Consider the following 60,948-nt stretch of genomic DNA (forward strand, 5'->3'; position numbering starts at 1 on the left):
TTTGATAGGATGATAAATAATATATTATTTATCTCCATTGAAATTAAAATAGTTTTACTTTTCGAACAGCTATTTTTAAAATCTCCATTGCCATACTTTACTTTTAGAGGCTTTTTTTTTTTTTTTTTTTTTTTTAAGTTTTACATTTAAGTTAGATCCTATAAATTTTTTTAAATAGTTTTAGGAGTTTAAATTGAAATTAAACCCTAAAGATGACATTCATTTTAATTAAGATTTGTTTTTCAGAGTTTTTTTTTTCAAGTTTTAATTAACTTTTTTGTTATATTAATTACGTTTATTTGATTTTTAAAATATATTGCAAAATTCCAAATATTTATTAGTGTTGACCTAAAACTTCTAATAATTGACTAACGGAATAGTGACGGAATATATTAATTTGATTAAAGTTAAAAGTAAATGTAGTAAGAATTTTAAAATTCAAAATTAGAGACTAATTTTTTTTTTTCTTAAAAGGTAAACTCCATAAACTAATTTAATATTTAATCCCAATAGAAAAACGCACTCACTTATGAGGCCCAATTAGATTGAGGCCCATTTAAATATAGAAACGGTTTTATCTAATCTTATTATTATAATTTTTTTAAAATTTATACACAAAAATATAATAAACAATTTAATTTTTTTCAAATTTTAAAATAATAATAATATTTTAATAATATTTTTTTCAATTTTTATCTAAAATCATTTTATCTTATCTCACTATTTAAACAGAACTATAAGACTTCGCTTGAAAACACAACTAATCTCAACTATCATTATAACTTTTTCAAATCCCAATACAAAATATAATAAACAATTTAATTTCTTCAAATTTTAAAATAATAATAATAATAATAATAATAAATAATATTTTAATAATATTTTATCAATTTAATTCAACTCATTTTAACATCTAAACGAACTCCAAGTCTAACAAGAGAAACTAGGAAGTTAATTTCATAAAGGGTGAGATAGGAAGGAATTACCTGGTGTGGCAGAATCCTCAGTCGAAGTTGGAGCACCAATAGGGGGCACGTCTATTCCCGCAACTGTCATGTACAAAATTAGAGTCTAGATTATGCTATCTCAAAAGTTATTATTATTATTATTATTAAAAAAAAATCTAAGCACCACGATTGGTATGAAACAGAGACAAGATATAGATGGGAGATACTCCTGTATCTCCCATCTTTTATTGTAGGGTGTGTCCACTAGTGTAATCAATAAATTTTTTAAATATTTAAAAAAAACACAACTCATTAATTTAATTTTTTAAAAATATTTTTTAAAAATAAAATAAAATACCGATCCTAGATCAAATCCATGAACAAACTAGCATTTTTATATATAGATCTTAATGGATCAAACGTTGTCGACGGATAATGTGGCCACAAACATTTAATACAATATTATAGTGATCCATGTGTGTTGTGTTTATTTCTCTTTAAATTATAAAAAATAATTGAGTAAAAAAGACTTATAAAGAATCTTAAATTCACCTTGTTTTGATTCAGAGATGAGTTGAAGTGAGTTGAGATGATTTTAGATGAGTTGAATAAAATATTGTTAGAATATTATTTTTAATATTATTATTATTTTAAAATTTAAAAAAGTTGAATTATTTATTATATTATATAGTATTAGTATAACTATTAATACAATAGACTAAAATGATATAAGATTTTAAAATTTAATATTATATTAATTAGTAATTTATCATATAATACAAAATTGTTTTATATATAATTATATCTTGTATATAAAAGTTATATACAATATAAAAAATTATAATATATATATGAACCGGTCTGGCTCGGTTCAATCTGGTTTTAGAAAAAGAAATAAAATCGGATCGATTTTGACCGGTTTTTAAAAAAATAAAACCAGTACCAGACCGAACCAAATTCAGTACCGGACCAATCCACCAGCCCGGTCTGATCCGGTTTATCAGTTCACCAATTCTTTTTTTACACCCCTAGTTAGAAGGAAAAGTGATCTCTACCCCTTGTAGATTTATACGTTACTTAGCAAGTTGGCAATCCTACAGGAAAATGATTAATATAATTTGAAAAATTATTCTCATCAGTCAATATTCAATACCTTACATCTCACATTCTATTAAAAACACCACACATCCTATAAAAAATACTTTATACTCTATAAAAAAATTATACGCGTGAAATGTGGGGTGTCTATAGTAGTTAGAATTACTCATATAATTTTAAGACAGAGTCTTGCATACTATTTTTTAAAAAACAAATTGATAAATTTAAAATCTTTATAGAAAAATTAACAGCGGACCCTATTTTTTTATTTTTTTTTTCCTTCTAAAAAATGCAGAAAACTTGTATACCAATTTAGCATTACTCATAGTAAATATTTGAACCATCTTCAACGGGCCCTTCACACATCAGCTCAGTCAAAGAATTTCAACCACAACTAATACTGAGAGAAATATATTTTTATATTTAGTAATATTATTTTTTCATCATAAATTTTATAATTTTAAATTATATTTATTGATAAAGTATTTTTATATCCATTTAAGAAGTAGACACTAAATAAATAACGGTTTAAAAATAACAAAATAAACAAATATAAGTGAGCTAGGATTACATGATCAACATCTAAGATAAAGAACAGGATCTGCAGCCTTGTTCGCCCATTTACCGTTCATCAAGATGATTCAAGAACCTAATTGTTTAAAGAAAAAACAATTATAATAAAATAATTGGTTTTGAAGTGGATTAATGATACATTTATAATTTTTATAATTATTTTATAGTTAATTTTAATAAGTTAATATAATCTTGTCAATTTATTAAAAAAAAATTACGATTTTATATAATTGGTTTTCATTTTTAAGTAGAATGGTAAAATAATTATAGACTAATTATAAATTTATTATATTTGAAGAACAGGGCCGGTAGGGAGAGTACCTGAGCACGTGCTTACAGGAGGGGTTGGAACACCGCAAACAGAAGGAAGATTGAGAGCCCTTTTGAGATTAATCTTGATCCCGAAGCTTGCGGTGGTGTTGGTCGCAAGCAGTTGGCAGAGGCAGATTGGGTTGCTATCCACCAACCCAGCCAGCTCAGGGCAGCAACCTTTGTCCGGCTTTGTCGTCTTGCTTCCATCCTCCACGTACGTTAGACAGTCAGACATGTTCAGCAGGACGTCGAAGCACCCAGCAGTTGCTGATGGAGCCGGTCCCTCCCCAAGCCCTGACGGTGCCTCAGCCTGTGCCGGTCCCGGAACCGGTCCCTGCGCAGACACGTTGTAAAATGCACTAAAGAACAAGGCCGCAGCCACCATGGCGGCAACTCCGGGTTTAGCCGTCACCATGTTTGAGATCTTTGTTGTCTTCCTCAAGCTCTCTCTCTAGATCTCTCTCTCTCTCGTTCTACAACGTTTGCAGAAGGAATGGTTTAATTTCTGTGCTAGTGAGAAGAGGGTAGCTGTTGGAGTTAATGAAAGACAGATGGAGTGGGAAGGCCACAGATCGTAACTTTTGGTGGCCGAAATTAATGAAGGGCTAACCGCCACCGAACATTGTGCAATGTGCGCTGCGCCATGTTATGGGTTACTTGTTGTATATGCGTCTCTCTTCCCTCTTTGCTCCATTTCCTTTAATTTCGTTTGTGATTTCCTGCCGATTTCATTCAAAGAATAGACTTTCGTTACATAATTATCGGAGGATGTTAAGCTGTCTAATTTTTGGAATAGGACATTATCAGTACTTTTAAGGAACATAAAGAGTACTTTACATTTGTTGGATTACATGTGTGTTTTAAAATGATTAAAGGGAGACGTAACCTATTCATGGCTCTAACGTGAAAAGATTTTCAAAAATGGTTAGAGAAATGACATACAGATAATATTTTGGAAAAGTCTTCTCACAATTAAAGTTTGCGCACCAAATCGCATATCGATACTGACATGTAAGACATTTATTTAATAAAACAATACGAATTAAAGACGAAAATGAAATTTATGAAATAGAAGACATTTTTTCTCTCAAAATTTTTCTTTTTTTTGTTTTTCTTTTTAATAAAAAAAATCATGTCAGTATTGCTACGCAGTTGTGCCAAACTACTTGTATCTAGCAAGACTCTTTCCAAACACTATATCCAACGGGTCTATTTTAAACTACTAGTTAAGGGATGGTAGAGAGGGGATTGGATAAAATGTCTGCTAAGTGCTAAATGCCCATCTACTACCTATACTATTACTATAGATATAAAATAGGAGATCCTACTTTATACTCTATACTTCATTTTTCATTACTAGAATAGCAAAATTTGGAAGAAGAGATCATTTTGGTATGCGGACCTAACTAGAGAATCTTTGCACAAACTTTGCCACGTAAGAAGTGGTGATTTTTTATTCCTATTTTTCCTTTTTCTATTTTTTTTTCTATTTCTAACTTTATTTTATCGTCTTAATTTGATGTGGAAAGAAAACGTCGCGTGTTAAAATATCAGTGATCAAATACCAAAATTGTTTTAGCATTTAACTGAATAAGTTCTAGAGTACTGCTACGGGTCCTGAATTCGGGACCCAAGTGTCCTGAATAGTGTAATTTTTTTTCTTCTTTTTTTCTTTTTTTTTTTCATGTATTTTTTTAATCATCATAAATATTTTTTAAAAAAATAAAAAATTCACAATATCATTAAAAATATTTTTTTAATTATTCGGTAAAAAAAAAAATCCTATTCGGGACATTGTTTGGGTCCCGAAAGCATTTCTCTAAGTTTTTAATGATATTTTTGTAAAATCAATTATAATTAGGAGGAATAATGTTACATACATGTCTAACCTAATGCATGTGATTAGCATACTTAGGATTTAAGTATAATTGTAATAAGGATTTAATTAAATAACCCTTAATAAGGTAAGAGAAACTATTTCTAACATTCGCTAACAAAATATATTTTGAGATGATCAAAATGATTATTTGTGACGATAATAGACTTATTTTTGTAAGAAATAGTCATTTTCGTAAAAAATAATTGACAACAAATAAATAATTTTTTTTGTAATAATGATAGAAGTGAGAACACATTTGATTATAAGTCTGGATTCAATTTTTGGAAATGCTATTTATCATTCTTTTACAATATGATTGTTTCATCATATATCTCTTTTGATATAATATCAAATGATTGGAAAATTATTTGTTGTTTTTATTTAATTATTTTTTAATCATTTGATATCATTTCATATGGAAAGACAAGAATTAAAAAAATATGAATAACAATTTCTCATTATTTTCATTTACCCTCTTCCCTAAACTTGGAAAACCATACATAGGTTCAAAATTCTAGCTGTTGCACTTAAGATGTAAGCTAGCCTCGTTAATTTATATGGTTTCAAACCTTAGGAATAAACTTGGCACGTTACCGCGTGCAAAGCAACCTCCTTTAATCATTTAAGGAGCAAAAGTTAAAGTAGAAGTAATGACAAACAGCCTGGCAATGCCTCAGCTGTAAGTGTTTGTTGATCAGATGAAAGATAAATGCATGAATGAATGCATGTCACAAGAAACTCCAGACTGCAGGTTTTCCAAAGCTGAGTAATGGGAAAGCTTGCAAGTAATTCAAAACAAAACCTCTTTCCATTTGGGAGAGGTCAAGAGTATTGAAACAAAGAAATATGGCTTGGAATTTGGCTGATTTATCACCCATGTAAGAAGGGGCCCCATAGAATAGAATATGGTTGGCTCTACAAACACTGCTTGGAGCTACCGTTAGTTATAAGATTTTTTTTTTTTTTTGGCTTTTTCATACATGTTTTTTTTAACACTTTTAAATATTTTTTTAAAAAAATAAAAAAAATTACGATGTTATTAAAAAATACTTTCTTAATCATTAAGTAAAAAAAAATAATAATAAAAATTCAGCAATAACTTCGGCAGGAAGAGTATCTTTTTCCATAGAATATTACTGTCCACAAGTAGTACTTTTGAGTGAGTTTCTTGGTCTTGAGGGTTGGAAGTTGATGCCCTTTAAAATTGCATAAAGCATTGATGGGAAGGACTACTTTTGGGACACGATACACGTTTTTTAAACACATTCACATGTTGAGTCGACCATGATAGAAATTCTGTCCAATTTAATTATTTGAAAAATAAAAATTATTATAATAATTTAAAACTATTGCCATCTACATTTTTCATCCCTAAACTATAAATTAATTTGCAATGTGTACCCTAAATTACAAAAAATTATAATATATATAAACCTTATAAATCATAAACCCCACAATATGAATAACCCATTATTAAAATAAAAGGGATTGTGATGGATATAATTTTTAAAAGGAAGCCGTGGAGAAAACCAAGGGAAATTAATGAACAAAGCTCGAATGGGGCAGGTAAGCCAATCTTAGGCCGAGGATGTGCCTATGATTCCGAATCCGAATCCATTTAATGTGGTGGTGTAATTAGCAAGGAGTCCACAATTTCTAGGTGTAGCCGTGAGGTATTCACCTACATTGTTATATGAAACAAAATTACAAGTGATTAAAAAGAAATGTAACTTTGCTATTTTGTTACATTGCTATTCTTTTTTTTTTTTTAAGATCCCGAGATTTTTTGAAATTTGACTATGATAGACTATCATTCCCCATGAACTATGAAATAACAGAAGTTGTGATAGGAATAGAGGACAACGATGGGGAAATGCAAGCCTGGGAATCCCTCGGTAGTTAAAGGAGTGTAACAACGCCCACCCTTGTGGTGAGATTTTAAAAAATAATTTAAGAAAATGAGACGAAAATTACTAAACCTTTTAAAACTTTTTCTCTTTCATTCTCGAGAAATAAAAGATTTAATGTTTAAAATTAAAACATGCTTTGTATATTAAAAGAAAATTTACAGCGAAAATTAAAAAGGCATTTTATAAAAATTTACTTTCATACATTGCATAAAAATAGGCATAGACTTTTGCCACTCTTCCCTTGGATCATGTCTATCCTAACGTTTCTTACTCATTTGGTTCCTGAGAGGGGAGAGACATACATAAAAACAAAATGAGTCGAATACTCAGTAAACATTACTTCATACTGTAAAAATATATTAGCATAAGTTTCCATTCATGCATTCATCATTCCTTTACATACTTCATATAAAACATTCATTTCATTTGAAAACATTAGAAGGTGAGGTTTTTCTTTAAAAATGTTTTCCTTTCTCATAAAACACTTCCTACACCTCTTACATTCATTCATAGAGAAACTAAATCATTCATATATTCATTTACTCTCTTCACTTTTCCTCTAACGGGTACACACTGTTATGCCCCGTGTATTGGGGTTAGTGGTCTTTTGGACCTGAATTCCGTCCATGGCTGCAGGTTGGAAATCTCTTTCAATCAGGGTGTAGCACTGAGTGCATTACTAGTACTACATGCTTGGCATTGCAATCTGCCCAGTCCATTGGTACCATCATTCATTCATTCAGTCATGGCCGTTACGTACTTTCATATGTTAAAACATTAATTCATTTCCTTTACTTTCCTTTCATCCATTCCTCTCAATCCTTTCATTTTCATTTGTTTCATTTATCAATATATTTCATTTCATAAACATCATTTAAAAGCATAAGTATAAACATCATCAGTAAACATCATTTCATAGCATTGATCTTTAAACATCCCTTTCATAGCATCATTTAAAATTCATTTCATAGTCTCATTCAAATATACTTTCATAGCGTCATTTAAATAATTAAATATAAAAGAAGATGTAAAAAGAAATGACTTAAAAATAATAATAAAGAAAAAATAGAAAAATATTATTTTAATAGAATAGAAAAAAATAGAGAGTGAGATACAAGAGATTTTGGAAATATGAATAAAATTTTGAGAAATATTATTTTTAACTAAAATTTGTTCATCTAAATGTGAATGCTCTTAGTTTTCAAAAGTGATTTTTCATTTTTGCTCTGTATCGACTCTCCAATCTTCCCACTCCGACGCGAGACGCCATGGTCACACCTTCACACTCCACTCCGTTGCAACTGGAGCAAACGTGGTCACAGCTGGAGCAAATGTGGTCGCAGCTATTGCTGTTGCACTTCTGTTTATTTTGCAACATAGAGGTTAGAATCCTTGAAGGCACCAATTAGTTCAGCTTTCTGAAATTATATATAACTATTCGAAATGCATAAGCTGAAAGTATTTTGCTTCTTTTTCAAATATTTCGCCTTTTGTTGCAATTGTAAGTTCACTATAGCTGGTCCGCCCATATACAAGTATTGCTGTAGCTAGTCGTGTGTGAAAACTTGTTAGGTTGGTTATAGAGAGAGTAGTTGTTACATAGGGGTGATCATACTGTTGGTTGTTATGGTGGTGTCTAGTAGTTCTGATGTGATGTAGGTAGTGCTGCTTGTGTTGGAGAAGATGATCTCTATGGTTGTGTACCTTTTAGTAGAGCCTTGGAGTTTCCAATAGTAATTTTCAGTTAGTAATGAAAATTAGCTACCATGGACACTGTTAAGGACGTGTTTACACCAACAACTACACGTATGACTTGCAATAGATGAAATGGCAGCACGGGTTGCCCGTTGGAACTCCGATGCCTAAGTTAGAGAGATGTGGTTTCAATATAAGTATATGAATGAATGACAAAATACATTAACTTTAGGTGTTATTTATAAGAGTATGAAGGTGTTGATAACGACTAGCTCTAGAATTTATCTTGGATAACCCTTGAATAAATTAGTGGGATAGCTTTCCTAATCAATCGAAGGCGTTATCTATTCTCTATATTATACATTACGTGTCCATAGGTTCAATCTCTGGGCTTGCAAATCAGACTTGATTCTTGAGGCTTCAGACTTAGGCTCTAGAACACGTGCTTATTCCTCTGAGGCCCTAAATATCCCTTCTAGTTACCTCGCTAATTTCCTTCATGCTTACACGTGGGAAATTCATCAATTCGTGCTTTCACTTTACTCCACTAGTTTTGGACAAATGGATGACCCTTGGATCGTTACGCCTTTTACCTTGCTGGGGGCCTATGCTAACTAAGGTGTGGGCTTTGGAAGATTCAACTTTCCATTATGTTAAAGATGTGGCCCAGATCATCTATAACTGTTCTCGTGCTTTTATTCATTATTTTTTCTTTTATTCAAAAAATGATAACCGACGGCGCTATAACCCTTTTGCATTCCTAAGAATCCCTCATCATTGCTTTTTTTGCCCGCTCCACTTCTTTTATTTTCTTGCGTCATTTCCTCTTCTCATTTCTTTTCCTTCCTTAACTCTATTATCAAGTTTCAAGAAACAGTTGCCACCCTTCCAGTTCGTACAACAATGACTCAGCATGGTTCTTCTCGTGTTTCTAGCCGAGCTTCTGCCCAAGCATATCAAGGGGTTCCTCCCATTCTGCAACTGAATCCTTTGAAGGTAACAAACTTTTCCTTTCTTTGAGGGGTTCATGTGGTGCTCCACACTTATTGCTCGAGACTTGACAAAGTTGAGGACTTCATATCGCATCCTTGACAATGTGGTCCTCACTCTTCCCCCGAGGGGCACCGTTGATGAGGAAGGCTTCTCAAGGAGAGTTTCTCTCCCAGTTTGTGCCCTAATACACAATTTGCGCCTTCCATTCATCCGCCCTGTTTGCGATGTCCTTGATCTCCTTCTATTGGCTCCTACCCAACTTCATTCACACACTTGGTTTGTGCTTTTGTGCTCATGTGTGGTGTTCTATATGGTTTTGGAACCTTTGGGGGAGATGTACCCAGATATGACTGCTCACGAATTCCTGTTATTCTATTCCATGAAAGGCTACCACTCGAATGCCAAAAAGTGGCAAAAGAAATTTTTTCTTATTTCTGGTGGTGGCTGGGAATTTCCTGCCTTTTAAATGACCATTCGGGACTTCCCCATCCGAGCTAATTGGGATAGGGTCCATGATGACAAAAAAATTCTTATATATCTGACTGACCGAGAACATTTTCGTGTTAACATAGTCCTTAATTGGGCCAAAGATAATGAGGATGCCCTGTGGACTGAGAAGCTTTTGACTCTCGCCAACATTGATAGATTCCTTGTTGTACCTGACCGCTTCCATGCTAAGGGGCGTAAATTAAAAGTCGTGATGCCTTCTTTAAAGAAGAGGCTTGCTTCCCCACTTTCTAAGACTCTTAAAAAACGTCTTTGTCTTACTAAGGGTGAGGCACCTACTAATCGCCCAACTAAAAAGGTCAAGGGTGTAGCTGACAATGTGGGGCCAAAAGTGACAGTTGATTTTGGTGCCAACTCGACTGCGGGAGAGGGGGAGGGGGAGATGCCCTCTACTTCTCCTGTACATATGTTGCCGCCTACATCAAGTCCTTGTCGACTTGGCCACTACCTTTGAATTTGATCTACCCCTCAAGGGATCGGACTTAATGGGTACACCCCCTTTTGACTTCCATTATCTCCTCTTATAAGTTTTGACTCCTAGTGATGGTGAGTTTGCATCTGACATATATGACGCCTTCTTTATGGGCGTTGATGGGGTTATGGCATCTGAAGCCATGAGTCCTACTAATGGCGATGCCAAAAGTTATGTCGTGGACTCCTTGTCCCCAAGGGGAAATCTTAATGATCGTGGGGACCAATGCTCCAATCTAAGTTCCCTCCCTACAAGCATCTCGGGGGGTGAGATGCCACCATAGACCATGAAAGAGTCTCCATTCCTTCCCGTACCCCTTTCTCCTTCGGTGGTGATGTGGATTCCTCAACCCTAGAGGGGGGATGGGTCGTCCAGGGAAGGTGAAATGGGAGGGAGACATAGGGGATGAAGATGGAGGAGATGAGTCGGAGAAGATGGCGGCCCCATCGGCGATTTTGAATTTGCCACCCTCACGGACCAGGGTGCATCCGTGCCTAAGGTAGAGGTTCCGCCACCTCTTTTATGCCTTTGATGCATTTTTTGGGGAGAGCCCATGTGAAGGGACAACGAGCAACAAGGGGAAAGGTTGAGGGCCTTCTCACCTGCGTTCCTATCCTCAGGATGGAGCAGTGGCGGGGATGTCTCAACGCTTGAAATTTTTTACTGTGTACTTGTGCTTTGAAGGGCGTGGATGACTTGGTCGCTTGGATTATGGATGATCGCTCGGACTTGGAGTCAGAGGTATGTACTAGGCAAATGTTTGGGTTTTTTGCTAAGAAGGAACTGAGTTGGCTACTGGCCGAGAAAACTAAAGTGGAGTTTTACCTAGAGCAATCTGATGGGCACATCCGCTCCCTGAAGGATGACATTGAGCTCCTTCATGATGAAGCATCTAAGCTCCGTGGTGAGTTACTTCGTGCCAAATTCCTCAACATGCGTAACAACTTCGCCTTGCAATTGGCGGAGTCTAAACAAGATTCTGCTCATTCCCAGCTATCTTGCATGATTAGGGAGTTGGACTCCTCTCAAAAATTGTTAGTTGCTATCGAGCAACAATGCTTGAGGTCTATCCAGGCGTTGGTTTCTTTTGAGGAAGCCCGCAGGCAACTTGCCCTCGAGCTTTTAGAATTGAAGGCATTGCATGAGGAAGCTCGTAGGCAATTTGGCCTTCACCTGTCAGAAATGGAGGGGTCTTACGAGGATTTGCCCAATAGCTTTATTGCTTACAAGAAGGACAAAGAGGAGATAGATGTCAAGCAGGGCAAAATGAATCAGACCATGTTGCACTTAGATACAAAAGTGAGGGAGCAAAAGTAGTTGTTGTTGGAAATGGAATTAGAATTGGCTACTTCAAGGGGCAATCTGGCTTGTTTGCTTCCATAGCTGGCCACCGCCAGGGCTATTAAGGATCGGGCCTTTGGGTATGAATATGGGGTTGGCGTGGCCTGGTTATGATCTCACATGTTGACTAATCCTCGGACTGACTTGAGGCGGTTGGACCTCGACTCCTTCAGACCTGATGAGGTTTCATGCCAGTTTGTGGACACTTTGGGGCACAATACTATGCTCGACGCCTTCATATCCACTCCTTCGCCTTCGAAGCCTCCGGCAGCTCCACCTTCGTGAAGATTTTATGTTTCCCTTCTTTTTTCATTTCTTCTTGTTTCAAACAATATTTTAGTGATAAACCTCTATTTGTGGCTTTTATAATGTTGTTTTTTGGTTTAGCATCTTTTTGCACTATTGATATGCATCTTCCTTTGAGGTTTCTTTTTGTAACATTGGTGCTTGGTTTGTCCTTGTTTTGTGTTGTTGATATACATGTTCAGTGCATGCCAACTCCAACACGAATCTCCAGGCATAGCTAAGTAGGTTCCACCGCGAGTCTTTGCACTCGACTTTGGTGGTTAGGTAAAGGGGTCATGAGGTCTCTTGACCTTCACACCCATTGGCTGCACTATGAGTCTTTGTACTTGACTTTGATAGCTAAGTAAAAGGGTCGTGGGGTCTCTTGACCTCCATGCTCATTGACTGCACTGCAAGTCTTAGGACTCAACTTTGGTGGTTAAGTAAGGGGGTCGTGGGGTCTCTTGACCTTGACGCCCATTAGTTGCACTGCAAGTCTTTGGACTCGACTTTGGTGGCTAGGTAAGGGGGTCATGAGGTCTCTTGACCTTCACGCCTATTGGTTGCACTGCGAGTTTTTGGACTTAACTTAGGTGGCTAAGTAAGGGGTTATGTGGTCTCTTGACCTCCATGCACATTGGCTACATAACAAGTCTTTGGACTCAACTTTGGTGGCTAAGTAACGGAGTCGTGCAAGTTGAAAAACTATCTACGTTCATTGATATTGCTTTATTGAATACATTTCAAAAAAGAATCAAGGGTAAAATTTCTTCAAATGTTTGCCATTCCAAGGAAGTTGTAACTCCTTTCCTTGACTGTCCTTAAAGTGGTATGACCCCAGTCAGTTGCTAGCAACTATTACATATGGCCTCTCCAATCTTGGTCTGAGTTTCCGTTTATCTTGGGTTGTCACTCTCATTTCTTTGAGCACTAGGTAGCCTACTTTAAAAGATCTGGATTTGACTCTTTTGTTGAAATAGCGCTCCACCTTCATTTTGTTGAGGATATTTTGGATATCGGCTTCTTCTCTTCTCTTCTAGGAGGTCAAGGAGCTCCACGAGCGTCTTGTTGTTTTTAGGTTGAATGAAGTGGCGGGTTCGGTACGTAGGCAAACTGACTTCAACCGGGGCGACTGCTTCGCTTCCAATAGCCAATGTGAATGGTGTTTTGCCTACTGGGGTCTTCACAGTTGTCCAAAAGGCCCACAACACTCTTGAGAGCTCTTCCACCCATTCTCTTTTCCTCTCCGTTAGACCTTTTTTTTTTTTTTTTTAAATCTAGAGTAAAGATTTGTTTGTCCCCTCTGCCTGGCCGTTAGCCTGTGGGTGTCCTGGTGACAAATACTTGGCTTGGATTCCCAACTCTTTGCACCATTCTTTGTAATGTTCTGAATCAATCTGTTTTCCATTGTCGGAGATTATGCTATGGGGGATGCCGAAGTACTGGCAGACAATGTTCTTCCACAGAAATTTGGTGATAGCTATTGACATTATGGTTGCAAGGGGCTTCGCCTCCACCCATTTTGTGAAATAATCTACAGCAACAACTATATTTTTTACCTATCCCTTCCCTGGCGAGAAGGGACCTACCATATTAATCCCCCATTGAGCGAACGACCATGGAGCGGTAACAAAAAAAATTTCTCAGGGGGACAATGTGGGATAAGGGCATAGATTTGGCATTTGATGCACTTCTTTGCAAACTGCTTGGCATCTTTTAGGACATTGGGCCAGTAGTAGCCGGCCCTAAGGGCTTTCCTCGCCAAAACCTTTTTGCCATAATGGTTGCCACAGGCAAGTTGGTCGTGGATCTCCAACACCTGATTTAGATTTTTTTTTTTTAGCTTCTCCCCTTTCGTGGTGTACACCCAAATTACTTGGTTTACCATGATTTGGGAATCCGCCTTTGCTTCAATCTCTACACTGCGCCTAGAGTTTTCGCGATTGATAGTCCAACTATCAAGGCTTCATACTTGACTTAATTATTGGTGGTTTTAAATGCAAGTGTGGCCATGTAGTAGTGCTCTTGTCTTGCTTCTCCCACGAGGTGGATCCTTATTCTTCCTCCCATTTAATAGGCAGATCCATTAACGAACACCAACCAGGGTGTTCGGTGTGGTGCAACTTCAGCTTCCATTGGGAGTTCGATGAATTCGGAGATGAAATCTGCCAAAACCTGCCCCTCCACTATGCTCCTGGGCATGTAATCAATGTTGAATTCACTGAGTTCCACCGACCACTCGACCAATCTTCCCAAGTTGTTTGGTTTTTGTAGTATTCTCCCGAGGTGGTGTTTAGTTAATAGCTTCATGGGGTGAGCCTAGAAGTATGGGCTCAATCTCCTAGCGGCTATCACTAATGCGAACCCCGACATTTCCATTCGTGGGTATCTGGTCTCAACGCATTTTAAAGCGCAGCTCATGTAATACACTAGCGCTTGTATTACTTCCTCTTCCTTGACTAGGACCGTGGAGACGACGTGGAGGGATATCGCTAGTTATACAAATAAGGTGACCTTCTAATTGGGTTGCTTTAATAGTAGTGGGTTAGATAAATACTGCTTTAACTCTTGGAAAGTCCGATCGCATTCTTTGTTCCATAAGTGTATCTTTCTCATAACCCTAAAAATGGGAAGACATTTGTCTATGGATCTTGATACTAACCTATTCAAGGCTGCCACTCTACCCGCCAATTGTTGGGCGTCGTTGATGTTCTGAAGTGACTTCATGTTCAAGATGGTGCCAATCTATTCGGTGTTTGCCTCGATGCCTCTTTCAGAGATAATGAAGCCCAAAAATTTAGTTGTCAATATATACCTCCATAGTCTTCCCGATCTGTTGTTTAAACATTCGATTGACCAGCCTTTGGTAAGTCACCCCGGTGTTCTTCATCCCAAAAGACATCACTCGGTAGCAATAAAGGCCTCTGTCGGTGATAAATGTCCTATTCTTTTCATCCAACTGGTCCATGCATATTTGATTGTATCTAGGATATACGTCCATAAAACTCAGCACTCGGTATCCTGCCATGGTGTCAACGATAATATCGATCCGTGGCAAGGGGAAGCTCTCATTGGGTAGGCTTTATTCAGGTCTGTGAAATCTACACACATCCTCTATTTTCCGTTAGCTACGATTAACGGTGGGGGTGGCGACTTTCCTTCCAAACTTTCTGCGACGCATACGCCTGACACCCCTGCTTTGAGTTCCTGCACATAGCATTCCCATGCCAGATTTGCTCTCCCTGAACCTCGCCGATGCTTGTCTCCTTTGAAAACTTCATTTTTAGGTGGTAGGTAGAAATGACAACCTTTAAATTATTCAAAGTTGGGTGTCCCAATATGGCGTTGTAGGATGACAAGGCTTTAACTACCAAGAAGTCCGTCATTGTTGTAGCCATGTGTGACCCTTGACCGACTGTGACTGGTAGTGCTATGGTGCTCATTGGTTGAATAGTCTTGCCAGAAAATCCCTTTAAGGGGGTGGGTGACGGGCATAGCCTATCGAGGCTAATGCCCATTTTGGCGAAGGCATCCTAGAATAAGATGTCAGGTGAGCTCCCATTATCGATTAGGATCCGCGTGGTCGTGTAGTTTGCGATTAGCAAGGTGACTACCAATGTGTCATCATAGGGGTACAAGACCAATTAAATTTTCTGAATTTTTGGCCCATGAAATGAACCGAAACTTGTTAGGCCCAATATTGGTTCTCTATAACTCTAAGTCATGTAAGTCTTCACCTTTCACTTGGATTGACATCCCAATGGAATTTTATCCCAACAGGGATGCAACTCTACAAGTCATCTTCTCATAAACTCAACCGACTCCTTATATATATGCTCAACCCCCACGCACTTTATGTGTATCCCATTCTTCTTCAAGCCCTAATGTAGTTTCTGTTTACTCGAAACCACGCAGATCACCTCCAGTCCACCAACAACCCCACATGGCAAACCCAGAACCCTCACGGCTTGCACATCTCAGCCGACGGCTGAAGTTGCCACCGTTTGGTTGCTAGTGCACAGTGAGTCTCCATCGCGTGAGCACCCATGTGCGTAGCCTTCAAATCTCTCGATAATCTCTCCCTCTCTACGTTAGTTTTCTCTTTACCTCGTGGTTATTATACCACAGACCACAACACACACATTTTACTCTTCCTTCCCTCGGTGTAAGCCATCTCACCATCTATTATTCAAGTACTTATAGAAACCAACATGTTAAATTCGAAAGGATGATGCTCTAGACCTTGAGACTTAAGTCAAATTACTTAAATATCGTGATTCGTGATTTTAGGTCATGGATTATGGGACTACTAATTATAATGGCCTGTAAAGAAATTTAACTAAGTTTACAAACACTAATTTTTTAGCGTGGATATTGTGGAGAAACCAATTTAGGAATTAATAGTGAAATTTATGGAGAAATTATATAAGAATCAAAGTATTTTGGGGAGTGACAATATTTTAGGATTTTGAGGATTTTAAGCTTTAGGAAAATATAGATTATTCCAATATCTCAGGCTTTTATTATGAAGTACATGATAAATTAGAAATTTATCGTAAGTTACGTGTATTTAATAGGTAATTAGCTTCATCCCGAAAACATTGGATTAGCGCTATGAGGCAAGTGGCATGATCATACCCCTAAACGTTCGTATGGTAAATGACAGGTCTTTTATAAAAATATTATGCATGTACGTCCTCCATTGGAAGCCCCTTTTTATGTACCAAAGTTATGATTAATTTATAAATATCATGATTTTATGCATAAGTTTCATGTTAGTTGTCGAACATGCATCAAAATATTTTATGAAAATCCCTTATTTAGGTGAAGATTTATGCATTAAATTATTTATGAAAATTCATGATTTTATGAAAGCAGTTATGCATTAAAAGATTTATGAAAAATCATGACTTTATGTAAAGAAACGTGCATCACAACATTTTATGAAAGAATGCAATTTCATTTAAAATCTATGATATGACAAGTATGCAAATATGATTATGATAAAGTATGAATGATAAGATATGTAATAGCCCATGTTATGATATGAAGATAGTACCATATGTTATGGGCATATTGCATTGCCAGGTTGTATATGCTGATAGTGCACTCAATGTGTCTTTCTTATGTATAAATTCCACAACTTGCGGCCACAGATGAAATCAGAATCTACTTAAATTTACTAACCTTAACTCGTGGGGGTCAAAAGTGAGTATTGGCCTATGACAAGTGAAATATGAGTTCATGTTCATGTTATTTATGTATATATTTATGAGCATGCATATTTTTCAAAAAATCATATGTTTATTATGTTTACTGTATAATGTGTTGCTTATTGAATATTCGACTCATTTTTTTAATGTTTTTATGTTTTAACCATCCTAAGTGGTGATCTTTATGAGAATGAGACTGCAGAACAGAACTTAGCCCAAGGAGGCAAGGCAGTGGCCTACACAGTTTATGTTATGCGTAGTTTTATGATTTTAGTTTAATAAGTTATTTTGATAAGCATGTGAGACTTTATTGATTTTAAATAAGTGTTTCCATAGACTCTCTTTTAGATTTTAAGTATTTAATAAAGATTTACTTATTTATTTATGGAATCTTTCGTATCTGGCGTTTCGTTGAGAAGAAAAAATCTTAAGTCAAAGTTTAGTAGTACATTGGTTCCCTGAAAATTCTAAAAATGACCTTATTGTGGAACGAGGTATTATATTGCTTATCAAAGAAGAAAAGTTAATCATATAGACTGTCTGGAGGATGCAAGGGGTAATTTATCTCAAACTCAGGATGAAATCAGTATGGCTTTCATGGATCAAATTTACAACTGTTTATGCTACTTCCTCCCCAACAGGTATAGAGGATATTCTCCAATATTTTCATACAAGGATACCAAAATATTTTCAAGAAGGTTTGGATAAATCTTTTGTAAGTGATAAGCATTTTTCATGTAGTGTAGAGGGTGAATAGCAAGGGTGGTCATCACCTGAAAGTCCATGAGTTAAGGCAAACTGGGATGTAACAATTGACAAAGAACACTCTTGGATAGGTATTGGAGTTGTAGTAAGGTATTTTCATGGGGAGGTCTTGGCAGCTGTGAGAGAACCATTTTTTTTTTTTTTTTTTTTTGCATACTCCACTTCAGTAGTAGCCAAAGCAGCATTGGCTGTTTGTGTATTCTGTCATGATTTGGGTTTTGAGAAAGTGATACTAGAAGGAGATGATAAGCTAGTGGTTGATGCAATAAATAAGCCTTAGGAGAATTTCACTAAGTAGGGGCATGTAGTGGAGGAAATCAAGCTAATCATACATTGGTCAGCGTCTTGGCAGATTTGCTATGTTAAGAGGAAGTTTAATCAGGTGGCACATTTGCTTGCAAAGGATGCCTTATTATGTAATTCTATGTGTGCAGATCTGGAGTTTGCACCAAATTCCCTTCATGTGATTGTATTGTTTGAATTGTATACTGATTAATGAATGTGGATATGTTTTTTGTTAAAAAAAAAAAAAAAAAAAAAACTCATAACATAAAATAATTTTGGCCATCTTTCTTTTAATGGCAAGACCATTAACTTGAAAAAGAACATTTATTCACACACAAAAATCATATTGACTTGAAAAAGAATATTTCTAGTACATACATGCTTACGTTGTTTTATAACATGTTCCATTTATATTCCCAGTGCGTTGTCTTAAATTGAATTCCATACATGTGTAATTTCCTCTAGATTACTACACACCTAACCATTCTTCTGGATTTTGACCAATCGGCCAACATCCTTGACACCATGCTACCTCACCTAGCCTTTTATGAGGGATGGAGCGCCACAATATAAGCCTTCTTGATAGCCCATGTTAAGCATCCTATTGATTACAATTATGTGTATAAGTATGGTGTAAAGTATTCTCATTTGAGGCTGAGATCATGCAATTCATCATGCATATGCTTTTCTTAAAAACTGGTGAGTTTTCTAATGTAAACTTATATCATGAATTGCATATTTTTAACAAAGAAAATGCATATTTCATTGGACTAAGAAAGATAATGAAAATATCATGAAATGGAAAAAGAAATGAAAGTTTTATATATGAAAATATATATTGACCAACGATTGAAAGATGATGGTACCAAAAATAGGGGCACATTGCAATGCCTGATCAGTTTCATTCGTAGTGCACCCTATAACAACCTGCCAGAAATTCAACGGATGAATTTCTTTATACTTTAGGAACTTCATGAAACTAAAAAGTTTTCATGAATTGATCAATCGTGTAGATTTCAGTCTGCTAGCATAGTCCGTCTTACTACTCAAAATGATGCCAGAAATGCGATTTTATTTATTTGAGATACTTAGGAGTGTGAGAATGAGAAACAATCTGCGCCATTAGTCTCAGATGAATATTCATGATTTTATAGTGTAATAAAAAGATTTTTTGTTTGAGACAACAGTTGTTCAAAAATGCATTTTGAATTGTTCAAGGCACTTAGAATCCATTTGAAACTCTAAATACTTGGAATCCAATTGAAATCTCAAAATTTTGGTGAAAACCGAAAGCCCAAATGGTTTTTCCAAACCCCAAAAGTTTGCCTCCAATCCCTAATTGAAATTGGTTGTCGCTTAGTGTTTAATCACTTGATTAAACCACTTCCACATGCTATTAACTATTAAAATTCATGTTATTACATCCTTATTTATTTTTTTATATTTTGGTAATTTAATTAGGCCAAGAAAAATTAGATTTGGACCTTTTAGAAACTCAAACCCCAACCAAATCCCATTGAAACCCCAAATGAAAGCTCATTCGGTTAAGGCCCATTAAGGCCAACGAAATTGCACCGACAAGGCAAGTCTTGTAAAGGAATTTTCCCCTGCCAAGGGCATCATTTCACTGCCCAAGTCAACCCCAAATAGTGGTTGATGGGAAAGCCAAAAGCCACCTTACCACCACCCTTCACATGGAAGCTTCCTTGGCTGAAAAGCATGTGCTGTAGCACATGGTATTACTCACGATTTTGGCTGACACCACATCACCCAAAGTGCCATTCACACATCTCGTATCACTCCTCCAGATATATAAGTTTCGACCTTGTCCATTTCACTAGCCCCTAAGCACTTTTGAATCCTTTTCTTAGAGAGGAAACCAAGGGAACTCTCAGACAGTTTTCTGGCATTCCTTGCTTGAGTTTTTCGAAAATTTTTGGCTAGTTTGGATAGTGAAATGAGATAAAATGATTTTAGATGAAAATTGAATAAAATATTATTACAATATTATTTTTTAATATTATTATTGTTTTGAGATTTGAAAAAATTGAATTGGGATTTGAAAAAGTTGAATTATTTATTATATTTTGTGTGAAAATTTAGAAAAATTGTAATGATGAGATAAGATGAGATGAAACACTCTCTAAATCCAAACGAGCCCAAGTGTTTTTTCACGAAGTGTCATTCACATAAGTTTTTCCTCTTCAAGTCTTGTTTTTGTTGGTATTTTTTGTGTAAATGTTTATGATCATTTGATGGGTGAAAATTTTGTTTACGCATGAAAAATTCATTCTGGGCGATAGTATGAAAAGTGTGTGATATTTTGATGTTTTAGACTAAAGGGAGGTTTGGATAATGATTTGAGATAAAATGAAAGTTGAAAATTGAATAAAATATTGTTAGAATATTATTTTTTAATATTATTATTATTTTGAGATTTGAAAAAACTTAATTGTTTATTGTATTTTTTGTAGGAACTTGGAAAAGTTGTAATGATTAGATGAGATGATATGAGTTAAAATGTTTTTTGTATCCAAACCTCCTTTTAAGTTATTGCCAAGATCTTGGTCTGAGTTTTTAATGGTTTATAGTTAACATGCTAATATGCAAGTTTGATGAAGCTTCATTTCATGTTATAAGTTTTTTATGAGAGTTTTGCATAGATCTAAAAAGTTGAAAATCGGGAGTATGAAAACAGATTCTGTTTAGAATAAGCTTAGGTCTTTTTTTGTGAAATCATGCTCCAATGACTTTGATATTCACATATGATGTTCATAGGAATTTGATTTACATGTTAGAATGTTATTTTGAGGATTTATGGTGTTGATTTTAAAGATATGAATTTTTATGCATGGAAAGGTCTGGATAGGTCTTGTATTTGAGGTTCTTAGGTATATATATGTTTTGATGCAAGTTTTGTTATGTGATCTTAGGTTTGGTGTTTAGATCTATTCTAGTACTTAATTATTAAGCATATGATGTTGTTTATTTATGATTTATTTCATGAAATGTTTCGGATCTAATGGTTTGATCAAAACCAAAGCACATAGCTTTCGACTTTAGTGAAAGAGTGAAACCCGATTGTGTTAAGTTTGATTTTGTGATTTTTTGTAATTTTGGCTTAATACTTCAAAGCATGATGTCTTAGGAATGTATTATGAATGTATTGAGAGTATGTTATTGAATTTTTGGAATTCTTAGAGTTGTTTTGAAAAGAGATAAAATCTTGAACATCAAGAGTTGTTCTTAAGGTTAAATACTTGAAGTTTTATTTTGAAGAAATTTTTTATTTCTATGATGTGAGTTTTATTGGTTGATCTAGCATGTTATTTAAGCATAGGATGTGATTTTGTATCTTGCATATCTCGCTTTTAGCATGAAAGATAGGGTTTGAAAGAATTGAAACAAAATCAAGAGTTTTAGCCTGTACATGTTTCAGCCTTTTTATGTTTGACCAAGTTGTATTATGTTTTAAATTTTTTTAATTAAATATTTAGATTTAGGATAAAATTCACATGAGACATGTAAATTTTGATGAGTTTTAGAGTTAGGATATGAAATCCTTAAGTTAAGGGTAAAATGTTAATTTTCCCACATGTAAAGGGGTAAAACGATTATTTTACTTTAAGTCAATATTTTTATGTTTCTAAGTTTGTTAGTAAGGAGCTTCTAATATTTTGAAATCCCTCCTTACAATTTCTCATTTATTCACGCATTTAATTCATCACGCTACACTCGCTGTAAATTAGCCTCTAATTTATTGTCAAAATATTATGTATGTGTGTTGGTAAAATAATAGTTATTCATGTTCTTATGATCTTATACATGTCACATTATGCTACGTCATGAAACATTTATTTGTTACACGTTCTACTACATCAAAAAATATTTATCTGTTACATATTATACTATGTCACAGAATGTTTATCTGTTAATCATTATGTTATGTCACAAAATGTTTATCTGTTACACATTATACTATGTCATGAAATGTTTATTTGTTACATGTTCTACTATATTACAAAATGTTTATTAGTTACATGTTCTACTACATCACGAAATGTTTATCTTATACACATTATGCTATGTCATGGAATGTTTATCTATTACACATTATACTATGTCAAAAAATATTTATCTGTTACAGATTATGCTATATCATGAAATGTTTATCTGTTACACATTATGTTATGTCATGAAATGTTTATCTGTTATACATTATGCTATATCACAAAATATTATTTGTTTCATGTTATGCCAGGTCATTCATATCACGTTTATGTCACATTACATTATGTCATGTCATATGTCTTTCTGTTTCATGTCACGTCATGTCTCGAGTACCGAGTATGTCTCGAAAATAGTATTTTCACGTCAGTCAAGTTTTTTACGTTTGTCATGATCCCAAATGCTAGGATGAGTTAATATCCTAGTAAAATTCATTTGTTCATGCTAAAGTATTTTTAAACTGATGTGAAATTCCCTTGGTTGATAAGATAAAGATCAACAAGTTTTGAATGGAACCTAAATAATTGGTCACCGGAGGGAAGTCTGGCACCAACATTGATGGTGCCATCCACATTTCAATTTCAAATTATACGTACTCCTACGGGTGCAGATACTTGCCACGAGATACATATAATACGTTTTTTTTAGCAAGTTCATATATCTGTGAACTGATACATATGTTAACGCACTCACAACTGGTGTAGATTCATGTGATGTGATACGGTATTGGTAGGGACACACGGCTTAAGGGTACCTGTGTGGCATCTACTTTTAATTAACTAATTTAATTGTTGAATAAGATTCCGTATTCATGCTCAGTTTTAGTTCAGTTCACGTTCAATTCATGTTATTTCATGCTCAGTTCAAGTCATGTTATGTGACATTCAGTTTCAAGTTCACATCAGTTCAGTTCATTTCATGTCAGCTCAAGTCATGTCAGTACATGTCATGATATTTTTCAAGTCACTTCAATTTACTCATGTTCACGTTTTGCATTCATGTTTTTACAGTCATGCATGCATCTTTAAACTGTCAGTTTAAGTTATTTGTTAAGTTATTGAGATTTGTAATTAAATCTCACTTAGTAGTCTCAAATATCATTCCCCTTGAAATTGTAGATCATGTGCTAGGATCAGGAGACGTGCCAAAAGATCGATTGGAGGCGGTCGACTAGACAGTGACCGCATAACGCGGAGTTCATCGCTTCGATGCTCTATTTTATCAATAGTATTATGGCATCCTAGACCGAGTTTCACGAGCTACTCGATAGATTAGTCTAGTAGTTACCTTAGCTTTTGCATATACTTAGGGAGCTCTGCCTCAAGTACTCTAATGGTTACCGATCTTTTGGATTTATGCCGTAATTTGAACATCTATTATCTTCAGTTTATGAAATATGTTTTATGTTTGGGATATATCATATCTAGTGCATAGTATTGCTTAAAGAAAAAAAATAAATCCGCTGAATATTGCATTGCATCTTTAATTTTTATGAACAAGGGTATGTAACATTGTGTTGCATGTCTCAATACTTAGAGTCCGTCCGATCCAAGCAGAATCTGGGAGTGTAACACATCCAGTGACGCCATCCTGACTGAGGGATTCCCAACCCATAGCCACAGATCGAATCGAGTCCAAAAGATTGTTAACCCTAACACACAAGGTGTAATAGTAAAAATAGATTTAGGAATGTTTAATTAAAATGTTTTATATTTGTATGGCTTTTCAAAAGAAATGGAATAACTAATGTATGATATTTTAAAAGTATGGTGTAACTGCTAATTGAGTACTAGACTCACTTTTATATTTAATATTTTAAACTTCCAGATAATGATGAAGACGAAGTTTCATAGCAAAACACAACTTAGTAATGAGAGATGGATGTTTTGGAATGTTGGATTGGGTCTTGTTGGGGGATTTTTTTAGTTTGTGTTGTTTTTGTCAAACTTTTGATGCATATGATAGGCTTTTATCATGTATTTTTTTTTTTTTTTGTAAACAAGATGGATCTTCATATTATGTAAATAGTTACATTTTCAATGTGTAAATAATGGGATAGTTTTTATATTTTGACAAATATCTTATTTTGAGTTTTGAAGTTATGAGAAAATGAAAAAGTCCCTTCCATTGAATGTTGAATTTTATATTATTTTATGTATAAAGGGAAAGTACGACAAAATGTAGAAACTGATTCCATCTCTAGGGAGGGGTTATTACACTAGATGCTCTACGGGGTCCTTTAATCCATCGTAGAGATCGATCTGAGGGACCTTAGATTTTGGGAGAAGAGGGAACATCATTATTTCCGTACTGTACATCATATCCATGGATTTAAGCAAGTTGTCCATGATCAACGGTGTTCCTACCTGCTTCGCCATCTCCTCGCATTTCTCTATTAGGTCCCACTCTAGGTCTTTTCCTCCCATTGATGGTCACAACCCTGGTCCTTGCTCCCTTCTAATTTGGCGACCTTTTTCTCCAAACCTTGCTTCAAACCCTTATTTTCTTGCTGGAGAGGCTTCATAACCATGATCATCTATCACAACCCCGCCCCAGGAAGGGCGGGATCGCGACGTATATATCTGTCATTTTCTTTTTTTATTTTCTTCTCTTTTTTTTCTAGTAACATGCATGAACATGACACACGTGTACTCTAATTTTCGATTTAATAAAGGGAACACCTGATAGATATTCTATTCAAGCATTCACCCATAAGAGACTCTCAGAGTCCATCCTAACTTAAAATGTCTATACATAAACATAATCCATCATCCATAAACATAACTGTTCTAGTTAGGGAAGACACTAAGCATCTGTCTCTCCCTTCGTAGTAGTGCCTTGCTCCCTAACTTTTTCGTCATTACCTGAACGTTTAAAATATTTAAAACAAAAGTGAGTCGAATACTCAGTAAGCAATACACCATTATGTTAACTTATTAATCACATACTCTTTTATTTTGAAAACATGCATACATAAATATTTTGTTAATTTTTAACAATGCTTTTATGCATAACAGTTTAAGGTAAGCCATACTTTCATGCATAAACATTTAAGAAATAAGTAATAACTATGCTTTCATGTATAACACTTTAAGAAATAACTATACTTTTATGTTTCATTTCTTTGACCGGTATACACTATTACACCACGTGTGTTAGGGTTAACAGTCTTCCTTTGGACATGGATTCCACCCGTGACCACAGGTTGGGAATCCCTTTCAATCAGGGGGCAGCACTGGGTGCACTACCAGTACTACTTATCCGGCATTGCAATCTGCGCATTCCTTTGGTTCCCTTTTCATTAATATGGACATTTCATATTTTCATACAATAAAACATTCATTCATTCAGTCATTTCTTTCATTCATTCATGTCAGTCCTTTCAGTCATTTCTTTTCAATCATTTTCATTTAACAGTTCATTCATGGAAGAACATCATTTAAAAGCATGAGGTTAAACATCACCTTTCATGACATCCATAAAATATCAATTCATAGGGACATTTTAACATCAGTTCATAGAGACATTTTAAAACATTTTCTTTGCGTCAATTAAAGCATGAGTCCAAAGGGGCATTTTAAAACACTTTCTTCGCGTCATTCAAAGCATCAATTCATAAGGATATTTTAAAACTCATTTAAAGCATCACTTGAAGCATAAGGCATGAGACATTCATTTCCTTTCCTTTGCAATCAAAATATTTCCATCATCTTTCTTACTCCGATGCACATGCATTTTTTACGAACAAGGTACATTTTCATGCTATACTACATATAGGAATAATCAATAAGTTTATTGAGAGAGCATGTATGGAAATCTCATGACTTAGAACTTACGTGCATGCATTACCTTAGATACATACATACAATTATAATCAATAGGGTGCGTAACAAGGGCTATCAAGAAAGGACTTGTACATACTATATACATTTATTCTTTCTTTAGAAGAACATTTGAAAAGAGAGAGACATTCTTTTATAAAGAGCATGGTCATAGCTATTTATCTCTATGCTTCTCGATACTTCCAACGTCAATATAGGTCATATTCCAATAAATAAGATAAAAGTGTTAATACTCATACAATATTCTTTAGTCATCCATTTAAAAGAAAAAACCACGATACTGCAATTTATCGTCCCTTCTATGCTTAACATTAACCCAAATGACTACTCATCACCTCAATTTATAAGAGAAATAACTTAAATATTGAAACATGCTAGCTGTCCATGGAAATGCTATTTTAAAAGCTTACATGAAAAGTAATTAAGAATTCATAGGCTTCAAGCAAAGTTTCTTTTGTTCAAGCTCACTTTGAGTTATGGACATCAAGAGATAAAATCTAGAAATTCTCAACAATGGGCTTTGAAATAGATTTAGGCATCTCAAATAGGCTAAACAAGTTTAAGAGACATGCCTTTTAAATTAACTTGTGGTCCCTCATTATAAAAAGATTAGCTTATCAATATTTTGGACTCTTGGCTTAGGAATACTTTAACAGCTTTGCATATCATAATATATCATGCACAATTAATCTCTTATATCTAAGTTAACTAATCTATAATTTATTCACATAATCAATATTTTCTAGTTTAACTAGCATATCCCATTAAAATTAAACATAGCATAAAATATAGCAAAGTTACTCATTAAGCAAACTTTAAAACCTTTAAATACTCAAGTTTATGCTTTACCCACTTAAAACCTTTAAAAAACAAGATATAAAATTATAGAACCAAGCAAAACCTTTAAACCAAACCTCTAGCATCCTAAAAATAGATTACCAACAAAACCTCAACACAATGCGCATGATACCAACAAATATAATTTAAAATCATTATAATCATCACATATGATTAAACCAAGTTTAATAACAACATAGTATTTTCAAAATATGGAAAAATACATAGCAAAACAACTATAATACCATTCGATTTGGACCAAAAATAAGGCATACATATTTATTTGCAAAATAGGAATTTAACTACACCAAAACACAAGTTAAAACAACTTAGTGAGCTTCCAAAATCACACTAAAATCAAATAGTCAAATTATGATTTTTACCTTAAGCTCTTAGCTCTTTTAAAAAAAAAGTGGAAGACCAAATAGATGTATAGCCGTGTAGATGAAGGGCAATACGATATCACTATTTTAAACCCCAAAACCGAAACATCATAGGTAAGAAAAGTGGTGAAACTCGAAACCCATATGTAAATCATACTAGAAAATAAACCAAAAGTCTATTACCTTCAAGATTTCACCATTTGGAAGATGAAATCAAGTTTTGGTTTCAAACTTTGAATCAAAAATCGAAAATGGGTATGGAGGGAGTTCTTGCACGGCTTGATGAGGATGAAGAATTTTTTTTTCCCTTGCCATGGAGTCACAAGGCTTGAAGGAGATGAGAGGAGTTTGGTTTCTTGAAGATGAGAAGAGAGGATAAGAAGAGAGGATCGGCTTTAGCTTGGAGAAGAAGACGAAAACTTTTTCTTTATTTTCCTAAGTGTAGCTGACGGGTTAAGGGAACTAAGAGGGAAATTGGTTTTAATTCTTACCTTTTTGTGTTGCTTTTACCATAAGTTTGGAGGAGGGGCAATGCCTTTTTGGTCTTTGTTTCCTCCTTCCATCACAAGGGATCAAATGGATGGTAGAGATCCATTTACCTCAAAGTTAATTTTCACCTACTAATCCAATGGTAGAGAATAATTGAGCTATTTCCTAAATGAATAAAATTAAAGGGCTTAAGGGAAAATATTTCAAGGTCTTAAAAATAACACATTTGATTTATTTTTAAAAAAATCATATTTTAAAATAAAACATACTCATCTTAAAATAAAATAATTAAAAATAATAAAAATCTTTATCTCAAAATACTTAATTTAAAGAATTAATGAATGACGTAAGGACCTACGTAGTAAGTCTCGAGTATTACATCATCCTTTGTAGCTACTTCTCTAGCTCTGAGAATTGCCGCTCCACTCCTTTGGTTATTTTTTTGTCCATCGTGACTATTTGTAGATCCTGAAGTGTATGGGAAAGTGTGGTTGTTGGCATATGGATCTTGCCTCGACAATAAATTTCTTTATGTAGGAGAAGCTTCGTTCACACAAAAGCCGCCAACTGTTGGAACAATTTCCTACGACCCCAACAACACTCCCAAACTCTAGTGAATGTTACCTACAAACAGAGGAAGGCTCCAGTCAGAGTATATACATGGAGGACGGGATGTCCCTTTGGACTAGATAACTCGATAGTCCCTATTTCATTGGCATAGATCTCTGAAGGGATGATTTCTGTTGGCAGGAGAGTATTAAGTTGAGTAGACTTTCTCTTGGCCGCGATTGCTATGGGCAAGTGCCACTCAACACATTTTGCCTAGCTATATCCATTCCTCATCTTCCTACACGTAGACCTTTCGTGCGCTCCTTTTTAATGGCCTAATAGCCTTTCCTCACCCATATCTGGTAATTTCTTATCAACAATCTTTATTGTTATTGTTGTTATTTTCTAGCCCTAACCCAAAGATTAGGGCTTGGGTGTCACAAAAAGAGAGTAAGGTTAGTATACATTGGTGATTTAGGTGATGATTGTCAAAATTAATAATTTAGGAACGATTGCAAATTGGACTCTAGTTTAAGGGTTTCATTTATCTTTTCTAATTATATCCTAGGTTACTATGGGTACAATGATCAAATCATACTAATGTCTTGGAGTGTAACAACTTCCGTTTGGTTCGGTTCGGTTCGAGATATATTTTGGAACTAAATCAGTCAAGTTGATTTAGGGATTCTAAAAGTCGATGCAGACTGATTCGTCTAGGAAACCGAAACTTTCAATTTTTTTTTAGTTTCAGTTTGATTTTACAGGTGTGATTCAGTTTTGGGCTAGTTTTTTTTCTTACCCAAATGAAAAAGTTATACAAAAAAAGTATAAAATGTACTTATCCAAAATTTATTTATCCTTCATATATATATATGAAGTGTATTTTTATACTTATATCATATTATATATAAAAGTAAGTTTATATCAAGGAAGCATAAATAATAAGATTAAAACGTCATGTTATATTAATTTTATAATATGTATAATTTAAAAAATTAAAAATATATTTATTTAGTTCAGTCAATCCAAAAACATGAAAACTGAAACTGAACCAATTTTCAATCAATTGTGAATCGGACCAAACCGACTGGTTCAATCTTTTTTTTAGTTTTTTCTTCCACCCCTACCAATGTATTTTAATTTCTTTTCATTTTTCATCATTTTTTTTTCACTTTTTCATCATTTTATAGCTAATTTTTATTCATACAAAATTAAAAAAAAAAAAAAAAAAATACGCGAACTACTAGTTTTCCTATACAATATGGTCAACTGTTTACTGGCGTGACTAAGAATTTTGTTGTGTAGGTCCTGGATTTGGCTGAGCTGGGGGCATCCGTCGCCATGTTGTTGTCTCGGGAAAATGGATTAAAGCAGTGTTAGTTTGAATAAAATCTGAAAAGTCAGCCCTCTCTGAAGAACGAAAATGTGCGCCTTATTATTTCATTAATTGTTTGATTTTCGTATCCTTGTTATTTACTTGTCCTGGTTGAAATGTGGTTATTACATGCGAGCCCTGATGGAGGAGCCCGAGATTTCTCCGATACGAATCCGATACGGACACCACTAACGTGGCCTTCCGATGGCAAGGTGGATCTAGATTGGATCCGGAATCTCATGTCCGTCTTCGATCGGTCGTCCAAGGATCTACCTCCGACTGATTTTCCCTCCGTCCTTCCCGTTCCGGTCTTTGACTCTTTGGTTCTCACCGCGTCCAAGATCCTCCACAAGGAGCCCAACTGCCTCACAATAGACCCTGAACACGAAGCCAGTGCCGCCGCCGCCGCCGCCGCTTCCTCCGTCGTGGTCGTGGGGGACCTTCACGGTCAGTTGCATGATCTTCTCTTTCTTCTCCAAGACGCTGGATTCCCCTCTGAAAATCGCTTCTTCGTCTTCAACGGTGATTATGTAGACAGAGGCGCTTGGGGCCTCGAGACCTTTCTTATTTTGTTGGCAATGAAGGTATATCTATTTATCTAACAAGTATCTGAAATATGCTTGAATTTCTCATCTTTGCCAAGCTCCACTTCCGTATCAAATCAGGTGGCTCTTGTAGAATGCTTTCAGATAATTGCCAAGTTGTCTGCTTCTAATTTCTTCCTTTTCTAAGTTGTAATTTCTAAATCCACGCAATTCCTTTACTGATTCTTAATTCGTTTAAAGTAATATAGTTCTGATTTATAGGATTCCATGTACTTATTTTTTGGTTTTTGGTTTTGTTTTTTTGGTGCTTTACTCTGGTGGCGTTATATAATTCGACTATTTAATCGGTTCGTCTAAGAAATAAAGTGGCAAATAAATGTGCATGATTTTCAATCTTCTGTTGATTTTTTAACATAAAAAACTGTATGGAACAATGTATGGTGTATAACGGTTGTGCACTGCAGAATTTCTCCAATGAATTGACCTTAGTTTGATGGGTTAGATATTGTAGGATCGAACTCTGTTCTCAACTACGGATTTTCCTTGCATTTATCATAAATTAGGTAACGTGGTTCTTTTATTTAAATGGTATCAATATATAGTTATTAATCAGATTGTATATTATGGGATGATGCTTTGCGTAGGTCTTTATGCCACATAGAGTATATCTTCTCCGTGGTAATCATGAATCCAAGTATTGCACCTCTGTTTATGGCTTTGAGAAGGAAGTGTTGACAAAGTATGGAGATAAAGGTAAGCATGTCTATCGGAAATGTTTGGGATGCTTTGAAGGGCTTCCTTTGGCTTCTATTATAGCTGGATGTGTATATACCGCTCATGGAGGGCTTTTCCGTAGTGTTTCTATGACCCCATCCAAGAGATCAAAAGGGAAGAAGAATCGTAGATTAAGTTTCAACTCTGAACCGAAGCCTTTAACACTTGGTTCTTTGGAAGAATTATCGAAGGCTCGAAGGTCAGTTCTTGATCCTCCATGGGAAGGCTTGAATCTAATTCCTGGTGATGTGCTATGGTCAGACCCATCAATGAAACCCGGTCTTTCTCCAAATAATGAGCGAGGCATTGGACTATTGTGGGGTCCCGATTGCACTGAAGACTTCCTCAAAAGGTTCAATCTCAAGGTGATATCATTATTCTGATTTAAACCTAAAGCTCACATGGCTAACATTGTAATATCCCTCATCATGGGCAAGTTGTATTTTGATTGTTTATCTATATTTCTAAATAGTATATTCTAGCATCTATCATTTTATTTCTCTTCAATAAATACAAAGAAGTACCTAACAGCAATTATATTCTTGACTTGTACTTTCCCTTTTCATTAGCGTGTTAGTTATCTATATTGACATGTAGTAATTATTGTTATGGCTTCGGATCTAGGGAACTGCAGTTTGCCACTTTTGATTTCATGAAGAATGAAACTATAATATAACTCTTTAATGTTCTTATCTAGATTGTAAATAAATTCCCTTGCATCTGTGAGATTGACCTTGCAACTTTTTGCTCCACCTGTTAATTCTTTTCTGAAGGGATATGCCATTTGGTCTGAAGTTGTTTGGCAATTCCTTTTTTTTTTTTTTTTTTTTTCCAATGGTTATGGTGTTTTATTGGAAGGTTATGCACACAAAATGGTTTTTGTGCTCTGTATTGCTTTGAAATAAACAAACTTGTTCTTTGAAAGTGGAGTAACATGTAATAGCTTGTTATTTTTTGTGTTGTCACTCCATAATTCAAACCTTTTGAAGATTTTCTTTATACTTGCTTTTGTTTTCATGTTAACTTATCTGTCTGTGTTAGTTATCTTTTACCAGAACTTACTGCCATCTAAAGAGCAAAAACAATTTGGGTCATCATTTATTGTTTTTGTGCCAGTTAATCATCAGATCACATGAAGGCCCTGATGCAAGAGAAAAAAGGCCTGGCTTTGGAGGAATGGAAGAAGGTTATACTGTAGATCATGTTGTGGAATCTGGGAAACTGATTACACTGTTTAGTGCTCCAGACTACCCACAATTTCAGGTTTTTATTGAATCGAAATGTTATATTAGTTGTTGCCCAGTGTATATTTCATGCTTTTATATCTATATGCATTTCTAGTGTCTTTACTTTTTTTTTGATAAGTAATAGTATTATATATATATATATATATATCAATAGGAGTAACCAAGTACACTGGACGCATACAAGAAAAACACCTAGCTCATACAAGAAAACCCTTAATGACTCAAAAGCCCATAAAAACCTACCCAAAATACATAAAGTCCGAAATGGAAAAACAATCGATACACCTCCCCGACCCCATCCCCTAGATTCCGTGAAAATAATCCTCTACCCAAACATCCTACTACAAGAATGTCTTCACAAAGCTCTCCCTTTAGCCTTCCCTCGACTTGAGCTAGCTCCCTTAGTATCGTACTTGATTGCCCAAGAAAGATTCTTTAACTCCCTACTTTTCTTAAACTTCAATTTGGTTTCAAGCATGTGGCTTGCCTCAATTGCAGTGAATAGTGCTTTAAATTGGTGTTCATATTCTCCATATGAAAGTCCTAGGGTTTGTAGAAACCCATTATCTTTATTCAGAATCCAATCCGCTGTTGAACCCGCTATATCATTAATTGGAGGAAGAGAAACCAGGGGAACGACATTATCCCCAGCCACAGTACCCAACTGCACTTCCGACTCTAAACCTTCCCCCACACGAGGCACCAATGACAAATCGATTTCCTTCTCGCCAAATGGTTGCTTGATAGGTATATGGTTGTTTTCCCCTCCATCTATGATCATTACAGGTTCCTCCCCTCCATCAACATTTTGTGTATATGCTCCACCCCTCGACGATCCTTGCCATGCCGCTTTGTTTGACCCTACTACTTCCTCAAGAGGGGAAGCACTACCATTTGTTACCTTGTTTGCATCTTCTAAAAGAGGCTCGATTGTTTCTTCCAAAATACTCGAGACCTTGGAGGGACCCTTGTCTTTAACTACAAATAAACCCTGGACAGAAGGACCAACTACATCTGTAACTGGTGCATGAGACCCTACAACTCTCTTAGAAGGCATAGTGACACTGGCATAAACAAAGATGCCAGCGTCCAACGACTCTATCATTGACACACCCTTTGCCTACACACTTTCCGGCACACTTGCTGGCACACTTATACTGACGACTAGGTCCAGCCCTTTATCCACCTTAATCATTAGATCTCTTACATAATCCATAACTCCCTTCAATTGAGATTTGACATCCCACAAGACCCCTTCCAACTCTCCCAAAGTCGCTTGAGGTATTTTGTCTCCTACAAGTGCCTTGCCCTTTCTTTCTACCGCTGAACTGGTCTTGGCCTGACTACCCGCCAGTGACCTCAACACCGTTGTGTATGAAGTACCTTTGATTGAGGAAGGTCTTCCCACTGTTTTCCCATCAACAATCTCTCCACTTCGAGAAGTGGCTTTGCATTCGGTGACACTTAGAAAACCTTTCCATCCAACGCCATTTGTGCCCTCCGGAATCACCAACAAACCTTTCCTCCTTCCATTACGGAATTTTGAGAGCTGCAGAAAACTACCCCTTGCATTAACATGATGTTGAATGCTAAAAATTCCATTACCCATCCTTAGCTCTTTGAAGAAACTTTCGTGGCAGTTAAGGTCTAAACAATCCTCAATCCCCTTAGCCAACCACAAAGTTGTTGTCCTCCCTAGATACATGAACTTAGCTATCCTTTTGCTACGTTCAGAAATACGAAAGATATTTCCTCCCTCTTTCGTAAATACGAAAGTTTTTTATTCCATTTTCAACCACCTCTCACCTTCCAACTAGGACGAAACAGCATCGTGTTTCGTCGTCATTGTCAAATGCCATTGCAAATTTGTTCCTAGTGTTCCCTACTGCTTCTACTTCATCCTAAGGTAAAACACAGATCTGTTGGAGGCCCTGAGTTCACGGATTTTCTTGCAAAAAATCCTTGAGATAACGGAGAACTTCCAATCGTCGGAGGATGACGTCGAATGCCCACAGAGACTGACGCCGGCAAAAAAAAAAAAAAAAGAGGAAGTGTTCGCCAGCGAGGAACCGACGCCGACGGCCCTCAGTGAGGATGCCAGGCCCCGTCAGCCTCGTCTATGACTGTGGTGTCCCTCTCCGATCGATGGTGGGTGGGGGTGGCGGCGGGATAGGAAGGTTAGAGTTTCTCTTGAAACACTGTTCACACACGGGTTAGGCTTTGTACGGAGAGAAAACGGGTTAGGCAAATATATTTTGATGCTTTTCTAGTGTCTTTACTTGAAGATAGTTTCAATAATTTTTACTTTTTTATGAAGCCTGAGTGGAAGTTTTAACTTCATTGACCTACAAATTTCTTTGCTATTGCATATACAGTTAATTGTTTTCCATATGGGAAGTCTTCCTTGTGCAATCATGAAAATGTTGGGAGGGGATCAGGATCTCATTATCACTTGGGCTCCTGTTTACTGTGGAGAGTAAAACATTGTCTTCATTTTCCCTGATTATATCAATTATTATGGCGGCTGGGATCAGAAACTTGATCAAGATGGGATTGATCATTGTGAATATATACCCACATGTAGATTGTCGACCTCTATGAATATATAGTTTAAAACAAACTGGTGAACATCAGATTTATGTTTCTTGATAATCAGAAGTTTTATTTATATATATATATATAATTAATGATAATCACAAGATATGGCATTCTAAAACTACTTTTTCGTAATGAAACATTTTGATGCATTGTCTAGCAGTTAGAATGAAATTTTAAGCTATTTTATAGTATAGGGTGGTGCCGAATGGGGAATCATATTTAGCAATAGCAATAATTAGTTTTGGCAAACAGTATATTCTTCCAGCTATAATATTCATTGTTGAGTGTACCTTTAAATATAATGGAATTACTCATTTATATGAAAATTCAGATTCTAAACCTTCTTGCCTTGTGTGGTCTTATTTATTTATTTATTTTGATCGGTAATCAAAGTATTTTATTCATAAAAGTAGGCAAAAACCAAGTATACAGGAAGTATACATGAGAAATACCTAACTAGAGTTTACAAATGATGGTAAAAAGTCATGGAGTGTGGCAGGTTTGGGGCTTTAGATGAGACACAAAATTCTCATATGAACTCATTTCATCTCATCCCATCTTATTCCCTAACATAATTCAAATACAAAATTTTCAAACTAATCATTACAACTTTTTCCAACTTTTGAATAAAAAATAAAAAACAATTCTAACTTTTTCAAATCCCCAAACAAAAATAATATTATAAAACTATATTATTACAATATTTTAACTTTATAATATTTTTTATTCAACTTTTTCTCTCTTTTCCCAAAACTCAAAAAATACTCAACTCAAACTATCTCACTACTATTCACAAACTATCTTACTACTATTCACCAAATTCTCATCTCATCTCACTTCCCAAACAAGTGCTTAGTCCGTTACAAACAATGGCCCCCACCCAAATGCTGTGGTCTTATTTTTATAAACTTGTACATACAAATACAAATCTTTGTGAATTTGAGTTGGATACCATTCCTATCATTTCATGGGGCATTATGCTTTATTCCTATTCCCCTTTATTCGGCTTTTAAAAGTTTAAGATTGAATTTGTGTTGAATCTTTTTATCTTTTGGGCTTCCTTAAATAGGCAACTACAATATCAGTATGCAGCAATACTTTGTGATGTGATTGTTAGTTGATCATTGTGAATGGACATCTTTGTCTTATAATACTTTCAGAGCTGCTGGTATAAACTATTTTTTTTTTTTTTTTTATAAGTTTTGCTGGTATAAACTATAGAAAGCTATTCTCACGTTTTGCAAGGCAGAAAATATCTCACTGCCTAGCATGTACATCTAGATATCTTGCAAAATGGTGAAAGGGAGTCTCCAACTGTTGAGTGGGTACTATCTTCATTAATGGAGAAGGTAAATAATGAGAAAATATTATTATCTTTAACAAGGGAGAAAGGGAGTTGAACAAACATGGTCTTATGCCTGTCAGATCAGCTATGATTGGTTAATTTTCCGAATGATTCCTAAATTTCTTGGTTTTGTTTAAAAGTTGGCGTGAAGGAATTCCAACTCACTAGTTTTGTCTTTGGGTCGACTGGAATCGTAACAAGGAAGATTGGTTTATGGCATCATTACAGAATCGTAATAAGGAAGATTGTGTTCGCAATAACACAATTTAAGTGGTTCAAGATTGTTTCCTACAGCATTTGTAATCTGTCCCACATTTGTCTTGTATACCATGCAGGCAACAGAGAAGAGGTACAAAAATAAGGGGGCATACATTGTTCTGGAAGCCCCGAATTTTGATCATCCAAAATTTCATACCTTTGAAGCAATTTCTCCTAGACCGCAGGTATTGGATATTACTCATTTATAGAATAGGAAAAACAAGGATGATTTTGGATCTGCAAAAGTTTCCTAGACATTTAGGGATAAAAGAAAGTAGCAAGGCTCCATCATAAGTGGACACTTTTGCTCATTTATCACATATTTGGTTGATCGTTTTTACCTTATCATAGCAGAATGTTTTTGTTTTCTTTGTCAAGATTTAGGTATGCAGAATAAAACCTAGAATAGCATAGGTATAATTTTATATCTGTATTGTATAATATAAGTTTATCCTTATATAATATTTTATTTGTATTGTAGTATATTTTGTTATGTATTTGTTAATATTTACCCTTTCAAATTTATATGGAAAATTAATATATGAATATAATGGAGTAATTATAAGTGTTATTCCATGTTAAAGCTAAATGAATGAGTAAGAATAATTATTTTATTCCCAGTGGTACTGATTCCTAGCTTGCTCTCTTTTGATTTAGCATAATAAATGTGCTCTGAATATATGATCTAATGCAGGTGAATGCCTATTATGACTATGAAGATGTTATTGACTCTGATGAAGAGTTGGACTTGGCATCGATGGTAACTGCTTCTGAAGAAACCTCATAGCTATTTTTTTTTTTCCATCTATCTTCTCCATGAGTTTGCTGTATTTTAATTATATGTTTTCATGAAAGGGTTTCATTCCATTGCAAGCTGCCATTTTCAAATCTAGGGTTAATTTTTGAGGAAAATGCTGTATTTGATGATACGTTCATAAGATATACGGCAATCTTTGGAGAGGAGGTTTTGGTAGCATAATTAGTGAAGAATAGGTAAAGTTCTTAAATAGTTGAGCACTTTAAACTATTATGTAATAAACAGTAACTTTTAAGAGTGTCAATTTTAGCACCTTGATTTTTGAAACTTGGTATTGGTATTTTCCCTTCCTACTTTTCTTACCTTATTTTGTTATTGATGAAAAAAAAAAAAAAAAAAAACTCCACAAACTTTGTTCAAGTAGAGAAGAATCAAAAGCTTTCTCTAAAATTTGATAACATTGGTTGAAAATATAAAAGCATGAATTGTGTAGAAAGAGAATCATATGCATTAATAAAACTAAAAGGCTTTACTAATGCTTAGAGAGGTGGACGTTTATCCAATATCATGGGGGAAAATAAAAGAACAACAAATACTTGTTAGGGATATTTATTCTTGTTTATTTTCTTAGAAATGCTTTTAACTAGGCTTGCTAGCCGCCCCAGCAGCTGGGCAGCCGGGCACCCCGCCATTCAGTGCTCAAGGAAATGCTTGTAACAAATCCATTTGACAAATTTAGTCCCTTTAACTCTAGTGTTTAATAAAATCTAAAAAAATAAGAAAAAAAAAAGGATGAAAATGAGGATATTCGAAGAGAAAAGAGCTTCAATTAGGAAAAAATAATAACGCAAGTACAAATTATAAAAATTAAATTAACAAGCCAAAGGTGTATCAAAATATTAATGTGTGGTTGAAGTAGATTGAGATTGAGTCTTTTTTCCCGAACTTGTGGCTACAACAATTGAAATCAAAATTAAGTTTGTCATATAAATATAAAACAATCTATATAAGCAAGCGCTTCCAATCAACATCCTCTTATTCGTAGCTCTATGCAAAAGTCACCACCTCCTAAATCTTGAATTGACTTCTCTTTAATCCAATGCTGAATGTAATAAAGCCTCCACAATGTTAGAAGACAACTAACTCTTAAATTGATCTAATATGCACCCTCGAAACTATACGCAGACTCTGAGACCATGGTAAAAATAGGGATGGTCAAAATACTGTTGGCTATCTCTCCAAGGACAGGACTTGACGATATTTGTATTCCACCAACCTAAAATATCAAATTCCTCGACATATGGGCGTAACTTTGCCGACAAGTATCTTTCCAAGTCTGATTGACCGTTTAAACTCTTCCAAAGCTCATGTATCGTCAAACCTCATATCCCACTTATACTTTTTCTGCTTATCGACTTTAGGAGGAGGTGAGCGATGCGGTGGATGACGAAACCCCTATATTAAACACCAAGAATGCAGCCAACTCATCATACAACCTATTGATGGTGTCTTTAACCTTTAACACAAGTTGATCTGCTCCATCCATTCTCGCTAGTATTTTCCAACCCATATACCATTTCATCAATTTTGTACTGCATCTCAAGAACAATAACTATATATAGCAAAATGTTAATCCTACTCAAATCTTTGAAATTTTCTCATACTTGAGCCTCATGTTTAATGTCATAATACGTAAAGTAAGATCATTACTTTCACACATTTCATCTAATTTCTCATTTACCTGAAAAACTTGTTGGTGATATTCATTTGATGTTATATATAAAGAACAAGAAATGATGCATGTGACACCACAAAAAAGCTTTAAGAATTCTACAAAGACTTAGATATTCCCCCAATCCACATCTTTGGTCTGCCTTGATCTCCCATGGCATATTGCATGTGACGAACATATTGTAGGTCCTCATTTCCCATGGCATCAAAGGCCTTTCTATATTGTTTGGCCGTTTTCAACATAAAAAAGATTGAGTTCCATTTTGTAGAAACATTAAGACACAATATTTTCTTACATTCAAGACCCGCAACATGTACAAAGGTATTGAATTTCTCAAGTCTAGTCAGTGAAGATCTCACAAGCCCCACTGCATTTCTTACTCTCGCAACCGACTCATGAACATCTTTTAAACTGTCAGTTACAATAAGATTGATGGTGTGCACAACATCGATCATGCAAGAATTCACCACCCAATATGGACATATTTTCCTCTTTAAGCCTATTATTTGAATACCTAAGTGCAGTATCATTAGATCAAACTTTATTCGATGATATTGTCACTACTCACTCCAAACCCTACTCCTTTATTCTAGACTCCACCACCTTCTCAATAGTGTCACCTTTGTGTTTGTCGAGTAAACAAAACTGAAGAGTCTTTTTGGGTAACCTCCAATCACTGTCTACAAAATGATCAGTTAAACACGTGTAGTTCAAAATTTAGACCAATGTCCATGTATAAGTGGCAAGGCAAACTAATGTCCATGTATAAGTGGCAAGGCAAACTCTTTGACCATTCAATAAATATTTTAACAAATTCTTCTCCAACCCTTATATTTTAAGAACATTTTTCACCATCGCGTGACGAGAATGAATGTTAAACCTAAGTTCCAAGTCCTTAGATTAGGCTTGGAACCCTTCACCCTCCTCAAATTGAAATGGTAGCTCGTTAATTATGATCACACAATCTAAAGACCTTCTGCACCTCTCTGGGTCAAACTTTACAAACTCCTTCAATGTATTACTCCATCTACTCTCATCTGCCATCCTTTTAAGTCCAAATCTACAACCTAGATTATTTTTTTCAAGTACTCAATGTCTTACTAGGAGTATTCTACATTGTTCTTCTCAATGATTTTTCAACTTGGAAGTGTGATGTCGTTCAAGAGACAATCATAAATAACACAACAATAATAACATTTTTCGTGTGCGTCATTGGGGTCACCACTATCTAATTTTGTAAAAAGTTATGACATGATGGAGATGGTTTTTTCCTTTGGTGGATCCATGGGTGTAGAAGGGTAGGTGTGTGGGTCATAACATTAGTGCTAGTGTTTGGACTCGGAAAAGTATTATGATCACCGACACTAGCACAATCACCGCTATTCGTAGAACTTATCAACTATCAAACACCTGACATGATGCAAAGTATCAAATATTTTAGGTTTTTAAAATCACACAAAAATCACAAAATCACACTTGATTAGTGTTTCATATTGAGACCCCAATCTGAAACCCTAAGCTAGATTGGGGTCAATCTAGCTTAGGGTTTCAATTTAAAACCCTGATTTATAAAACCTCAATCTAATTTAGGGCTTCAATTGGAAACCCTAATCAAACAATACAGTCTCAATATGGAACCCCAATTTATATTTGGGTTTTGAATTGAAACTCAATTTATATTAGAGTTTAATCCAGAAACCTAATATAAATTGGGATTTTGGGATTGTAACCCCGAACTAGATTGACAACATCAATATAAATTTCAGATTTGGGTTTCTTATTTGGGGATGAATCCGAAATAGGGTTTTAGATTTCATCCCCAGATTAGATTGCTGAAACCCTAACTTCATTCCATCATACAAAACCAACTTCAGAGTCACAACACTTAACTAATCCCATCCTCCATTCAAAAAAAATCTCATGCTCCATCAAAATTAGAAAAAGTTTTTCCAAAATTTCATCCAAAACAGTCACAACTGCAACGAGATTCTTTCTGTTGAGAGTGAAAAATGGAAGACGGCACTTAAGAGAACTGTCTACTATCTACGACGACGGCAATGTCAACGACGACGGAGGCAAGAGGGGAGGAGAAGCCACATGTCAACATTTTCATTAATTCTTTAATAAAAATGTTGAAGAATTAATGAAAATGTTGACGTGACTTCCCTCCTCCTTCACTATGGGCGCCAGTAATAATGGCCCTATTTATGGGTCTTATTGCTTCCACTCATTCTCTCTCTCATCATTATTTCTTCTAGAAAGTGAAGAGCCACAAAAAATATCTCACATGGGCTCCAAGTTGCCCCTTCTTCTTGCCTTAGTCGAACATCCCTTTTGTCCCTTGCTCTTCCCTATTTTTGAAACCCTAGAAGCTTCTGTTTCATTGCCACGTAGCATGTGTCTCTTTGTTTTAGAAATTTCTCTCATGATTGCATCTTCTAGAACCTCAAACATCCTATGCATCCTTACCAAGTGTTAATAGCAAAAATGCTACCCTTTTCTCTTCATCATTTCCCTCTCTTCGAAACGTAAAAGACTTTCAGTGTATGAAGGACAAAGGGTACCTCCCACTATGGCTGAAACCCTAAAGCTTCATCATCACAAGATCCTTCTGGAAACCCTAATGGCCTTATGCATGCTCACCTAGTGGTATTGTCGAAACCCTCTCATCCTGCTTCCCTCATCATCACTACTCTTTCTAGAAACCCTAAGAAGCACGTTACATATTTGCCAAGTGGCATACCTCTTGGAAAAACTAAAACTCCCTTTTACCATGCACATAATGATTCTCCCACAAAAATCCAAAGGTTTCCTTTTTATTTGGCTTCAAGTGGCACCTCCTTCCTACTTTCAAAACCCTAGTGGGCTTTTCTCAAGCCCTCATCCTTTTAGTGGCCAAACATCATTGGGCCTAGGGCCTTCTCTTAGGCTTAGGTGCCTACTCTACTAATCAAAAGATAAAACTCATCTCATTTCACAAGGTTCTAATGTCTATGGCCCTCCGACTTATATCCACTAAGGCCGAATCTTAGAGCTAAATCTCAACCTCAAGAACCTAGTTTCGGTTGGGGTATCACATCCCCCCTTAAGAAAAGACTTCATCCTCGAAATCGCACCGTACTCCAATAATAAAGGAAGACAATAATAAAGATAAAGTAACTCACTTGGAGGACTACGTCTACTATCAACGGTTGATTCTTCAGATGAAGAAGGTGATGGTACTTCCTCCCCTTCTTCTGTTTCCAAATCTTGTTACAAATAGAAGATTGCATCAACATCAAGCTCATAATACAAGTTTTTTCCTTAGATCATTTAGGCTTTGCTCTATGGTAGCTTCATCGTCTTCTATTTCTTGTCCTTCCTCTCTCATTTGAAGACGATCGAATGATGAATCAGAAGACTTAGAATCTACTGATTCTCTAAGTTGAGTCTCCACCACACGACTTGACTCCACATCATTACTATTAATATCTACCACTAGTAACCTTGGAGCGTTTCTCTAGATTAATGGATCTCGAGGTGCTTGACGTTCTTTATGCGACAATACTCGTCATAAGAAAAGATTTCCTTTGAATTTTATGTAATAGGCAGCCAAAAATTCAATGGATAAATTTCTTTAGGTTTTAGGAATGTCTTGAAAACCCCAGAAATTTTTCACAATTCAATCAATTGTGTAAGTTTTAGTCTGTCAGCATAATCAGTCTTACTACTCACTATGATGTCAAAAATGTGATTTTATTTATTTGAGGTACTTAGGTATGTGAGATTGAGAATAGGTCTATGCCATTAGACTCAGATGAATATTTAGCATTTTATGGCATAATAAAACGATTTTTGATTTCCGGAACGACAATTACTAGAGATCGCATTTTGATTTATTTGAGGTATTTCAGAGTCGACTTTTGATAAATGATTTACACTTTGAGGTTAGTATGATTATTCAAGATTTTATTGTGCAAATGTACTTTTCACTGTTTCAAAGTGAATAGTGATCTCAATGTTATTACTCAGTCCAGTATTTTCAAGACCACAATGTGGAATGTCCAAATTAGGTTAGAGAAGTTTTATTTAAACACTTGGCAAGATCTTAGCCACACTTGGTGAATAGTATTGGACACTTGGCACCAAGAGGAACCATAAGATAAAAATGTGAAGGAAATCAAGTTTCATGCTACCAAAGCCAAACACTATTTCATCCAACCATTCAATCCGTGCCAAATCAAAGAGGGTTTCAACCCTAGTGAAACCCCAAATATTTGGAATCCAATTGAAACTCCAAATCCTTTGTAAAAAATGAAACCCTAAATGGTTTTCCCAAACCCCAAATATTTGCCTTAAAACCCTAATTGTGACCAGTTGTAGCTTAGTGTTTAATCACTTAATTAAATCACTTTCACATGCTATTAACCACTCAAATTCATGTCATTACATCTTTATTTATTATTTTATATCTTGGTAATTTCATTGGGCCAAGAAAATTAGATTTGGGTTTGTTAGAAAATCAAACCCTATTGAAACTTCAATGTGGCCCATTCGGTTAAGACCCACAAAATTGCACAATCGAGACAAGGCTTGGGGAGAAATTTTCCCCTTCCATTAGTGTCCTTTCACTGCCCGAAACAGTGTTTGGATGGGAGACCAAAAAAAAAAACCCCAAAACCACCCTTCACATGGAAGCTTCCTTGGTTGAAAACCATGGGCTATATGGCACACGGATTTTACCACTTTTGGATGACCAACCTCCCATAAAATTGACTTATCTTGACCACTAAGCCAACCCCTCCTCCTATATAAGTCTTCCATAGCTTTCCCTTCACCCTTTGATCACTTTCTATTCACTTTCGTGGAGAAGATTTGAAAGGCATTTTCTAACAGTTTTTTTGGCCTTTCTTGCTTGTTTAAGTAGATATTCACAAAGTTATCTTCACATAAGTTGTTTCCCTTTGAGTCTAGTTTCTTTTGGTATATTTTTTGTAAATTTTCATGGACAATTGACGGGTGATAAATTGATGACTTCTTAGTTTTTAGTCACTCTTTTAATAATTGTTTATCTAATTTATCTTTGATTTTGCAGAGATGCAATGAGACAAATCTTGTTTTAAATTGGAAAAAATGCCACTTTATGGTCGATGAGAGAATAGTGCTTAGCCACCGCATTTCCTTCAAGGGAATTGAGATCGACCAAGCAAAGATAGAAATTATTGAAAAACTCCCACCACCAACCAATGTGAAGGGCAAGAGAAGTTTCTTGGGTCTCGCCGGATTCTATCATTAGTTTATCAAGGATATTTCCCAAATTACTAAACCTCTTTGCAATCTGTTGATTAAAGATACCCGGTTTGAGTTTTTTGATGAAAGCTTGCATGCTTTTAAAATATTGAAAAAAAAAATTGCACCTATCATTGTATCACTGGATTGGAATTTACCTTTTGAATTAACGTATGGTGCTAGCGATTAGCTATAGGGGCTATTTTGGGGCAGAGAAAGATAAAAATTTTCATGTTATTTATTATGCAAGTCGGACCTTAACAGAAGCTCAACTTAATTATGCTACTACTAAAAAAGAATTGTTAGCAGTTGTGTTTGCCTTTGATAAATTTCGTTCTTATTTGATAGGTTCAAAGGTGGTCATTTACACCGATTACTCAGCTCTTAAATACTTGTTGTCGAAGAGGGATGCAAAACCACGACTGTTAAGATAGATTTTGCTATTATAAGAGTTTGATTTGGAAATAAATGATAAGAAAGGTACCGAGAATGTAGTGGCCGACCATTTATCTCGTTTTGAGCTTAAAGAGGCGGCGAGAGAGGAGAAATTCCCAATTTAATGAAACCTTCCTAGACAAGGAATTAATGGTTATACAAGTCATTCCATGGTATACCAATATTGTAAATTATTTGGTGTCCAGAATTCTATAGGCCAAGATAACATATTAACAAAAGAAGAAGTTCTTCTCCAACTTAAAATATTATTTTTGGGAGGAACCTTTTCTATACCGGCATTACGTGACCAAATAATCAGGAGATGTGTGCCCGAGGAGGAGATGGAGAGCATACTTAGACATTGCCACTCATTGGAAGCGGGCAACCACTTTGGTGGAGCAGCGAAAGTTTACAATGCAATTTTTATTGGCCGACTATTTTTGAAAACTCTTTTAATTTTGTTAATTTATGTGATCATTGTCCAATAGTTGGCAACATTTTTAGGAAAAATGATATGCCTTTAAACAATATTTTAGTGATTGAATTATTTGATGTTTAGGCTATAGATTTCATAGGTCATTTTCCATCCTCATATTCTAATAAATTTATTTTGGTGGCTGTAGATTATGTCTCCAAATGGGTGGAAGCGATCGCCTTGCCAATCAATGATGCGATAGTGAATTTCCTGCAGAAGAACATCTTTTCCCTATTTGGCACTCCGAGGGCAATAATCAGTGATGGCGGGAAGCATTTTTGCAATCACCAATTTGAAGTACTACTGACTAAGTATGGAGTTGCCCATCACGTGGCGACATCATACCATCCTCAAACGAGCGGCCAGGTCGAGGTGTCTAATTGGGAGCTGAAGTGCATACTGGAAAAGATCGTGTGTGTCTCTCGAACAGACTGGGCGAGAAAGTTAGATAACGTGTTATAGGCCTATCAGACAACATTCAAAACACCGATCGGGATGTCGCCTTATCAGCTCGTTTATGAAAAAGCATGCCATCTACCCGTGGAGCTAGAACACAGAGCCTATTGGGTGACAAGAACATTGAACTTTGATTTACAAGCAGCTGGCGAGAAGAGAATACTGCAAATCAACGAGATGGATGAGTTCCGTAATGATGCTTATGAGAATGCTCAGACTTACAAAGATAAAACTAAAGGATGGCACGATAAGCATATTCTGATAAGAGAATTCGAAGTCGAGTAGAAAGTTCTATTATTTAACTCAAGACTTTCAATCTTCCCAGGAAAGCTGCACTCTCGGTGGTCGGGACCGTTTGTGGTGACCAGTGTCTTTCCCTATGGAGTGGTTGAAGTACACCACTAGACAAAAGACACATTTAAAGTAAATGGATAGAGATTAAAACTCTATGTGGATGGAGACTTTAACTCGTAAAAGAGTTTCATCGATCTCGGCAGTAAAAAAAGATGAGAGGATAATGTCTAGCTATAAACTTTAAATAAAACGCTTTTGGGATGCAACCCAAGTTTTTATTTTATTTGATTTTTTTTAATATTATTCTTTTGCTTTCGTCTTGCAGGAACGAAGAGGCAAGGAGATCTCCAAGGGATACACAGTTGCACCTTCAAAAGAACGAAGTTTACACAAAATCACAGACTCACAAGAGTATGAAAGACAAGAGAGGTAGAAGATCTACAAGTAAAATTAATTATAGACATATTATCAAAATCATAAGTTTGGGGGTGTGAAAAGTCAACTCATCTACTGTGTGGCCAACAAGAAAAGAACGACGAGAGTCATCCACAAAGGCAGTCGAAAAAGTTTTCAATATTTCCATGATGAAAAAAAAGGGAAAAATAAAAGAAAATAAAAGAAGGGTCCAACCTGCCAAATAAAGAGGTAAAGAGAGAGATACTTGAAAGAACAATAAGAGAGGTATGTTGCGAGATTTACAATGATTGAAAAGAGATGTATGTTAGTCTTTAAAGTTAAGTTATCTTGCTTTGTTTGAATCATACCTTTTCTTTGCAGCCCTCACCCTAGCCTTACATTACAAGCTTAATAAAAACGCATTGATCCGTAGTGATAGTTTTTGTTCTACATTAGTAGAGAGTGATTTGAAAAGCAAGCCTATAGGGTGTTTAGTAGGGGTGCTACCCGCCCCCTACAGGGCGGGGGCACCCCTTCCCAACACCCTGCCCCCCATGGGGCGGGCAGTGGGGTTTTCACCCTCGCCCCTGGGATGGGGGGCGGGGTACCCCGCCCTGGTGGGTGGGGTGGGGCGGATTGCCCCCGCCTCTTTCTACTTAAAAAAATACTATATTTTATTTGATTTAAAAATTATTTCTAAGTGCAAAAGTAATTAAAAATATATTTTTAGATCCAAACTATAAATTTAAATTTTGCAAATACGACTATAATTTAAAAACTATGTAATTTCTAAATTTGCTACTATATATTGTGTAAATTGTAGTGTATTAGTTTTTAAACTATATAGTTTTTAAATTTGCCAATGCATATTTTGTGAACAAGTCAAACAAATTGTAATATATATTTATATATACACAATTTGTAAAATATAAACATATATATATATATTTATGTTTATATATATGTATAATATATATATATAAACATAAGCGAGGGCAGGGCGGGTTGGGCCCTCCCCGCCCCACTAAGGGCCCTAGATGCGGGGCAGGGGGCCCCGCCCCCGCATGGGGGGAGAGAGGTTGCCCACCCCACCATGCGGGGGCGAAGCGAAAGCGGGGCGGGGCAGCGTGGGCGGGGCCCCATTGCCCAATCCTAGTGTTTAGAGATGCATTATTTATTTACTTGTTTGTATAAAACTATCCGAGGAGATAATGATGAAGTGAGAATGATGGGTATGCATGAATGTGGGGATTGATAATGTTGTGGAATTGAGTTTTGAATTAACTTTTGGACTTGATTGATCTTGAATGATTCATTTGAATTATAGACTTTAGATAATCTTTGAGGCAATAAATTTTATGAATCAAACCAATACTTGTTTTAATTGTCTTTTTTTTTTCTTTGCTCGAGGGCGAGCAAAGCTTAAGTTTTGGAGTATTTGATAAGTGTGATTTTTATATGATTTTTATTACTCTTTTATTTATGAAAAGTGTTAGTTTTTCTTCAATTCTATTGATTTTATTTTATTTCTATATATTTTTCTTTATTTTCTTGTATTTGAATGAATGAGAAGATTTAGTGTGAAATTAAAGCATTTTGGTACAAAAGCTGAGACTACAGATCTAGACCGACGAGAGGTGACAAAATCTAAACAGAGCCGAGGAGATTCAAGCGAGGAGACCCAATGGCAACCAGAATTGGCGACAAGAGTTAGGCGATAAGTGATATGTTTTACCTCCTGGGTGAAGACTTGGGGATAAGGCTCTGGGCAGTTAAATTGGGCGACTAGTTTAAACGACCAACTTAAAAGACTAACCTAAACGACATCTTGGACAACAACTAGCAAAGGAAATCAGTTTTACCGCTTAGTAGGTTGGCGAGAGGGTTTTATCATCCCGGTCAGGAGTCTTTCCTCCCGGTAGGCAAGGAGACTGATTATATTCAACGCACAGGGCATCTATCCAGTGGGACTATTCCAAGTTCCGCAATCAATCTACTAACCACCAAATCCTCCCAAACTTCATAAATCAAGCTGCTTATTACTGAATCTTCCATTTTAGATAATTCCGATATTCTTGAGATAATTTCTTTTATGTTAACTTTTATCTTTAGAAACTATTTTTTAGATCTTTAGGCTAGATTGTAGCCGCATTTATCTTATTTTCCAATTTGAATTTTGACATCTATTTAATCCAGTCTTGTGGGATGAATATAGAAGGGAGAGTTTGAGTTTTAGATTGAAAAAATCCAGAGTTTATCATTTAAGTTTCTTTCAAGGAGGCGGATCTAGAGGGCAGATGCGAGAGTCGCATGCTTAATCAACCGACTCCAACAAAGAACATTAGTTTTATTCTTTTCAATTTCATTATGAACTAATTTTATTTTCTAGAGCTTTGATGTAGTCTAGCATTGAATACACAATTTTTCTTTTAAGTTATTTTATTTTCAATATTTCCATGTTTGAGTGTTTATTCCTTGTTCTCAATACTTGCAATTTTCTAACTAATTATTGTTCGATTTATTAAATCACAATGAGATCGATAGTTTATTTGTGATTAAAACTCTAGGATTAAGCACCATTAGTTGAGCGAAAGTAGAGATACTTTATCGCGATTAGTGTGATTTTCGAGAAAAATTCAAAGAGCTTAATGTCTCCAATTAGTTAAATTCACAAAGGGATATGGAGTTATTAGTTGAAGATATTTTTGGTATTGTTCGAGAGAAAATATTGAATAGTTAAGGAATTTTTATTATCAACTTGGGATAACTATAATTCTATGACAAGAAAGAATAAATTGTGTGGAATTTGCTAGGTGAAATCAAACTCTCTAGATCTATTCTTATTATCTTTAAAATCTTAATTTTAATACTATTTTCTTCAGTTTAATTTAGATAATCTATTCTTCAAATTTCGGTTTTCCTAATAGTAATTAATTTAGTAAATTTCAGTACTCGATAGCATAATTAATCCATGTGGGTTAGACGATTCTGTACACTTACAAATATTTTCAGCACAACAGACTAAATTTTGGTTAGCTTAGTAACTATGTATTGTTATGCATTTGAGGCTTTAATATGAAATTGTTAGTAAATATAGGATTTGCATAGTGAGTTCAGTTTTGATAAGTTAATAACTTGATTGTTGTGTTGAGATTATGATCATTACTTAAGTATTAGCATAATAGAAGTTGCATAAAACATTAGGTTAAGAAATGATATTGGTTGGCAACTTTGTTACAAGTATTTTTGACTTGCGTTTTTTAGTTGCTAATGTCAAGTTTTTGTGATTTGTATGGTGAATCTAGTCTCTCTTTAGACTTCTAAATTAAGAGTATTTTTCAACTGTGCAATTAGTACTAAGATTTTGGATGTTAGAAGCTATTAAGTAGCATAATGATAGATGCATATCTCAATTGGACTTTGGTCTACATATGATTTTCTCTCATGTGTATTCTCGGATTTGTGTGAAGTGATTATCTTACGACTTTCAAGAAATGTTATTTGATAAGAGTGTGTTGCAATCTTACGTCACCTTGAAGATTTTAGAACCCAATATACATTAGAAACAAAGCAGACTACAAATGGATCTCGGAATCATATCCTCGAGTTTAAGTTTGTATTGGATGTTGCGCTATTCCAATAATTGAAAAATTTTATAGCATGAGCTAGTGTGTGTAAATGAAATTAAACACTCTTCTAGGATGGAAACAAGGATTGATTTTTAGAAAACTAATTATAAGTACAAAGATAGGCTTTGAATTACACTTATCTCATCTAATCATTACACAAACCATGTCAACTCATCTAATCATTACAACTTTCCCAAAATCTTAAACAAAATACAATAAAAAATTCTATTTTTTCAAGTCCTTAAACAAAATTATATTCTAATAATATTTTATTAAACTTTCATCTTATCTCATATCATCTGTGTAACCAAACGAATTCGTCATGCTTATATACATGAAATTTGGAATTTGATGTTTTCTTGGATTTGTTGTACAATAAATCAGATTTTAAGGCTAGAAATAGATTTAGAATAGAGTTACATGCAAGTTTGTGAATCTTGATAATTTCAAGGTCAAAATGCAATTTCCAAAGTTTTAGGGGTCAAATTGAAATTTTTGAAAATTTAAGGGGTTGTTTGCAAAGTTCTATTTTTGGAAGTTTAAAAGTGGATGATGAGTTTTTATGGTGTATTAAATGGTCCCTAACCTTAGTATGTATTTATTTCAGCTATGGAAAATTTTATGTGTTAAAAGTAGTCTGTAAGTTAGTTTACTCCCAGTTTACGTTATTATGTTTGATGATAAATGTCATGATAGTGAGCAATGTTATTATTCAAAGTTTCCATTAATAAATGAATGTTCATGTCATATCATATTTACATCTGTCATGAAGCATAAGCCAAGCATGTAATTACTTTTGTCAAGAACCTAATGCTAGGATGACAGATTATCTTAGTGGTACTCCCCTGACCACTCTTGTAACAGCACACCACAAATTCAATGGATAAATTTCTTTAGGCTTTAGGAATCTCGTAGAAATCCCAAAAGTTTTCATGAATTGACAAATCACGTAGGTTTTAGTCTATCAGTATAGTCAGTCTTACTACTCACTAGGATGACAGAAATGCAATTTTATGTATTTGAGGTACTTAGGAGTGTGACAATGAGAAACAGTCTACGCCATTAGCCTTAGATGAATATTTAGGACTTTATGACGCAATAAAACAATTTTCATTTTCCAGACAACAATTGTTCGAAAATGCATTTTTAATTTATTCGAGGCACTTACGAGTTGAATTTCACGAAATGACGTATGCTCCTAATTTCATATGATTATTTAGGATTTTATGGTACAAAGTTATTTTTACCATTTTTATGAGTGAATAGCGACTCTAGTGTAAGTGCCAAGTGGCACTTGGTCTAGTATTTTTAATATCACAGTGTGGAATGTCCAAATTAGATCTGAGAAGTTTTATTTGGACACTTGGTAAAATCTTAGCCATACTTGGTGAATAGTATTGGACTCTTGGCATCAAGAGGAACCATGAGATGGAAATGTGGAGGAGATCAAGCTTTATGATTATGTCACCTAAGCAAAACCCTATTCTATCCAACCATTCAATTTGTGTCAAATCAAAGAAGGTTTCAACCCTAGTGAAACTCCAAATACTTGGAATCCAATTGAAACTCCAAAATCTTGGTGAATATCGAAACCCTGAATGGTTTTCCCAAAGCCCAAAAGTTTACCTCCAAACCCTAATTAAAACATGTTGTAGCTTAGTGTTTAATCACTTGATTAAATCACACCCATATACTATTAATCACTCAAATTCATGTTATTACGTCCTTATTTATTCTTGTATACCTTGGTAACTTTATTAGGTCAAGAAAAACTGGATTTGGACTTGATAAAAACCTAAACCCAAACCAAACCCCAAATGAAGGTCTATTCAGTTAAGGCCCACGAAATTGCACCACCAAGGCAAGGTTAGGTTGTTATTTTATAATTTACTTAATGAAAAGTTTTGGATCTAATGGTTTGATCAAAACCAAACTACATAGCTTTCGGTTATCAAAGTATGATAGTTCTTAAGAATTTCTTATAAATGTATTAAAAGTATGTTATTGAACTTTTGGAGTTTTTGGAGTGTTTTGAAAAGAGTTAGACCGTGAACATCAAGGAGTGTTCTTGAGGTCAAAATACTTGGAAGTTTTATTTTAAATAAATTTGTGATTTTTGTTATGTGAGTTTTGTTGGTTGATCTAGTATGTTATTTAAGCATAGAATGTGATTTTTTATGGTGCATATTTTGGTTTTAGCATGAAAGATAGGGTTTGAAAGAATTGCAACAAAAATTAAGACATTTAGCCTATACATGTTTTGACCTATGCATGTTTAACCTAGTCTTGTTATGTTTTAAATTTTTTTAATTAGATATTTGGATTTAGAATAACATCTACATAAAGAATGTAAATTTTGGTGAGTTTTAGAGTTAGGATGTGAAATCCCTAAGCTAGTTGTAACATCCGGCCCAGTACGAAACTTGCGTTCAATTTTTATTATTATTATGTATAAAGCCCACTTGCAATTTAACAAGTGATTTTAGGATTAGGCTTCGGGCCCAGAGTTTATTATGATGGAATATGGACTTTTAAAGGGTTTGATAATTAGGTTTGATTCAGTTCATATTTTATGGACCTAGTAGATTTTATTTTATTTGATTTTTGGCCCGACAAAGTTATGGAATGAGTTAGGCTAATTTGGAATGTGAGTCGAGGTCCAATAGTATTTATGATATACTACACCCAGGAGAAAGATTGCGGGTAAGCTAAATTTTTTTGGACTATTCTAACCGGCCTAATTTATCTATGAGGACCAAGCCCTTGATTTGCTTTTTTTTTTTTTTTTTTTTTAAATGTTTGTTATCAATTCCTAAGGTTTAAGGTTACAACTCAAGAGTCTCATTCCTATTAAAATCCTTAAACCTATTATGCAGCTCGTGCATTATGGTAGACGTTTTAATTTCAAACCCTGGTTAGTTCTTGGTTGCCGTCACCACGTTCACCACACATGTCTCTCATGCACTTCCCAAACCATGCACGTTCATTTCCTAAAACGTTCATGGCGACAGTTCGTTTAAGGGATATATATACACACACACACTCATGTATAAGCAATTATTCATTAGTTTTAAGAACTAGGGTTGCTGCACCTTCCTCATAGGTTTTAGAAAACAAATCGACCAAGAGGTAGTACGGCACTGCTGCCGCTAGCCAGACTCCTCCGCCGCTGCTCCTGGACGAACCAAGAGAAAAGGAAGCTAAGCCATGGCTCAGCCCACATTCAATGTTGCACCGTAGCCCCTCCCTCCACCATAAACGAGCAACACCAAAACCTAAGCCCTATCGTGTGCCACCACCCTCTTCACGAACTTAGCCCCCACACGTGACCTTTCAAGTGGCCACTCCTCTCCATCTCGCAGCAAAATAGTCCCGAATGGGAGAACCAACAAGCCGAGGTATTTCCACACACAACAGAATCTGTCAGGCCACAGTTTAAACCTCCACCCTACACCACCACACTACCACCGTGCGATACTCACTACAGACCATTAACTACCTAGTTGCACCACCACAAAAAGGCTTTGTTTTCCACTCCCAAAAACAGAGCACTTGTTTCCCTCCATTGTGAGTCACAACATCGTTGTCTAGCTGCTCAGCCTCAAGTGGGAACCACCAGAAGACGCTGGTTGTGCAGCCAGATCTGCTGTGACCCTCTTGGTAAGCCCACTTCGATCTTCCCCCATGATCTCATCTCTGTCTCTCCATGTCTCTCTCACCACTCTCAGACTCTCTCTCTCTCTTTTGCTCTCTCTCTCTCTCTCTCACTCATTGCTCTTCAATCGAGCTGTACATCGTCAATCTAGTCCAGTCGCCGCTTCCGTCGTCCCTGGCCATTTCTCTCAGTGAGTTCGCCATCGCGCAGCTCGTTGGTTTTGCATTTTACATATATTAAAATGATGCATGCATGTCTTTTAAGTTGTTAGAATAAATACTTGCTTACGTTTTTACCCTTATTTTTAATCTACAATAGATATCATATTTTGGACTTGCTAATTTATCTGTTGCCTATAGTACTAGTAGCCTCATTGACCGTTGTATGTTGTTTCAAAAATTATATTTTTAAATGTGCTGATTTCACATGAGTTTGATTTTTAAACTGGATTTATTGTAGTTTACAAAAATGATTTTAATGAACTTTATTTTTATTAAGAGAGTAATGTATTATTTTTAATTTAGATTGTGTTTAGTATTTTTTTTAAATTAGGCATAAACTCCTTGGGATAAAAATATTATCTATAAACTTGATTTCACAGAAAATATTTAAAGACTTTAATTATATTATCTAGTATAAATTTTATAATTTGATTTGGTAGTAAATTGTAAGTGTTTAAACTTTTATTTTTAAGAACTTTAAACCTATTATATGTAATAAATCTTGGATAGTTTTAAATCAGATATGATTAGTAATTTATGATGATTTTTGCTATAAGTATTATTAAGAATATTATATGAATTACTATTCTTTAAGAAATTTATGATTTCCTACTAGATTATATGTTGGCAGTATTAAATTATCGTTTTAATAATAGTTTATAGAGATATGAGTTTTAAATATGATTAAGTTAGATTTTTGAAATTAATTTAAGTTGTTTTGCCATTTTTGATTAAATTATATTATGATAAGTTAAGATTATTTTTTATGATAATAGTATTTATTGGATTTCTGATAACTAGATAATTATCAAAGCTATTTTCCGTAGTATGAATTTAAGTAGATGGAGAGTTTTAGCAGTCATTTTAGAAGTTTAGTAACGTTTAGCATTCCCATATAGACGACGATTGTGGAAAAATTCAAAAACGTTAAAAAGTCCAGGTAAGCAGGGTTCCTATACTAGACTCTACACGGATTGTTTAGACCGAGATTGAATTTCTGAAAATTATGCATGCTTTGTTATAAAATGAGAACTTGGAAAAAAAAAGCCTCGGTCAATTATTTGCATTACTCATGAAATCTGTATGAAAAAGATAAAATGTTTCTGAAATGCATTGTTTAGACATGAGCTATATTTTGTCATGTTGTCTCTGAAATTTGAAAAAGGCTGATATTGAAAATCTGAAACATCATGCATTGATTTAGAAAGATGCTCTGACTTTTGTTTTTAGTATGTGAGAACAATCTGAATATGTTTTGGTACTATGTTTTCTTTTGATATGACATCTGAAAAACTTTTGGCATAGAGTACTGGTTTTATATCGAACTCTGATCTCTGCTCTACTTTACTCTTCTCTGTTTGGATTGGTACCAACTCCTCTATCTCTAAGTGCACCCACTTTGGAAGCAAGATGGTTTTTATGTGGTATTTCTTGTGTGCACACTCGGGATTCTGAGAATAATAAAGGGAAGATTTCACCTCTGTCTCTGTCCAGTTTAGCCACCGGGAAAAGCACAACCCTACCACGAGGGTTAAACCTGGTCTCTGCTTAGTGAGATGCTTTGTTTTGATGTGATGATGATGCTCATGTTATGTTATGCCAAAGTACTATGGGTTTTATGTGTCTTAAAACCATCGGTTTGTTACGTTTGAAAACATGTTTTGCTCTACATGATAACTCTGAAAAATATTTTGTTCGGCATACTATACTCTCTAAATGCTCATGTTTGCATGTTAGTATATGTTCTCTGCTTACTAAGTTGTTGATAACTCACCCCTTATCTTCACAATATTTTTCAGATATTTTGGATACTTCAGCGGAAGTTCAAGAATAGAAATCATGGGTAAGGCTATGTGAGCATAGTGTATTAAACAGAAAGATGGTACTTGTTGTTGGAGATTTTTCACTTAGTAGTTTTGTTTTACTCTGTTGACGTAGTACTTTGGGAAATTTGGCATTTATTTTGAGACTTTGTCGTATTCTTAGTTAATTATTTTGGAGTAGTTGGTTTAAAGCAATGAGGTCTATGACTAATTGAGGAATTGGAGTTTATACTTGTATTGTGAAGATATGATTTTAAGTGTTAAGAAGTAACTCTCCGCCCCATCCAGGACTGGGGCATTACACTAGGGGTGAAATGATCATTTTCCCAGATATAGAGGGGCAAAATGATCATTTTACTCTAAGTCAGCATTTTTATGTTTCTAACTTCTTAATGAGGAAAGTCATTCTTAACATTTTTTTTTCTCTGCTAGGGTTTTGAGAAAGGAGCTTTTTTGCATGGCTGCTGTCGGGGGTGCACCTGACCCTTTGACGTCGGTTGTGAGGCATGGAACGTTTGCGGAATTGGTCTTGAGATCTCAGCAACCTCTGGCAGAGGTTTTGGTCTCGTTTCGACAGCCTAAAACAATAGATGAAGAAGTTTACATCCAATTCTCTAAGGAGGAATTGGATAAATCAGGGGAGCCATTCAGATTTGTTGTAGTATTGAAGTTTTTGCGTCAACGTCCCTCACTTGACAAGATCCGGTGTTTTATACATGGACATTGTGGATTGAACGTGCAACCTGTTGTATCTGCCATGATAAAACCTAGAAACGTGTTTGTTAGACTTTCAAATGAGGAAGATTTTCTTAAAGTTCTGGCACGAGAAAATTGTGATGTGGAGGGGGTGGGATATCGGATATTCCAGTGGACAACAGATTTTAATGCGGAAGAGGAACTTGTTTTGGTACCTGTTTGGTTAATGTTACCTGGTTTGCCACCAAATTTTTATCATGAAGCCTTTCTTAAGAGTGTTACGGCACCTATTGGGGTATATTTGAGAAGAGAAAATGCAACCCGTTGTGCTACAAGAACTGATGGGACTCGGATGTGTGTTTTGATGAATATTTCTCAATCTCCTATTCAACATTTTTGGATTGGCACTCCAAAGAATCCTTCAAGTATTTATCAGGAAGTGATCTATGAAACTCTGCCAGGCTTTTGTTCTATTTGCAAGGTGCAAGGTCATAATTCATCTACTTGCAAGGCCTCCAGGAAGGGAGTATAGGATGAGAAAAAGAAGAATATACCAAAATCGGTTCATGTTTGGGTCCCAAAATCTAGTGAGGAGGGGACGGTTGATGGAGGAAAAAAGGTTGTCGAAGAGTCTGTATCAATCCCATCATCCTCTGATGATACGGGTGGGAAGGAAAAGAATCGTGAGTCAGATCAAGAGCAGGTGCTTGCGGTGTAGGGTGAGGCACTGGGGACGAATGTTTTAGTTGTGGAAAATGGAGGAGAACTGAGTGACGTCCCTCAAAAAAATGATTATGGAGTTTTAAGGTCAGATGTGGGGTTTGCTTTGAGTAAGTCTGGGTGAGTGATTTGGAAACAGGTTCAATGCCATTGGTCTCTAACAAGGGGGATTTGGTGAAAGAGGAGCTGCAGGTGGTTGTGGTTGATGGGGGTCTACATGGTGAGGCCTCGAAGTCTGATGGTGAAGAGGCGCTCCCTCATCTAGGGAAGGTTTGTGATAACTCGTCCGACTCAGAATTAGTTTCGGGTGGTCGAGTTCTTCGTAGTTCTTTAAGGGCTCCTAGCAGGCCCTCGAGGCTGAATTTATGATTAGTAAAATTATGTTTTGGAATGTTCGAGGGCTTGGCACCTCGAAAAAACGACTTAAGTCGTTGCTGAAGATTCACAAGCCAAAGATTCTCATCGTTGCGGAACCTTTTCGAGAGGATAGTCAATTGGATCTTTGGAAGACTTTATTACATTTTGATTCATGCTTCTCAAATGTCGATCAGTCTGGTAAAATTTGGGTTTTTTGGGTTGCAGAGTATCATGTTCGTATCATGGGGACATCCAGCCAGCACATTACTTTTTCTATTAATTCCTCAGTGATGGTATCGGCTATTTATGCAAAATGTCGGTATTTGGAGAGACGGGAGTTATGGTCGAATTTAATTGAGGACAATTCTTCGAATAATATGCCATATGTGATTATTGGTGATTTTAACGTGATTCGTGAAGATGGAGAAAGACGGGGTGGGCATCCAAGACTTCCTTGTGCTTTGGAGGATTTTTGTTCTTTCATTGATAATGGGGGCTTGGTAGAGGTTCCTTTTAGTGGAAACAAATTTTCTTGGTGTAATGGTTAGGGAGGTATGGCGCGAAGTTGGGCAAGATTGGATAAAGCCTTATGTATCGTTAAATGTTTGGAGGTCTTTCCATCTGCGTCATTGAATTATTTGCCTCGGCATACCTCGGATCATTCTCCCATGATTCTGGGATTGTTGAGCCCAGTTTTAAAGTATGGTCCGAGCTCGTTCAAATTTCAACAAATGTGGACCATGCATGAGGATTTTATGAGCTATGTTACAACATCATGGTAGGGTAGTACAGAAGGTTCGGGGTTATGGAAGCTTGCTGAGAAATTAAAAAGACTTAAAGTGGTTCTTCGTAGCTAGAACAAGGAAGTGTTCGGTTGGACTGGTGCCCACATAAAAACTTTGGAGGATCGGGTGGAGGCAGGGGAAACTCGCTTGCAGCAAGAGTTCTCGGATGAAATAGAAGCGGATGTCCTAGCTTCTAAAGTGGAGCTCGATGTTTGGCTGAAACGGGAAGAAACACATCTCGCACAACAAGTCAAACTGGATTGGGTTAGTCATGGTGAGACTTCAGCAAAATTTTTCAAAGCAATCCAGGTTCGGAATCACAATGTTGTTCGTGAAATGGTTTTAGAGAATGGCAGTATCTTATCTTCTTCTGAGGCCATTCACGATGCCGTCGTGTTACACTTTGAAGAGTTCCTTCAAGAGCAACGCCCGGGTAATTCTCTTCCCATTTTATCTGATTTAATTAATGCTAAAGTGGATGTTGCAGAGAACCAGTTTTTATGTGGTGTCCCAGCCATAGAGGAAGTAAAGGAAGCCTTGTTTTCTATCCCTGTCAATAGTAGTCCTGGGCCAGATGGATTTAGATCTAGTTTTTACCAACATTGTTTGGACCTGGTGAAGGGTGATTTATTGGAACCAATAGAGGAATTTTTCGAGGTGCAAGTCTACCGAGGTTTTATACTTCCTCTTTCATTGTATTGATTCCGAAAGTGCCCAACCCCTCCTCATTTGGAAAGTTTAGGCCGATAAGTCTTTGCTCTGTGGTGTATAAAATATGTTCGAAGATTTTGGTGTCTCGCCTCACTTAAATTTTCAACCGTATAATTTCTTTAGAGCAAGGTGCTTTTTTAACTGGAAGAAGCATTTTTTATAACTGATGGGAACCAAGGTGGGCCTAGTCTTAAAGATCCTTTGCAACTTCCAGATGGGCCAATTACAAGGTCAATAGCCAAGAAGATCAAGGAAGTAATGCAATGATTGATGCAATCCACTTGAGACGAGTTTAGCAAGAGCCCAACATTCAAGATGGGCTTGAAGGATGAAGATCCAGTTTTGATTCATTTGATAAGCTATGGAAGAGCGCAAGAACATGACTTAAAAGCTATGGGCATTTGAAGGCTTTCAACTTGTATAATTCATTTAAAGGACTTATTTTATTAGTTTAGAATAATTGAGTTTATTATGAGAATGACTTAAAAGGGGCCTATGCAAGGGCATGTGGGGAAAGTTATTATTTCATTGAACTAGGGTTTCTAGAGGTTACTGTAGCGTTACTGTAGCCACGACATTGTTCATCCAGGAGCATTTTCGGTAAAATGGGCTTTATTTTAGCTAGGGTTTTAATTAGTTTTGATTTAAATACTATTTTGTTGCCTCATTTTAAGAAGTTTTATGAAATTTGATAAATTTATTCATTGTGAGTTGAATTTATCTCCTTTTGATCTTAATTGAACTTTTGAACTTATCAAAGGTAAATCACAACCTTTGTGGCGTTCCTCCTTTGTAATCTAGGTTCTTGAGACGGGTTATTCAACGGGTCTAGATTTTAATATAATCTAGGTTCTTGAAACGAGTTCTCTTTGGGTCTAGTTTCTCCATCCATTTGACTTGATTTTGGCTTTCTTGGGGAGTTTTCAAATTGATTGTGGGTTTAAGGGATTTCATTCCCGCGGGTTCATATCAATAACATTAGTTTGACCCATGAGCTAGTGCATGATTTAAATAAAGATGTTTGGGGCGGAAATGTTATGATGAAAATTGACATTGCTAAGGCTTATGATACTATCGACTGGAATTTTTTATTTCATGTGATGAGAGCCTTTGGGTTCTCTACAGATTTCTGTAAGTTGATAGCTCAATGCATTACTATGCCTTGGTATTCGGTTGTGATGAATGGGACATCCAAATGATTTTTCAAAGGTGGTCGGGGGCTTCGACAAGGGGATCCGTTGTCCCCTTATTTATTTATCCTTGTAGAGGAGGTTTTTTCTCGCCTCTTAAAGGAAAAATTTGAGGTTGGAAAAGTTGGGCATTTTGTTCATCCCAGGAATGGTTGTTTCATTTCCCATTTACTTTATGCAGATGATATGGTCATTTTTGCAAATGGAGGAAAAAAATCAGTTAAGGAGATTAATGATAGTCTTGGATTATACGCGCAATGGTCGGGACAATAAGTGAATGTGGCAAAATCATCTATTTTTTTCTCTAAGAGATTTTCTGCTCAGAGATGTCGTTGGTGGTTATTGCTTACGGGTTTTTCGGAAGGCAGCTTTCCAGTAAAATATTTAGGAGTACCAATTATTACTGGTAGAATGAAAGGGATTTATTTTGAGGAGTTGGTTCAAAAAATTCGGCAGAAAATAGACAGGTGGAAAGTAAAGTTTCTTTCAACGGGTGCTTGTCTCATTCTTTTGAAACATGTTTTATCAAGCTTGCCGGTACATCTGTTGGCTGTGCTTCCAGTTCCTAAATCAGTTATCAGCACCTTGCACAAGCTCTTTAGTTCCTTTTTTTGGGGCTCTGTCAATGGTAAAGCTAAAAGAAAATGGGTTAGTTGGGATTGCATTTGTAGACCAGTGGATGAGGGGGGAATGGGATTGCAGAATTTATTCGATGTGCAACGATCTCTTCATCTTAAATTTGCGTGGAAGTTGTTGAGTTCGGATTCCTTGTGGACGAGTTTTTTTTGCCAGAAGTATGTTAAAGATCAGCATATTTCGAAAA

General features: G+C 35.6%; 2 protein-coding genes across 2 annotated transcripts in view; one reads left to right on the top strand and one right to left on the bottom strand.

Moving 5' to 3' along the window:
• Positions 1-3,359, bottom strand: part of LOC121239973 (non-specific lipid transfer protein GPI-anchored 2-like) — a 3,905-nt gene extending 546 nt beyond the window's left edge. The window contains exons 1-2 of the mRNA XM_041137391.1: positions 2,940-3,359; positions 987-1,049 (exon numbers count right to left, since the gene is read on the bottom strand). Coding sequence (XP_040993325.1) covers positions 987-1,049; positions 2,940-3,345 — 469 coding nt within the window. The 5' untranslated portion in view covers positions 3,346-3,359. The remainder of the gene's footprint in view (positions 1-986; positions 1,050-2,939) is intronic.
• Positions 3,360-29,743: 26,384 nt separating this feature from the next.
• On the top strand, positions 29,744-37,609 carry LOC121239598 (serine/threonine-protein phosphatase 7). Its single transcript, XM_041136873.1, has 5 exons — positions 29,744-30,342; positions 30,948-31,442; positions 32,194-32,340; positions 36,603-36,710; positions 37,220-37,609. The coding sequence occupies exons 1-5, from the start codon at positions 29,875-29,877 to the stop codon at positions 37,310-37,312; spliced, it is 1,311 nt and encodes a 436-aa protein (XP_040992807.1). The 5' UTR covers positions 29,744-29,874; the 3' UTR covers positions 37,313-37,609.
• Positions 37,610-60,948: the final 23,339 nt, after the last annotated feature.

This window comes from Juglans microcarpa x Juglans regia, chromosome 7D (genome assembly GCF_004785595.1).
Source record: "Juglans microcarpa x Juglans regia isolate MS1-56 chromosome 7D, Jm3101_v1.0, whole genome shotgun sequence".
Classification (NCBI taxonomy): Eukaryota; Viridiplantae; Streptophyta; class Magnoliopsida; order Fagales; family Juglandaceae; genus Juglans; species Juglans microcarpa x Juglans regia.

Coding starts and splice junctions, on each gene's coding strand:
- LOC121239598 (XM_041136873.1), top strand. CDS start 29,875: ATGTGGTTATTACATGCGAGCCCTGATGGAGGAGCCCGAGATTTCTCC. Junction 31,443..32,193: donor TCAAAAGGTTCAATCTCAAG/GTGATATCATTA, acceptor TTTTTGTGCCAG/TTAATCATCAGATCACATGA. Junction 32,341..36,602: donor CAGACTACCCACAATTTCAG/GTTTTTATTGAA, acceptor TATACCATGCAG/GCAACAGAGAAGAGGTACAA.